Raw genomic sequence first — 72,089 nt, forward strand, 5'->3', positions numbered from 1 at the left:
CATTCGACACTCCCATTAGAACCACACCTGTATATTTGCATACTTACAAGCTCCCCATAAACAAACACAAATTCGAAATCCCAGGCATACTGCCGCTTTCACGCAGAGAAAATCCAACGCGATAAGATTTTTCTGCGATCACGCAGCGAGTTGAACTGCTGTGATGCATCGTATTATAACCGCTCGTGTGAATACTAGCGATTATTCACGATGTCTTCGTGTACGGAATCCATAGAAATTATTCCCATTGAGCGCACTGCCAAATAGTTTTTAAAAGGGGATTGCATTTCCCCAAGGGAGAATGATTATTTATCAATCGGTCGATTCGTTAACCATAAAATCCCACATCAATTTAATCACCGCGGATCTTAAAGTAACAAGATTTTTGACAGATTTTGTCATAGAGGATAAATGTGGGAATTCGCTCTTCCCCCGAGCCATAAAAGACTTAAATGAATGCTGGTCGTAATTAGTTATGCTTGAGAATTTCCTTTCTATATAATCAAATGCTTGGATTGCCTGGACAATTGAGAATGTATATCTTTCATAGCGACATATAAAGATCCGTATGATATTTATAGGTTCGAAAGAAACGATAATATAAGAAAGATATTTAGCTGAACGGATAGATATGGGAATTCGTTTTTCCTCAACTATGCATAGCAACGGGTGATTCGTGTGTTGACAATAAGTGCTATCAAATGATAAATGAAAAAATTGCGCAATTGCGTTTCAATTGAGGAAATTTCCAAAATTTATTAACCTAGCACCTACGTACGTGGGTATTCCATAACCCGAACACCCCGGTATTCCTTGCACCTAAACCCCCCCAGCCTTAATTCCTTGTTCCACCCGTGGCCCCCACCAGGGGCGCAGCTAGAAATTAAGGCTGGGGGGGGGGGGGGGTTTAGGTGCAACTAATACTGGGGTGTGTGGGGGTTTGGTATACCCACCAGGATAGGCGGTAGGTGCGAGATTAGTAAATTGTGGAATTATAATGTAAATGGTTCAAAATGGTGAGTTTTACGGCTTTCTGATTCGCTGTGCCACTGGCCCCCAAAATCCCCTCCAAAGCATATTTCTAGTTAATGCCACTGCATCTTACAGTTAGCACAATCTAACGATTTGATCGTTGGATTATTCTTCCTCATAGAATACTCCTCCAAGATCGTTAGCATATTAATTGCGTATGCTTTGTTTCGCTGATGGTAGGACCTGCCCACCTTGTGACGGTGCAGGATTCCTCGTCCTCTCCCTTCCTTCCCCGTCCTTCCCCTGGAGGCGTCGTCGGGCTCTCATCGCGGCGGCGCCTCCGTTCCTTGATCCTTCCCGTCCTTCCCCTTCTGGTGGTAGAGGAGAAAAGCTAACGCTTACAGTCCCTGCCCTATGAGTGTACCCCGCGAGACCGTCCTAAGGGTTTCGTTCCACCTGTATCTTAGCACAGTAGAACCACAGAATAGGGACCTTCATACAGGGATGTCGACTTCCAAAAAATATTAGGGGGGCCAAACTGGGGATCTTGCCCCGGGAAATTTTTATAAGTAGTGAGTTTTAATTTTTTTAAACCATTTTAGAAGAGTCATATGATCAACATTTGAACCCTGATAACTCTAATCTCAATATATGGACACTCCGGGGAAAATCGACAAGCAATTTTTTCCTCAAACCCATAACGAATTTTAGAGGGGGCACGGGCCCCCTAAAGGCCTCGTGGAGTCGGCGCCACTGTCTAGATGCCCATATCATCAAACATACTGATCTTAATTTTTTCCATTGTATTTGCTGGTAAAGTGTAAAATCTTACCTCAACTTTTGGTGCCCATATTCACAATACACATGAAATCATACTCATCCAGGGATGGATTCACCCAAAGTTAACTTAAAGGGACAAATGAGTTTCCATTGAGTGTCCCTCCTCACTTGAGCTCCCCCAATTTTTATGATAGGGCATAGCCACCCACATGAGGTAAGGTTCGGAAAAAAGGAATAAACAGACATATGGCTGACAGCATCAGTTTATGCTTGAATTTTTACACGAGGAAAACATGGACAATTCAATTAAAGAAAAACAGCTTGGAGTAAAACTACATGAAGCAGTTAAACTTTTATTCAACTAAAACGCTTTCCAAAAATAATGTCTAGCCTTAATTCATACAACAAAAATAGAAGAGTAACTTCAAAAGTAAAGCCTCCAAGCATTCCAGCAGGCGTCTTCGACCTGAAGATGCCTGCTGGAATGCAGGAGAAACTGTTGTCCCCAACGAAACCACGACGCGACTGCATACATTTAGCATGCCATACCATCCGGAGCTGCCACACACTACGCGCGGGGCAAAACATCGATTTTTATTTTGCTTGATGCTAGCGGTCGTAGTTGATTTTTTTAGGATGAACACTGTAAAACGTTTGATGTAATTCAACGTAAATATCCCGAGGTAACTCGGTCATCCTTTTTTATAATCATGCTTCAACACAAAATTTCGACGAAAAGCACGGTCTTCCAATCCAACGGTAAATATCGAATGAAAGCGAAGAAATTAAGCTATATAATGTAAAATAAATGTGGCACTAGATAAATTATATCTTATACACAATTCACTTGCTAAAAGATTCACTTTTCAACGTCCGTCGAGCACGGTATTCCCCGTGGACTGCAGCAAGCTCCGAACTGTGCCGCACGTTCGAAAAATCGATCTTAATTTCGGCGTCGCAGGTGGTCGCAATTCTCCTTCTGGTATCATACTCTATAGGTTGTGTTGTATATGTCTTGTAAATATCTCGAGGTAACTCGGTGATCCTTGTTTTATAATCCAACACTCGTTCACTGCAAAAAAATGCAGCGAAAAAGTGAGCTCCTTTGCTAATTATTCCCTTGGCCCTTGGCTGGGGTCGCTCCTCTTGCAGATGTTTAATGTAATGAATGGAACTTGGGAAAAACCCAGAGCGCCCTATTACAAAAGGCATGCACTGGAGGGGGTAGTCCTTTGCACGAATTTAGAGATATTTCTTGTCTCTGTTTCCGTGGATAGACCGAAAGACCCTAGGCGAATCTCGCTTCAATGTTTCCAAAAAATTTCTTAGCCCTCAAAATTTGCTTGCTTTCATGTACCAATGTATTGAAATAAAAACATCGCTGTTATAACGGATGAGGTTTCTCTGTTCAGGATTTTATCGAAGGAGTGCATATATTATGGTACGGATGGACAAAAGTCTCCTTTTCCGCCCGAGATGATTCCCTCCGAGCGCAAGGAGTTGGCAAGGCAAGGCGAGAAGCTCCGCTCAGTGGCGCCTAAATATTTTTTAAGAACTTGTAACCCCCTTCAAAATTAAGATAATTAAATGATTTTTTCACTAAAAATAATAACATCGTAGTTGTGTTCATATTTAACACACATTATATGACCTACGACGTAAGAAACGTCTTTTAGTGGCCGACTACTTTTTACCCCACACAAATCCAAATTTTCTTATCCTAAAGGGTGTTACATCGGTATGACTACTTTTTACCTCAATTAATGTAAAATTGGTGAAAACCGTCAAAGTTATATTAGTGTGAAGAGCTTCGTGTAGAGGATTCAATTCAATATAATTAACAGTTAGACGACCATTGCGAGAAGAAAATTAAGTAAACAATCCACGCATGTAACGTAAATTTATGGAAATTTTTTCTAGCCTTTGATATAATTTTATGAAAAAACTATTGACGCCAATGAATGCAGCGTCTTATTCTACATTGGAGTTCAGTGTTGAACAGTTCATAGCGCAATATTAATTTTTATGTTACTATTGACAACACCGCGCTCCCGGCCTTGTGGAGAATAGACTACATGGGAAACGAATGTCCATAAAAATCACACTTTCAACTGAATGTGGAACGCTCTGTCAATTCAATTTTTGCTTTCGAGGTAAACGGTAAGAATACATCTACATCTAAATAATACACTGCTTCCCACCCTTACGGTGTATGGCAGAGGTGATCAATCACCAGCATGCAACATGATCCGAAAAACTGGCAGCGAATACCAAATATATTTCCAAAAAGGGAGAAATAGCTGGATTCTCTCACTTTGCCGTCATGATTTGCTAGTGTTCTTTTAACAAACCCCGATTCACGATTAGCTTCACATCTTACTTTCCGAATATGTTTATTCCACGGTAGATCATTATTGAGTCTAACATCCACATATTATACGGACTCTACAATTTCTTATTGGGTACTCTGAATGAAAAAGCTATGTTGTGAGGATTTATTTTTTCTAGAAATTAATTACTACCATTTTTTTAGATTTAACACTAACTTCCAGGAATCGCACCATACTTGGATATTATCATGGTCGTTCGTTAGTTCATACTTATCTTTGCTGCGTCGAATTTCTACTAAAAACTACAGCGGCTACACATTGTTTAAACATTTTCGTTTATTTACTACATCTTATGCGATCTAATAGTACTCCGATGCCATTATATGTATCTTGATTGTTTTCGCGACGTATTGTTGTATTCAAATTCTATAGACTTAGAACTATTCTCTAGCTTGATTTCCAATTTGACACAATTTGACAGAATTCCAATTGACAGAATTTCAAATTAAATTTTCTTTAGAGTCATGTATTATTCATCGTTTTAGCATTCACACAAGTCGACATATGAAATTGCAAGATAATAGCGTCACATCATTTTGTTGCCAACATGGAAGAGACAGCGCCCGCGCACTGGTCGAATATCGGAAGAAACCAGTCAAAATTACACAATTGCTGTATTTGAGATGAAAACTTGAGTCTTCGCTAGTAAAGTCATATATGAATATGCGTTACGAAAATGTTCCTACTATGACTTGGATTTCATCCTTTACTGAGATACAGAGGGTCACAGGTGAGCGAATTTCCGTAAAAATTCCCCTCTTTAGATCTCTCTGAAAATCTTCCAAATTAAGTAGATACGTCAAAAGTATCTTCTCCATCTTCCAAAGTTATTGGTGGATTTGTACGGAATATAAAGCTATATAACCTGTTCACAACGTGCGTTTTCTTTAAATTTCAGTAATCATAAAGAATAACTTCGATAAACTCTATCAATGCAGTTACAAAATGGCAGATACTGTTTTTCAACAAAAGTCAATATTAACTAAGAGTTTCAGATGGGGTTTCCAAAGTTACGCAAAGGAACTTAGATCAGAGTTTAGATTTGATGATTTCTCAAGCTGTATACGCAATGAGCTTTGAAATAATTTTGCGACACCGGAAATTAAATTGATTTTTTGATCTAGCGGTAGGGTTCGTCTCCGCGCGCCCGGAGCTGGATTAAACGCGACGCGGTAAGGTTATTGAAAGCGGATGGATTTTAAAGCTCAAAGTTAACCGGTATTAATCTGACCTTAATGCGCTCGAGCCGCAATTCGTCTATGGTGAAGAAAACGGAGGGTTTTCCGCCGAGGTAAGTGCACGCCAAGAAGTAAATTTAGTTTTCTTTGGATGCGATCGGGGACATGCTTTTATTACATACGCACAAGCCACGAAAAAGTGAGTTCTTTTCCTGATAATTTCCACAAAATCTTCCCAGAGAGACACTGACTGACCTTTAATGCCCTCTTTAATCTCCCTAACCCCCAGGATTCAACTTCGAAAACGGTCGTTTTATGACTCCACGGAGTGGAGCCTTTGACAGTCTCCATTGAATATTTCCACGGAAACTTCTCCTAGCCTTTTTAAAATATGCATCATACTCTCAGTTCTACTCTGACTGTGGTGGAAGGAAGTTATGTTTCCTTGTGTGCCCAGAATTTTCGAAAGTGGTTTGAAGTAGCCAGCGGAGAATTCAAGCGCTTGCTCCGTCACTAACCGGTTATCGTCAGCGGTAATATTTTATGGTTATACATCCAACCATTAAATCACGCATGCTATGAGTTTTCTTTTTTCAACATTTGCTCCACCACGCCTGTTTTCAACCTTATTTTTTCACGTGCCGTAAAAGATATTCATTATGCGCCTTTGTCGTTCAAAATAAAATTGCATTCTTACTTGATTACACCTGTAGGTATTCATAAATGATATTGAAATATAGAAAACAATCATTCGTCCACAAAAAATTGCTGGATTATTGCGGAAGCTGAATGTAAGACGCTGACGCTCTGAAATTTCTGTGATTTCCGGACGGAACGCATCTTATGACTTTCCCTTAACAAACGGATAATTACTTATAGAATAGTGAACTTAAAGTGTTATTTTTCTTCCTTCATAGACAGATTTTCCCCATGAGTATTTGGCAAATTTTTCCTCTGCATGAATGTGGAAGTATGATTTGTTATTAACACTTTTATTGCCGTGTGGTGTCCATGTGGGACTCCTCTTGCCTGCTGTTTACTGATCACCCCCTGAAAAACACCTTAGAGACCGCGTCAGAATACAGCGTCTACAATGGTTGCATCCCCACCCCCGGCCGCATCTGCGGGCGCTCTCGCTACAGGTGACAGTGGCGCCGCGAGAGGAGCATGAAGCACACTGCAGTCACAAGTATTGCGTCATAATTTTTAAACTTTAGCCTATAATTTTCATTTTCACCTTCAGCTGATGATTTTATATTTCCACAATCGACAAGTAAACGATTTTTATTCTCCCGATGAAAGGTTAGGGCATGGCGAAAGGATGTTTCGAAGTCCAAATTAGCGAGCATGCACATTTTTTTCTACCACTATCTAATAGCTTTATTTACATGGTAGCAAATACGTGTCCATAGCGCTCTCCAAATTTCTGGTCTGACCGTATCTCGATGTCCAATGTGGTTGGCGAACGAGCGCGTGTCTGAATGAGGATAGGATGAGTACTGCACGCTTAAGGTGGAATTACCCCGTGCCACATTCTGGTGACGGCTTGCACGATATACCTTATAAGACGGCTTACCTCATAGACAAAGATGAACCTCCTCATAAAATACTATCAACATTTAATGGAGGTCAAGATATCCTCAAACTCAAATATAATGAAGAATATCGGTGTGAAGGCCGTTTTACATAATGCATGTAATTGCGCAGGTTAGAACTACATTTGTGTCTCATACCGTGTGGAATATCGCGATTGCAGGAATGAAATTAGAACATGAGGTATTTTTCCATCTCACGTCCACGCGTTCTCCCATGCGGTCTAGGAATTCACCGCTTTATACAACGCAATTCTCACTGCGCCTCCGTATACGCGCTTGATAGAAGGAAGCCACCAATGCAACATCCAGACATATTTTTCCCCTTTCATTTTATTAACAGCACCATACAAAGTGAATCATCATCATAGATTCATTTGAAATACATCTGAAAGACATGCGAATATTTTCAGGGTTCTCCGTTAAGTGTTGGGCAAGGAACGCTTTTATAATTATTTCAATAACAAACACAATGCTAAACAGATAGAAAAGGACATTTTTATGTGTTTCTCCTCACAATTTTCTCAGTGATTGGTTGGTCATGACGACAGTATGACTCGGTGGAAAATTTGCGAATGCATGATAGAGCATCCTGTCTTTCATTTTTGTCTCCTCCGTGTTCGTGAGTGATAATTTATTTTTGCATATACTTCTTAACTAAAAAAATCACTGTCCTGAAGTTGCGTCGTTTCCCTCAGTCAAATCACGTTACACCGCTAATCATATCTGGCAATTACGCGAATCACTCAGGGCCACGTCAGCTACATCTCCAATGTTGCTTTTACCGAAATAGCGAAGCATATAGTGCCTAAAATCCTTTCAATATGTCCTTACTGTCGATTGATGAATGCACTGCACAAAGGAATGCATTTTCATAGGGTTTTAAAAATATCCACCTCACGGTATTGAGTGCGTTGAGATCCCTTTTTTCCAACATTTTGCTGTGTAGTGTTTGTAATAACGAAGAGTAGCATTGAGCTTATTTGATTTTTTTAGATGAAATCATCGTACACATAAATGTCGGTTAAAACCCCAAATTTTACGAGGGTTGCCCAGAAAATCTGCTGCAGGCATCCGATCGTGTCGGAACACTCTGGATTGTTCGGGAGTACATTACACGGCCGAGTCAGCGAGTTGTGTGACGAGTAGAATCTTCGAGCATTGCCGGCCTTTTCTTGGTTAGTGAGTAGGGCAGAGTGTAGGGTTGATATGGGGATTGTAAATCATGGGATCAAGGGTTCCGTTTAAACAGATCGGATGCTACCATTGTGGACGCTGCAGTCACAGATGAAGATGTAGTCTGACGCGGCCTCTAGGGTGTTTGTCAGGGGGTGATCAGTCAACAGCATGCAAGAGGATTCGGAAAATGTTAGGAATTTGCATGCCCGAAACTGGATTTTGACGTCATTTGGCTCTAAAAAGCATGATAAGTTTAAAAAACAAAACTTTGTAAGAAAAATACTATGATAAGTCAGAACTTCACGTCTTTTTAACTTTAAATTTGTATTATGGATCTTTTCATTATTTAGTAAATGTTTTCCTTGAAAATGTCCTGAAATTGAAGAATCCCAAAAAACACCTCTTCGAATAATCCATTTGAAAGGCAAAAGTAAAAATCTAAAATATTACGAAGCACATTTGGGGCCAGAAAAAGGCTTTTGGTTTTTATGAATTAACTATATCTAATTAATTTTTGCATGACATGTAGATGTAGTCTCAAATAAGTAGCTTTTGTCCATACTCGTTTGTCATTGTTTTAAGTTGTAGATGAAAACTTGATCAAAAATGAGGTAATAATTTTGATGAAAAATTTGAGCCTGAAATAACTAACATGTCTCAAATTATTTTTTAAAGAATAATGTTTAACAATTTGTTTCGTCCATAATAATCTGCTGACCAATGAAAAATGTCAGGTAGAGAAGAAAATTTTAACTATTAAATATTGGAAATTTTTTAATTTATTTTGATTTTGATCTTTATATGAGAGAAGTAGTACCCATTTAAAAAGTATTTTTATCGGTGACTGTTAAATACTAATGGACCCAATCAATAATTCAATTATATTGCAATTTCCTTCTATCGACAAGTGAAAATGTGTGGACTCATAAAAATACTTTGTAAAATTTTATAAATACTAACAGCATATACACACTTAAGATGGCTAAAACAAAATAAGCAATTAAGTTCAACTCTTAACTGTTCAATTTCATTAAATATTGCTGATATTTGACAAGCCGAAAAATCCCTTCAAGTGGCAATTGAGCTGGGGTTTGAAATATCAAAAAAGAGAACATGCATACGGTGAGGTAACAGAAGCAAAGCGCCCGCTGAAAATGCAGAAAAATATTTCATGATATCAATTTCCTTCCTTTTGGATCATTTAATGTCGGAGATAGATTTATGATAGACATCAGAGGTTTCCGTGGAGTCCTTCCTCTTGAAAACCTCATTCACCCCAATCTATCAAGATATTCGCGATTCGTCAAAAACTGCTACGGGCGTACCTAAAACGTGACACAGATGTTAAACGAATTATGTTGGGAGCCGCTAGAGACTCGGAGGATGCGCGCTATGGTTAGATTGCTTGAGCAATAAAGTATGGATATCCTTAAGAGCGACACGGAGATCATCACATTAGAACCCCAATACATTTCGAGGTACGACTAAAACGATAAAATAAGAGAGATATTTAGGCGAACGGATGGGTGCGGGAATTCCTTATTTCCCCCGCACGACAGAGGACTTAATAAATACTAGGCGTAATTTCGTTAGAATATTTGCTTCTTATATGAAGAAGGCGGGTGTCCTGACTTCCCACGTCCACGCCTATTGAGGCAGGCAGCTTGCTTGGTAGCATGTAGATATAGGTGACCAGCATAAAAGTTTTAGCAACGAAACGACCTACAACATATGTACAGTAGTGTCTTTCTTTCTCAAAGAATTAGCCAAAAACCGCCGATTTTGAGACTTGAAAATACCAAATATCCCCGAGCCCCCCGTCGACAGGGGGGAATTCCCCAGGCCCCTGTTCCCCCCTTTTGTCCAAAATGGCTTGGTCCTGGTCCGCCTTTGGAATCAGGAGTATCACAGCAGGTTGTGTTATAGTAGATCGTTGATTACTTTTATTTGCGTTTGGCGCAATTTATTGAAAATATAAACTAGGCGCACAAAAAATGAAAATGTAAACCGTTCTCTTTGTTTTTCAATGTTTTCTTATATGTAAACATTGAGTCGAAAAATTCACAGGGGTAACACTTTCTGTTTCACTTATCCCAGATGGCAAGAAATAAGAGAGTTATCTGTTCCTTATGATTTTATTACGGAAGAAAATGACAAGCATCTTATCGTACGCTAAGGAACTTCTGTAAGGCAAGAATAAGATTTTAGGGAAAATAGGCAAGGAATGCAGTCATGTATTCTCATATTAATATGATTTGCTGATTTTGGATGAAAACCAAAGGCGGCATAACAGCGTACTACACATCCTATATTGCCGAGAGCTCTGCTGGACATAAATGTAAAGCCTAATAGTGAGATTCAGTGAGTCTTTATAAGAGTTGAACAACTGATGAGAGATTTTTCTGTAGGTATATAGAAAATATTTTGACAAATTCAGGTGACTTGCCTCTGAAAATGAAAAGTATAGTATTCGATCTCTATCTTGATGGTAGGAAACGACCGTGTAGCCTTATGGCTGGCAGGTAACCATGCTATCCACTACACCACTATTTCGATTAATATATGACATGCTCTTGCATGGCAAAACTCCGGTCAGTCTCTCACTTGTTGTTTCCGATGGAACGTTAACGAGCAAAAGAACAGAATAAACAAGTTTTCTCAGGCAATCCAACACATTTATATGCTCAGAATAACAGCACTTCCACGATAACACGATACGCTTGCCAGACAAAAGCTTCGTTGTTCATGAAAATGCAAATCTACTCTTAATCCCATCTATTGAATTACGTAGAACATCAAGACGAGCAAAGCAAAACACGAGTTGTATGCCAAGGATTTGAATAAGAATTTAACTCATTGAGATAAAAATTATAACATGATAATGGTGTTTAGCTGTATTTAATCACGAGTCGGTCTCTCATCAATTCTTTCGCCAAGACGCTACAATGACTTTACTATCGTCGCTTACAAAATTTGCTCTTGGCGAATGTTTACATTCGCGATATGCTTGCCAGACCGAACGAGAATAACTTTTTGGTCGCCCAAGGGTCTAAGCGATGTTTTTTCTGGTGAAATAGATAGCAAATGAAACTGGGTATATGAATTCAGTCACCGTGCGCCAGTCTTTTCTACAAATCGCGTTGGCTATAGCCAGAAAGAACCAGAATCAGGCCCCTGGCGTCCATGTAAAAGTAGGTTCCACTCCTGACACTGAGTTATAATTTATGTGGTGGGATCTTTTTGGCCATTATCCATCACATACCACTGTTGTCAGCGATGTACGGTCTTTATCCACTCTATTTTCTTTAATCTTGAGCCCACATTCCCACACAGCCACTTTCTTCGTCTCTTTCCAAGCAACATCGTATATGGCAGAAGTGACGTACACTGGGCTGAAATCGAAAACAACTGGCCAAAAATCAAATCTTACATTTTTTATGAGTAGCTCGATGAATTCTTTCCAACTATGTTTTTTAGGCTATGTAGCACGAATTTATTGACATTTTGCCGAAAACTTTTGCCGGGAAGTTTTATTACAAATTCTTGGAGATCGAAAAAATCCAAAATTTGATTATTCGGACCACTTTAGTATAGTGGGAGCATTTCATTGGAATTAAAAGTTTGCGATGTGAAAGTAAGTAGTTTAAAATAAAATTTAAATATTTAAATGAAATAGTTCCTATAAAATACATAATTTTTTATTAATGACATAGTACTTAATTACCAGTTGAACTTTGTGCCAACTTTTTCACGAAAGAACACACATCAAAAGTTATCTCGCATGATTTTTTTATCTTGAATGATGTAATTGAAAACCTGAAATTATTTAAATTAACATCAATATTAACACCATAAACCAACTTATATTATGAATTCACCAATTCAACACTACTTTTTATTTGCAATCAAGGGAAAGGTTGATGGCCCCATGTCCATTATTGAATCTTGACATTGATGCTAAAACGCGACAGGCTGTGTTGTTGAGGAGCTCTTGAAGGTCCACATTACATTTTCTTCTTCCATTGATATCCTCTTAGGGTATGAAGATTTTTTTGCGTAAAGCCCTTTCAATACTAGGGTAAAGATGGATGCCACATTTGCTGGCGGTCTTGCGAATAATTTTGTACCGAAATTTTATTAAATTTCAATTAACAATTGGCGAAAGAGCTTCTTCTGGCGTCACTTCCTTTTGAGTTATAGGTATTGCACTCCAGTTCTGTAACATCCGTTTCCCTCGGGTTGAGGTGGTCGTGGTCATTTCGGTGATTATCTTCGCTGCCGCATCTTTCCTTTGCGAGCGCAGTGTCATAGATGTGGCTACCTATAGCTTTGCTGCTGATGCTTTCTCTGTCAAATCAACCACTTTTCTTCTCTTATTGTTAAAGCTATCACCAGACCTCTTATGTATTTCTTCGGCCCTTCTTTGCTGCGTAATAGGGCGGATCGCAAAAATCGATTTTTTTTTCAAATACATCTGGCCCAATGAAAAAAGTTGTGGGACCGATCAAAAATAAGGCCTGAAAATTTTGAGACCCCTAGGTGAACCCCTGACCCTCGCTCAAATGCAATTTAGGCGGGGAGGGTCAAAATTCGAAAAATATAATATTTTATGGTCATTCCTGATAGATTTCGCCGAGTTACTGCTCTGTTCGGGCAAAAATGTCGTGCATTTTGACGTATCTGCCACTGTTTAGCCACAAAATGCCTAATTTGAGTCCGCGTCCGCGAAGGAAATATTCCAACGCCCACGCAGCCTCGCGGATACAAGAGCAGCAAGCCGATCCCGTCCCCTTCCCGCTCGCTTCTCCCCCTCCCACTCCTCGAATACAGCAAAATTCATCCCGCGTGTGCTGCTAGGAGGGAGTATATCTTTGATAATATAAATCGGAAGATGGTAGAAGGTAAAAAAGGATGCGTTGTGAGACGACTTGTCCCTTATTTGGCGCCTCGTCGGCGTTAAACAAATCGATGTTACGAACTTTTAGAGAAGTGATGAAATATTTTTAGATGTGCGAACGTAGGATAGGAGCCTAAGGTCTATGAAGAGGCCCTCAAGGGGCTATAAAGGTGTGCGAACTATGGTGACGCGCTTCTCTTCCATTTTGAATGTGACTAAATGGATTTAGCGGTACCACAGGAAGTACTATAACTTACGGAAAATTAGAATAGGGCAAAAGTAGGGTTTTATTGATGTGTAAAACTAAAGCAATTTTAAGGGAACATTAAATTATGTTAAAATATTAAATTATCCGATATTTTTGCGTGTAAGTGCATGGAGGAGCATAAGTTTCCCCCAATGAATAAGTGTTATGAGAGACAAGATGGCGAAAATAAAGATGATAGCTGCTGGATTGAATCCTAAAGAAACGCGACAACTTAGAAAAAAAAGGGCATCGTCGGAGAGCGATGAGTCAACATCGTCAATTCTTGTACGGGAAAATAGTATTGAAAATTTTCTTCATCAATTCATCCGAAGAAAATTAAACGCGAGAAATTAGCCGATTTGTATCTCTACTTTCCTCATAAAATAAACAGAAAGGACTATAAACTCAAATTGCAACTTCTTCGGAGAAAATGCGTCTACCAACTGTGATAGAGGAATACTCGAGCGGCCTCTTCATAGACTTTAGGCTGCTATCCCACGTTCGCACATCTAAAAATATTTCATCACTTCTCTAAAAGTTCGTAACATCGATTTGTTTAACGCCGACGAGGCGCCAAATAAGGGACAAGTCGTCTCACAACGCATCCTTTTTTACCTTTTTTTAAAATTGTATGAGTTTTACACTTCAATAAAAACCTAGTTTTGGCCTATTCTAATTTTCCGTAAGTTATAGTACTTCCTGTGGTACCGCTAAATCCATTTAGTCACATTCAAAATGGAAGAGAAGCGCGTCACCATAGTTCGCACACCTTTATAGCCCCTTGAGGGCCTCTTCATAGACCTTAGGCTCCTATCCTACGTTCGCACATCTAAAAATATTTCATCACTTCTCTAAAAGTTCGTAACATCGATTTGTTTAACGCCGACGAGGCGCCAAATAAGGGACAAGTCGTCTCACAAAGCATCCTTTTTTACCTTCTACCATCTTCCGATTTATATTATCAAAGATGAACCCTAAGCCCTACTGCCTAACCCTGAAGGACCCGGATTTAAACAGCAATAGTGAAATAAAACCGCCTGGGGGAAAGTAAAGTCATTACGAATACCTTAAACAATGATACGTTACAACTTGAGAAGGTGAAGGAGATTATTATACACATGTGCTAGGAACCTAAAAATCTTTAACCATCATCGACATTTTTTTTCAAACGTTCGCTAATTCTCTCGTCCAATTTCTTGAAATACGCATTGAAAAAGTATTTTTTACTGACGTTCTTAAATACTTCCTTCATTTTCACTTTATGCTCTAAGTTGATTATATTGAACAGATATTGCATGGCTTATTTACGCTTTGAAGACAACGAATTTCTACCTCCATTTACAAAAATTTCATGTATTTCTTTTCGTGTTACTTACATGCGCTCCACTTTTTCTTATCCGGAATATAAACACCCTGAATCACCGAAGAAGAGCCTCGAAACTAGAATAAAACTCCCTGCGCAATGACACACACAATCAGTAACTTGTTTACCTTGGGAAACATAACTTTTTATCATTGCAAGATCCCTTCTACTAGTGGTAGTTCGGTCTCAAGGCTGAAATTTCACGCCCTAAGGAAAATTACCTTGACTCCTCACTTCCGTGCACCGATATACTTTCACCGTTAGAAGAAAAAGCTGACTAATTTCCTCGGTAAATCGTGAAAGGAATGTTTTTCAACCAATTGGGAAGAACGATTTCAATTAACTGCACACATATTTTAAAAGCATCGAGCGAGCTACCTTGCAGAAATCGTCCATGTAGGTATCGAAAATGTTTCAAAAAAGGTATCGAAGAGGCAGAAGCGAGCCTCAAAAGTGAAAAAACTCTCATTAGAACGAGGCAATAAAGCAAAGGCGGTATTACTTCAAAAGGACAGTTATGCTTTGAGTACCAAATTTCTTAAACACTTGACTCGTGTAGAGAAATCGTGAGACTGAAGTAAGATTTTCGGGCGCAATATGAAATAACGCAGTAGGCAGGGTAGTGCCCGTCACCACTCGATCTTTTGCCCTTTCCAATGTACGAGCTTATGGAATCTATAAAAGGCCTAGGAGAATGTGGATAGCAAAATGCGGATGCAAAGCTGTAAGATATGGGTTCTCCAATAGTAAGGTGCTATTTCCCTTGCAGCCACCCGCTTTCGGACACAAGCTTCTGACGTGCTCGGAAGACGAAATTTTTACCGAAGGTGGGGGGCGAATATTATTCGTAGGAATAATATGACTTTCCCCCCGGAAGCCCTCCTAAAATATTCATTTGTCATTTGTGAATTCCAAATCCCTCAAAGTTGAGCCGGAATCTATTGAATGTAAATATTCTTTAGGACCTCTTTAGCCGACAACCGACAGTTGATATTGTAGACGGGTGCCGGCATGCTAAAAAATCGTTCTCCTGAAATAATTCTAAGAGTACATTAGAAAAGTGACTAACGCTTTCTTTATTCAGTTCTTCATCTCTAGCTAGTGAGAACTCTTGATACTGCCAAACGCAAAGTTTTGAACTTTTTCTTCAAAATGTATTAAGCCAGTCGTAACGCACCACCATCAGTTTTGTATTGAAGGCCAAGCTAGCCCAATATTTTCAGCAAACTGATAGGCTAGTAATCAAATATTCTTTCGATCAGGTGCGATCCCAGATTTTTCCAGATGTTAATTATGGCTGACAAGTCGCTTTTCCTGCTCTTTGCCAAATAGACCTTGGGGCCCTAAAGAATATTTTCTCGCTTTACCGCTCTGTCTGCAACGGCGAATACTGCGAGAGGGGACTAGTGGTAACTCGAAGGCTCACTTAGTCTAGAATCATCTGCTTTCAGCCTCGTGAGGTTATTTCACTTGCTCTACCAACCAAGAGCAACTGATTGCTCCTTTAGCCTTTATTTTGTAAATACGCCTGATCTAAACCAAAAAAGATTATTTAAAAAGCATTGGACTGAATCACTCAAATGAAGAGCAAGCGATAATCGACATCGCCTGAAAGAACGACAGAGCTAATTGCATAGGAGATAGGATACAAATCTTAAGCTTGTCAGAGGGAATCAGCACTGAGACGACTGACGTGTCTGTTGCAACAAGGGATAGCCTTAAGAAAATTACGATGAACCAGTTGCGAATGGTATTTTGTACTTTTAAGGATGGGCTTCTTTTTAAGTGCAGGTAAAACAGTAGTTTCCGTATGAAATGTATTTAAAATTTGGAATATATTCTCCTTGGTGTCTTAATTACATGATGGCATTGCCTTTTTATGGGCAATGGCTCTTTGCTTTCAACTTCAATAGAAGACTTTCTGCTGAATTTTCTGTTGATTTTGGATGAATCTGTGGCTGAGAATCCATCACATGGCGCGTATGTTGTAAAACCGATTAAAAAATCTGTATGTAGACCCTTGGTGTTGATGGGACTCCAAGAGTAAATATCTGTGTTCAAAGCCTATATATAATTGTTTGTCACAATGTTGCACCTCCTTTTTAGTGACTATTTACTCTTTTTCACTTCATTATTTATTCTTTTTTATACATTTTAAGTACGTCAATGGTAAGCGAAGGCTTTCAAGTCATCAACATTACTTCTGCATTTAATAAATACACATGCGAGCCTACATTCAAATAGTGTAAAATAAGGGGTCAAAAGGAGAAAACCATTTCTTCAGCAGCGTATCTTACCTCACAGTGATATAATTGAAAGGAAAATCTATCTTATTGCTCGGCCTATGTTATTGAAATGGCAGTTGTAAATCTTTAGCATTAATCACGAGCTCTGAGCGACAGTAATTTGGGGGAAATTAACGGACACCATCCTCGCCGTCGTCTTCTCCTAACTAGCCAGAAAAGATTATACATCCTTTCTTTCGTCATTTTCAGAATTATGTCAACAATCATGAAATAAATCCACTGATTAGACAATAAAAGTTGCTCCATCAACACATCATATTTATGTAAACTTTCTAAAAAACGGTGTAGAAAACATTATTTCATATACTTCTATGACCAAATATGTGATTTATTACATTTTTATCAATTTGATGACAAAAATACAGTGATACATATAAATGTAATAAAACCAACATTAAAAAATTTATTTTTCCAATTATATTTGGCTATTAACTCTTTGCATATAGAGTTACACGATGAAGTGATTTTGATAGCTGCAGCTCAATTTTTTTTCTGCTGGAAACATTGTTGCTTGCATTTGTAGTGCCATTCGTAGCTCCTTTCGCGGCGTTGAAGATAATGTTACTCAAGTTAACTAGCACATGGGGAATATCTATTGAATGCACTGTAGTGAGTGCTGTAAATGAGGGTAGTGTTGGCAATGTAGGGAGTGCTGGAAGTGGGGGTAGGGGTGGCAATGTAGGGGGTGCTAGAAATGGGGGTAGTGTTGGCAATGTAGGGAGTGCTGGAAGTGGGGGTAGTGGTGTCAATGTAGGGAGCGAGGGCAATCTAGGTAGTTCAGGTAATTTAGGCAGTGTAGGTAATATTGGGAGTGCAGGAAATGTATGAATTGCAGCTAGTGGTTCAGGGATTGTAAGTGGTGCAAACGCAGGCTTTATAGTCATTGTAGTAACACAATTTTTTGCCACTGTAGACTCCGGAAGAGGCTACTTAATGGGTGGTGTGCTGATGTCCTGTGAAATTCCAGCATTAACTTCTGGATGAGATTGTCAGCCTTGGATCGTGCGTGACGCGGGTGGAGCTGGTTCCTCATCATGGATCGCTGAAATGGAAAATAAAGATGCAATAAGATAAACGAGATAACGACTAAATATTAGGCCCCGAAGTTTCAGGTCGCTGAATGGACGAAATGAGACGATGTTGGGGATAATATAAATAGGTATCCATTAACAATGAAGTCATTTCGAAAAAACTACCTCACGTGTCTTTTCCTAAATTATTGTCGTTCGTTTCATTATCCCTTAAGTGAATGAGTATCCCGACCTACTTCCCATGCCGGATTCGTTAAAATTTGACCGCAGGTGTTGGATATTTGAAAACAGATACATTTATCATGTAAATTTGTTTCTTGAATATTTTTTTAATAATCCTGTTAATCTAAGGCATTTTTATCATATCCTCCACATTACCTTGTTTAGGTAAGAGTGCATCTCAATTCAACTCTTTAAGCTGCACACGAACCTTATTATTTATTACCTAACGGCTCGCAATTACTGCGGAGGTATATTCTTTCCGTATTTTCCAGCCTCATCTATTAAAAAACTAGCTCATTGTCAATAGGTTTCTTGTTTTCCTATTAGTGGTTTTACAATAGTTGACAGAAAACTAGAAGTAGAGCGTCAGCATTCTTTAAGGTGCATCAAAACTGCGACTTTTTATTACTTCAGAAATTCTTAAGTCCTCAAAACCGTTTCAATGTGGTCTATCTTATCAGACGCGAGAAGGGAAGCATGGCGGTATTTTAAGGGGCCTTCGAGTCATTGGATTGCTTACCGGTTTCAAAGGAAAACGAATCATTTTTATGTTTGTAGTTGTGTGATGCCTCCAGATTTGATGATAAATTTTTCATTTTCACATCATAATAGTTGTGACCACTCCTTGGCTCACCTAAAAGAAAAAATTATAATTATTAATAGTCATGTGAAGGAATGACGTAAATTTAATTGGTATACGGGAAACCTAGCAAAAATTCTGGTGAAAAAAAGATAAAAATTTACCTAATTCATACCAGTAGTTTTAATTTTGCTCGTAATCACACATATAACGACGAGAATCTTATGCTCTTCTATTGTGTCACATAGAAATAATATTCGAAAAAATGGAAGAAACGTTTTCGAATGGTGTTTTTGAAAAAAAATTGAATCACTACCTCAAATGCCGTTCATCTGAATCAAACTTCGATGGCACGAAACTTTTAGTTTTCTATCCAAAAAATAAGGAATTAACCACATCTTGCTTCATCGAAATCACCCATGTCTTCGCCACTTGCGTGCATTAACATATCACATTAACACCCCAGTTTTAAAATTTTAACGGTTTCTTTCGTTTCCGTGACGTGCGTTTTCGATGTCGCTACTGAAATGTAATAAGTATATAAATTTTAAAATATTTTTATAATGGTACATTTGGTATCAGATAACGTTATCTACTTAGATGAAATGTGTTTATTCACTCAAGTGATAGCGATATGTATTCCTTTATTTGGTTTTTAACAGTAGAAATATGGATATATTACAAATGTTTCATTGCCATTGAAACTAAAGCATTATCTTTCACCTATTGTCTTAATGGGGGCAATGCAACCTCATAACCATGCTGTGAAATAAGAGAGTAGTGTGTCGTGTTGGAAAATTTGGCCGCAAGTGTTGGATAATATAAAACAGATATGTATCATTCATATTTCATTTTTTCGTGATAACTATTTTAAATAATCCTGCTGTTCTTAGGCATAATTTATCATTTCCTGCATATCGCATTACGCTTGGTAAAAGTGCATCTCAACTCTGAAAACTACACACGAGCGTTATTATTGGTTACATATCGGCTCCCAATTGCTGCCGAGCTGTATTGTTTTCCGCGTTTTGAAGCATCATTAATTTTTTCAAATGCTAAATTAAATTCAATCGGCTTCTTCTTGTTCGAATTTGAGGTATTGCAATACATAAAGAACATTAGAAGCAGAGCGTCAGCATGCCAAAAGGGGATTCAAAATTACGACTCGAAGAATTTCATAAGTCTTCAAAACCGTTTAAATATGATCTATCTATCAGACGTTGCAAGTGAAGCAAGGCTGTATTTTAAGGGCCCATCCAGTCATTGGATTGCTTACCGGTTTCAAATGAAAACGAAGCATTATTATGTTTGTAGTTCTGTGATGCCTCCAGATTTGATGATAAAGTTTTCATTTTCACGTCATAATAGTTGCGACCATTCCTTGGCTCACCTTAAAAAAAAAATATAATTAGTAATAGTCATGTGAAGGAATGACGCATAGTTAATAGATATACGGGATACCTAGTGAAAATTCTGGTGAAAAAACCATAAAACATTAATAATGTATTAAGTTTCAGTTTTAAATTTGCTCGTATTCACAGATATATCCACGAGAATCTTATACTCTTTTATTGTGCAAGGGAGAAGATATAATTCGAAAAAATGGAAGAATTGTTTTGGAATGGTTTTTTTGAAAAAAAAAAATTGAATCACTACCCCGAATACCATGCATCAGAATCAAAGTTCGCCGGAACGAAACATTTAGTTTTCTATCCAAAGGATATGGAATTAACCACATCTTGCTTCATTAAAATCACGCATGCCTTCGCCACTTGCGTGCATTAACATACCAAGTTAACACCCCAGTTTTAAAATATTAACGGGGTCTTTTCGTTACCGTGACGTGCGTTTTCGGTGTCGCTACTGAAATGAAATAAGTATCGAAATTTTAAAAATATTTTTATAATGGTACATTTGGTATCAGATAACGTTATCTACTTAGATGAAATGTGTTTATTCACTGAAGTCATAGGGGCATTTAGTCCTCATTCGGGTTATTAGTTGTAGAAATACGGACGTTTTATAAATGTTTCATTGCAACTGACACTAAAGCATTATCTTTCAACTATTGTCTTAATGGGGGCAATGCAACCTCATGACCATGCTGTGAAATAAGAGAGAAGCGTGTCGTGTTGGAATATTTGGCCGCAAGTGTTGGATAATATAAAACAGATATGTATCATTCATATTTCATTTTTTCGTGATAACTATTTTCAATAATCCAGCTGTTCTTAGGCATTATTTTTCATATCCTGCATATTGCATTATGCTTGGTAAAAGTGCATCTCAACTCTAAAAACTACACACGAGCCTTATTATTGGTTACATATCGGCTCCCAATTGCTGCGGAGCTGTATTGATTTCCGCGTTTTGAAGCATCATTAATTTTTTCAAATGCTAAATTAAATTCAATCGGCTTCTTCTTGATCGATTTTGAGGTATTGCAATACATAAAGTACATTAGAAGCAGAGCGTAAGCATGCCAAAAGGGGATTCAAAATTACGACTCGAAGAATTTCATAAGTCTTCAAAACCGATTCAATATGATCTCTCTTATCAGACGCTGCAAGGGAAGCATGGCGGTATTTTCAGGGGCCATCGAGTCATTGGATTGCTTACCGGTTTCAAATGAAAACGAAGCATTATTATGTTTGTTGTTCTTTGATGCCTCCAGATTTGATGATAAATTTTTCATTTTCACGTCATAATAGTTGCGACCATTCCTTGGCTCACCTTAAAGAAAAAAATATAATTAGTAATAGTCATGTGAAGGAATGACGCATAGTTAATAGATATACGGGATACCTAGTGAAAATTCTGGTGAAAAAACCATAAAACATTAATAATGTATTAAGTTTCAGTTTTAAATTTGCTCGTATTCACAGTTATATCCACGAGAATCTTATACTCTTTTATTGTGCAAGGGAGAAGATATAATTCGAAAAAATGGAAGAGTTGTTTTGGAATGGTTTTTTTGAAAAAAAATATTGAATCACTACCCCGAATACCATGCATCAGAATCAAAGTTCGCCGGAACGAAACTTTTAGTTTACTATCCAAAGGATAACGAATTCCCCACATCTTGCTTCATCAAAATCACCCATGTCTTCGCCACTTGCTTGCATTTACATATCACATAAACACCCTAGTTTTAAAATTTTAACGGTTTCTTTCGTTTCCGTGACGTGCGTTTTCGTTTGCGTCATTGAAATTAAATGTTTCTCCAAATTTTAAAATTATTTTTATAATGGTACATTTGGTATTAGATAAAATTCTCTACGTAGCCGATATGTGTTTATCCACTCAAGTGATAGGGATATATATTCCTTAATTTGGTTTTTAACTGTAGAAATATGGACGTTTTATAAATGTTTCATTGCAACTGACACTAAAGCATTTTCTTTCACCTATTGTCTTAACGGGGGCAATGCAACCTCATAACCACGCTGTGAAATAAGAGAGAAGCGTGTCGTGTTGGAAAATTTTGCCGCAAGTGTTGGATAATATAAAACAGATATGTATCATTCATATTTCATTTTTTCGTGATAACTATTTTAAATAATCCTGCTGTTCTTAGGCATAATTTTTAATATCCTGCATATTGCATTATGCTTGGTAAAAGTGCATCTCAACTCTAAAAACTACACACGAGCCTTATTATTGGTTACATATCGGCTCCCAATTGCTGTCGAGCTGTATTGTGTTCCGCGTTTTGAAGCATCATTAATTTTTTCAAATGCTAAATTAAATTCAATCGGCTTCTTCTTGATCGATTTTGAGGTATTGCAATACATAAAGTACATTAGAAGCAGAGCGTAAGCATGCCAAAAGGGGATTCAAAATTACGACTCGAAGAATTTCATAAGTCTTCAAAACCGTTTAAATATGATCTATCTATCAGACGTTGCAAGTGAAGCAAGGCTGTATTTTAAGGGCCCATCCAGTCATTGGATTGCTTACCGGTTTCAAATGAAAACGAAGCATTATTATGTTTGTAGTTCTTTGATGCCTCCAGATTTGATGATAAATTTTTCATTTTCACGTCATAATAGTTGCGACCATTCCTTGGCTCACCTTAAAGAAAAAATTATAATTAGTAATAGTCATGTGAAGGAATGACGTGTAGTTAATTGGTATACGGGATACCTAGCAAATATTCTGGTGAAAAAACCATAAAAATTTACCTAATATATAGCAGTAGTTTTAATTTTGTTCGTAATCACACATATAACGACGAGAATCTTATGCTCTTCTATTGTGTCACATAGAAATAATATTCGAAAAAATGGAAGAAACGTTTTCGAATGGTGTTTTTGAAAAAAAAAATGAATCACTACCCCAAATACCATGCATCTGAATCAAACTTCGATGGCACGAAACTTTTAGTTTTCTATCCAAAGGATAAAGAATTCACCACATCTTGCTTCATCAAAATCACCCATTCCTTCGCCACTTCTGTGCATTCACATACCACTCTCACACCCCCGTTTTATTTTGAATTGTTGCTTTTCGCTTCTGTGACGTGTGTTTTCGATTTCGTAACTCAAATAAATATGTGTCGAAATTTTAAAATTATTTTTATTATGGTGCATTTGGTATGAGATAAGATTCCCTACTTAGCCGAAATGTGTTTATCCACTCAAGTGATAGGGATATATATTCCTTAATTTGGTTTTAAACTGTAGAAATATTCCCCATTTCGGTGTTTAATTGTAGAAATACGGATGCATTACAATTGTTTCGTTGCCATTGAAACAAGAGCATGATCTTTCACCGCTTTTCTTAGTAGGGGCAACGCAATCTCATGACCATGCTTTGAAATAAGAGTGAAGCGTGTCGTGTTGGAAAGTTTGGCCGCAAGTGTTGGATAATTGAAAACAGATATATATAATTCTTATATAATATTTCGTGATAATAATTGTAAATAATCCTGCTGTTCTAAGGCATTTTTTATCATATCCTTTATATCACATAATTTTTAGTAAAAGTGAATCTCAACTCTTAAAAATACACAAGAGCCTTATTATTGGTTACATGTCGGCTCACAATTGCTGCGTAGTTGTAACGTGTTCCGCATTTTAGAGTATCATTTATTATTTACTAATGAAATTTAATCTCAATCGGCTTCTTGATGTTTCCATTTGTGGTTTTGCAATACTTGACAGAACATTAGAAGCAGAGCGTCAGCACGCCTAAAGGTGATTCAAAATTACGACTCGAAGAATTTCATAAGTCTTCAAAACCGATATTATCTCTCTTATCAGACGCTGCAAGGGAAGCATGGCGGTATTTTCAGGGGCCATCGAGTCATTGGATTGCTTACCGGTTTCAAAGGAAAACGAATCATTTTTATGTTTGTAGTTGTGTGATGCCTCCAGATTTGATGATAAATTTTTCATTTTCACGTCATAATAGTTGTGACCATTCCTTGGCTCACCTTAAAGAAAAAATTATAATTAGTAATAGTCATGTGAAGGAATGACGTGTAGTTAATTGGTATACGGGATACCTAGCAAATATTCTGGTGAAAAAACCATAAAAATTTACCTAATATATAGCAGTAGTTTTAATTTTGTTCGTAATCACACATATAACGACGAGAATCTTATGCTCTTCTATTGTGTCAGATAGAAATAATATTCGAAAAATTGGAAGAAAGGTTTTCGAATGGTGTTTTTGAAAAAAAATTGAATCACTACCTCAAATGCCGTTCATCTGAATCAAACTTCGATGGCACGAAACTTTTAGTTTTCTATCCAAAAAATAAGGAATTAACCACATCTTGCTTCATCGAAATCACCCATGTCTTCGCCACTTGCGTGCATTAACATATCACATTAACACCCCAGTTTTAAAATTTTAACGGTTTCTTTCGTTTCCGTGACGTGCGTTTTCGGTTGCGTCACTGAAATGAAATAAGTATCGAAATTTTAAAAATATTTTTATAATGGTACATTTGGTATCAGATAACGTTATCTACTTAGATGAAATGTGTTTATTCACTCAAGTGATAGGGACATTTATTCCTCATTCGGTTTATTAATTGTAGAAATACGGACGTTTTATAAATGTTTCATTGCAACTTACACTAAATCATTATCTTTCACCCATTGTCTTAATGGGGGCAATGCAACCTCATGACCATGCTGTGAAATAAGAGAGAAGCGTGTCGTGTTGGAATATTTGGCCGCAAGTGTTGGATAATATAAAACAGATATGTATCATTCATATTTCATTTTTTCGTGATAACTATTTTCAATAATCCAGCTGTTCTTAGGCATTATTTTTCATATCCTGCATATTGCATTATGCTTGGTAAAAGTGCATCTCAACTCTAAAAACTACACACGAGCCTTATTATTGGTTACATATCGGCTCCCAATTGCTGCGGAGCTGTATTGTTTTCCGCGTTTTGAAGCATCATTAATTTTTTCAAATGCTAAATTAAATTCAATCGGCTTCTTCTTGTTCGAATTTGAGGTATTGCAATACATAAAGAACATTAGAAGCAGAGCGTCAGCATGCCAAAAGGGGATTCAAAATTACGACTCGAAGAATTTCATAAGTCTTCAAAACCGTTTAAATATGATCTATCTATCAGACGTTGCAAGTGAAGCAAGGCTGTATTTTAAGGGCCCATCCAGTCATTGGATTGCTTACCGGTTTCAAATGAAAACGAAGCATTATTATGTTTGTAGTTATGTGATGCCTCCAGATTTGATGACAAATTCTTCATTTTCACGTCATAATAGTTGCGACCATTCCTTGGCTCACCTTAAAGAAAAAATTATAATTAGTAATAGTCATGTGAAGGAATGACGCATAGTTAATAGGTATACGGGATACCTAGTGATAATTCTGGTGAAAAAACCATAAAACATTAATAATGTATTAAGTTTCAGTTTTAAATTTGCTCGTATTCACAGATATATCCACGAGAATCTTATACTCTTTTATTTTGCCAGGGAGAAGATATAATTCGAAAAAATGGAAGTATTTTTTTCGAATGGTTTTTTTGAAAAAAAAAATTGAATCACTACCCCGAATACCATGCATCAGAATCAAAGTTCGCCGGAACGAAACTTTTAGTTTTCTATCCAAAGGATATGGAATTAACCACATCTTGCTTCATTAAAATCACGCATGCCTTCGCCACTTGCGTGCATTAACATACCAAGTTAACACCCCAGTTTTAAAATATTAACGGTTGCTTTTCGTTTCCGTGACGTGCGTTTTCGGTGTCGCTATTGAAATGAAATAAGTATCGAAATTTTAAAAACATTTTTATAATGGTATATTTGGTATTAGATAACGTTATATACTTAGATGAAATGTGTTTATTCACTCAAGTGATAGGGACATTTATTCCTCATTCGGGTTATTAATTGTAGAAATACGGACGTTTTACAAATGTTTCATTGCAACTGACACTAAAGCATTATATTTCACCTATTGTCTTAATGGGGGCAATGCAACCTCATAACCATGCTGTGAAATAGGAGAGTAGTGTGTCGTGTTGGAAAATTTGGCCGCAAGTGTTGGATAATATAAAACAGATATGTATCATTCATATTTCATTTTTTCGTGATAACTATTTGAAATATTCCTGCTGTTCTTAGGCATAATTTTCATTTCCTGCATATTGCATCATGCTTGGTAAAAGTGCATCTCAACTCTGAAAACTACACACGAGCCTTATTATTGGTTACATATCGGCTCCCAATTGCTGCGGAGCTGTATTGTTTTCCGCGTTTTGAAGCATCATTAATTTTTTCAAAGGCTAAATTAAATTCAATCGGCTTCTTCTTGTTCGAATTACAGGTATTGCAATACATAAAGATCGTTAGAAGCAGAGCGTCAGCATGCCAAAAGGGGATTCAAAATTACGACTCGAGGAATTTCATAAGTCTTCAAAAACGTTTCAATATGATCTCTCTTATCAGACGCTGCAAGGTAAGCATGGCGGTATTTTCAGGGTCCATCGAGTCATTGGATTGCTTACCGGTTTCAAATGAAAACGAAGCATTATTATGTTTGTAGTTCTTTGATGCCTCCAGATTTGATGATAAATTTTTCATTTTCACGTCATAATAGTTGCGACCATTCCTTGGCTCACCTTAAAGAAAAAATTATAATTAGTAATAGTCATGTGAAGGAATGACGTGTAGTTAATTGGTATTCGGGATACATAGCAAATATTCTGGTGAAAAAACCATAAAAATTTACCTAATATATAGCAGTAGTTTTAATTTTGTTCGTAATCACACATATAACGACGAGAATCTTATGCTCTTCTATTGTGTCAGATAGAAATAATATTCGAAAAATTGGAAGAAAGGTTTTCGAATGGTGTTTTTGAAAAAAAATTGAATCACTACCTCAAATGCCGTTCATCTGAATCAAATTTCGATGGCACGAAACTTTTAGTTTTATATCCAAAAAATAAGGAATTAACCACATCTTGCTTCATCGAAATCACCCATGTCTTCGCCACTTGCGTGCATTAACATATCACATTAACACCCCAGTTTTAAAATTTTAACGGTTTCTTTCGTTTCCGTGACGTGCGTTTTCGGTTGCGTCACTGAAATGAAATAAGTATCGAAATTTTAAAAATATTTTTATAATGGTACATTTGGTATCAGATAACGTTATCTACTTAGATGAAATGTGTTTATCCACTCAAGTGATAGGGACATTTATTCCTCATTCGGTTTATTAATTGTAGAAATACGGACGTTTTATAAATGTTTCATTGCAACTTACACTAAAGCATTATCTTTCACCCATTGTCTTAATGGGGGCAATGCAACCTCATGACCATGCTGTGAAATAAGAGAGAAGCGTGTCGTGTTGGAATATTTGGCCGCAAGTGTTGGATAATATAAAACAGATATGTATCATTCATATTTCATTTTTTCGTGATAACTATTTTCAATAATCCAGCTGTTCTTTGGCATAATTTTTCATATCCTGCATATTGCATTATGCTTGGTAAAAGTGCATCTTAACCCAAAAAATACACACGAGCCTTATTATTGGTTACATATCGGCTCCCAATTGCTGCGGAGCAGTATTGTTTTCCGCGTTTTGAAGCATCATTAATTTTTTCAAATGCTAAATTAAATTCAATCGGCTTCTTCTTGTTCGAATTTGAGGTATTGCAATACATAAAGAACATTAGAAGCAGAGCGTCAGCATGCCAAAAGGGGATTCAAAATTACGACTCGAAGAATTTCATAAGTCTTCAAAACCGTTTAAATATGATCTATCTATCAGACGTTGCAAGTGAAGCAAGGCTGTATTTTAAGGGCCCATCCAGTCATTGGATTACTTACCGGTTTCAAATGAAAACGAAGCATTATTATGTTTGTAGTTATGTGATGCCTCCAGATTTGATGATAAATTTTTCATTTTCACGTCATAATAGTTGCGACCATTCCTTGGCTCACCTTAAAGAAAAAATTATAATTAGTAATAGTCATGTGAAGGAATGACGCATAGTTAATAGGTATACGGGATACCTAGTGAAAATTCTGGTGAAAAAACCATAAAACATTAATAATGTATTAAGTTTCAGTTTTAAATTTGCTCGTATTCACAGATATATCCACGAGAATCTTATACTCTTTTATTGTGCAAGGGAGAAGATATAATTCGAAAAAATGGAAGAATTGTTTTGGAATGGTTTTTTTGAAAAAAAAAATTGAATCACTACCCCGAATACCATGCATCAGAATCAAAGTTCGCCGGAACGAAACATTTAGTTTTCTATCCAAAGGATATGGAATTAACCACATCTTGCTTCATTAAAATCACGCATGCCTTCGCCACTTGCGTGCATTAACATACCAAGTTAACACCCCAGTTTTAAAATATTAACGGTTGCTTTTCGTTACCGTGACGTGCGTTTTCGGTGTCGCTACTGAAATGAAATAAGTATCGAAATTTTAAAAATATTTTTATAATGGTACATTTGGTATCAGATAACGTTATCTACTTAGATGAAATGTGTTTATTCACTGAAGTCATAGGGGCATTTAGTCCTCATTCGGGTTATTAGTTGTAGAAATACGGACGTTTTATAAATGTTTCATTGCAACTGACACTAAAGCATTATCTTTCAACTATTGTCTTCATGGGGGCAATGCAACCTCATGACCATGCTGTGAAATAAGAGAGAAGCGTGTCGTGTTGGAATATTTGGCCGCAAGTGTTGGATAATATAAAACAGATATGTATCATTCATATTTCATTTTTTCGTGATAACTATTTTAAATAATCCTTCTGTTCTTAGGCATAATTTTTCCATATCCTGCATATTGCATTATGCTTGGTAAAAGTGCATCTCAACTCTAAAAACTACACACGAGCCTTTTTATTGGTTACATATCGGCTCCCAATTGCTGCGGAGCTGTATTGTTTTCCGCGTTTTGAAGCATCATTAATTTTTTCAAAGGCTAAATTAAATTCAATCGGCTTCTTCTTGTTCGAATTTGAGGTATTGCAATACATAAAGAACATTAGAAGCAGAGCGTCAGCATGCCAAAAGGGGATTCAAAATTACGACCTGAAGAATTTCGTAAGTCTTCAAAACCGATTCAATATGATCTCTCTTATCAGACGCTGCAAGGGAAGCATGGCGGTATTTTCAGGGGCCATCGAGTCATTGGATTGCTTACCGGTTTCAAATGAAAACGAAGCATTATTATGTTTGTAGTTCTGTGATGCCTCCAGATTTGATGATAAATTTTTCATTTTCACGTCATAATAGTTGCGACCATTCCTTGGCTCACCTTAAAGAAAAAAAATATAATTAGTAATAGTCATGTGAAGGAATGACGCATAGTTAATAGATATACGGGATACCTAGTGAAAATTCTGGTGAAAAAACCATAAAACATTAATAATGTCTTAAGTTTCAGTTTTAAATTTGCTCGTATTCACAGTTATAACCACGAGAATCTTATACTCTTTTATTGTGCAAGGGAGAAGATATAATTCGAAAAAATGGAAGAGTTTTTGGAATGGTTTTTTTGAAAAAAAATATTGAATCACTACCCCGAATACCATGCATCAGAATCAAAGTTCGCCGGAACGAAACTTTTAGTTTACTATCCAAAGGATAACGAATTCCCCACATCTTGCTTCATCAAAATCACCCATGTCTTCGCCACTTTCTTGCATTTACATATCACATAAACACCCTAGTTTTAAAATTTTAACGGTTTCTTTCGTTTCCGTGACGTGCGTTTTCGTTTGCGTCATTGAAATTAAATGTTTCTCCAAATTTTAAAATTATTTTTATAATGGTACATTTGGTATCAGATAAAATTCTCTACGTAGCCGATATGTGTTTATCCACTCAAGTGATAGGGATATATATTCCTTAATTTGGTTTTTAACTGTAGATATATGGACGTTTTATAAATGTTTCATTGCAACTGACACTAAAGCATTTTCTTTCACCTATTGTCTTAACGGGGGCAATGCAACCTCATAACCACGCTGTGAAATAAGAGAGAGGCGTGTCGTGTTGGAAAATTTTGCCGCAAGTGTTGGATAATATAAAACAGATATGTATCATTCATATTTCATTTTTTCGTGATAACTATTTTAAATAATCCTGCTGTTCTTAGGCATAATTTTTCATATCCTGCATATTGCATTATGCTTGGTAAAAGTGCATCTCAACTCTAAAAACTACACACGAGCCTTATTATTGGTTACATATCGGCTCCCAATTGCTGCCGAGCTGTATTGTTTTCCGCGTTTTGAAGCATCATTAATTTTTTCAAATGCTAAATTAAATTCAATCGGCTTCTTCTTGATCGATTTTGAGGTATTGCAATACATAAAGTACATTAGAAGCAGAGCGTAAGCATGCCAAAAGGGGATTCAAAATTACGACTCGAAGAATTTCATAAGTCTTCAAAACCGATTCAATATGATCTCTCTTATCAGACGCTGCAAGGGAAGCATGGCGGTATTTTCAGGGGCCATCGAGTCATTGGATTGCTTACCGGTTTCAAATGAAAACGAAGCATTATTATGTTTGTAGTTCTTTGATGCCTCCAGATTTGATGATAAATTTTTCATTTTCACGTCATAATAGTTGCGACCATTCCTTGGCTCACCTTAAAGAAAAAATTATAATTAGTTATAGTCATGTGAAGGAATGACGTGTAGTTAATTGGTATACGGGATACCTAGCAAATATTCTGGTGAAAAAACCATAAAAATTTACCTAATATATAGCAGTAGTTTTAATTTTGTTCGTAATCACACATATAACGACGAGAATCTTATGCTCTTCTACTGTGTCCGATAGAAATAATATTCGAAAAATTGGAAGAAAGGTTTTCGAATGGTGTTTTTGAAAAAAAATTGAATCACTACCTCAAATGCCGTTCATCTGAATCAAACTTCGATGGCACGAAACTTTTAGTTTTCTATCCAAAAAATAAGGAATTAACCACATCTTGCTTCATCGAAATCACCCATGTCTTCGCCACTTGCGTGCATTAACATATCACATTAACACCCCAGTTTTAAAATTTTAACGGTTTCTTTCGTTTCCGTGACGTGCGTTTTCGGTTGCGTCACTGAAATGAAATAAGTATCGAAATTTTAAAAATATTTTTATAATGGTACATTTGGTATCAGATAACGTTATCTACTTAGATGAAATGTGTTTATTCACTCAAGTGATAGGGACATTTATTCCTCATTCGGTTTATTAATTGTAGAAATACGGACGTTTTATAAATGTTTCATTGCAACTTACACTAAAGCATTATCTTTCACCCATTGTCTTAATGGGGGCAATGCAACCTCATGACCATGCTGTGAAATAAGAGAGAAGCGTGTCGTGTTGGAATATTTGGCCGCATGTGTTGGATAATATAAAACAGATATGTATCATTCATATTTCATTTTTTCGTGATAACTATTTTCAATAATCCAGCTGTTCTTAGGCATAATTTTTCATATCCTGCATATTGCATTATGCTTGGTAAAAGTGCATCTCAACCCAAAAAATACACACGAGCCTTATTATTGGTTACATATCGGCTCCCAATTGCTGCGGAGCTGTATTGTTTTCCGCGTTTTGAAGCATCATTAATTTTTTCAAATGCTAAATTAAATTCAATCGGCTTCTTCTTGTTCGAATTTGAGGTATTGCAATACATAAAGAACATTAGAAGCAGAGCGTCAGCATGCCAAAAGGGGATTCAAAATTACGACTCGAAGAATTTCATAAGTCTTCAAAACCGTTTAAATATGATCTATCTATCAGACGTTGCAAGTGAAGCAAGGCTGTATTTTAAGGGCCCATCCAGTCATTGGGTTGCTTACCGGTTTCAAATGAAAACGAAGCATTATTATGTTTGTAGTTATGTGATGCCTCCAGATTTGATGATAAATTTTTCATTTTCACGTCATAATAGTTGCGACCATTCCTTGGCTCACCTTAAAGAAAAAATTATAATTAGTAATAGTCATGTGAAGGAATGACGCATAGTTAATAGGTATACGGGATACCTAGTGAAAATTCTGGTGAAAAAACCATAAAACATTAATAATGTATTAAGTTTCAGTTTTAAATTTGCTCGTATTCACAGATATATCCACGAGAATCTTATACTCTTTTATTGTGCAAGGGAGAAGATATAATTCGAAAAAATGGAAGAATTGTTTTGGAATGGTTTTTTTGAAAAAAAAAATTGAATCACTACCCCGAATACCATGCATCAGAATCAAAGTTCGCCGGAACGAAACATTTAGTTTTCTATCCAAAGGATATGGAATTAACCACATCTTGCTTCATTAAAATCACGCATGCCTTCGCCACTTGCGTACATTAACATACCAAGTTAACACCCCAGTTTTAAAATATTAACGGTTGCTTTTCGTTACCGTGACGTGCGTTTTCGGTGTCGCTACTGAAATGAAATAAGTATCGAAATTTTAAAAATATTTTTATAATGGTACATTTGGTATCAGATAACGTTATCTACTTAGATGAAATGTATTTATTCACTCAAGTCATAGGGGCATTTAGTCCTCAATCGGGTTATTAGTTGTAGAAATACGGACGTTTTTTAAATGTTTCATTGCAACTGACACTAAAGCATTATCTTTCAACTATTGTCTTCATGGGGGCAATGCAACCTCATGACCATGCTGTGAAATAAGAGAGAAGCGTGTCGTGTTGGAATATTTGGCCGCAAGTGTTGGATAATATAAAACAGATATGTATCATTCATATTTCATTTTTTCGTGATAACTATTTTCAATAATCCAGCTGTTCTTAGGCATAATTTTTCATATCCTGCATATTGCATTATGCTTGGTAAAAGTGCATCTCAACTCTAAAAACTACACACGAGCCTTATTATTGGTTACATATCGGCTCCCAATTGCTGCGGAGCTGTATTGTTTTCCGCGTTTTGAAGCATCATTAATTTTTTCAAAGGCTAAATTAAATTCAATCGGCTTCTTCTTGTTCGAATTTGAGGTATTGCAATACATAAAGAACATTAGAAGCAGAGCGTCAGCATGCCAAAAGGGGATTCAAAATTACGACTCGAAGAATTTCGTAAGTCTTCAAAACCGATTCAATATGATCTCTCTTATCAGACGCTGCAAGGGAAGCATGGCGGTATTTTCAGGGGCCATCGAGTCATTGGATTGCTTACCGGTTTCAAATGAAAACGAAGCATTATTATGTTTGTAGTTCTGTGATGCCTCCAGATTTGATGATAAATTTTTCATTTTCACGTCATAATAGTTGCGACCATTCCTTGGCTCACCTTAAAGAAAAAAATATAATTAGTAATAGTCATGTGAAGGAATGACGCATAGTTAATAGATATACGGGGTACCTAGTGAAAATTCTGGTGAAAAAACCATAAAACATTAATATATATTAAGTTTCAGTTTTAAATTTGCTCGTATTCACAGTTATAACCACGAGAATCTTATACTCTTTTATTGTGCAAGGGAGAAGATATAATTCGAAAAAATGGAAGAGTTGTTTTGGAATGGTTTTTTTGAAAAAAAATATTGAATCACTACCCCGAATACCATGCATCAGAATCAAAGTTCGCCGGAACGAAACTTTTAGTTTACTATCCAAAGGATAACGAATTCCCCACATCTTGCTTCGTCAAAATCACCCATGTCTTCGCCACTTGCTTGCATTTACATATCACATAAACACCCTAGTTTTAAAATTTTAACGGTTACTTTCGTTTCCGTGACGTGCGTTTTCGTTTGCGTCATTGAAATTAAATGTTTCTCCAAATTTTAAAATTATTTTTATAATGGTACATTTGGTATCAGATAAAATTCTCTACGTAGCCGATATGTTTTTATCCACTCAAGTGATAGGGATATATATTCCTTAATTTGGTTTTTAACTGTAGAAATATGGACGTTTTATAAATGTTTCATTGCAACTGACACTAAAGCATTTTCTTTCACCTATTGTCTTAACGGGGGCAATGCAACCTCATAACCACGCTGTGAAATAAGAGAGAAGCGTGTCGTGTTGGAAAATTTTGCCGCAAGTGTTGGATAATATAAAACAGATATGTATCATTCATATTTCATTTTTTCGTGATAACTATTTTAAATAATCCTGCTGTTGTTAGGCATAATTTTTCATATCCTGCATATTGCATTATGCTTGGTAAAAGTGCATCTCAACTCTAAAAACTACACACGAGCCTTATTATTGGTTACATATCGGCTCCCAATTGCTGCCGAGCTGTATTGTGTTCCGCGTTTTGAAGCATCATTAATTTTTTCAAATGCTAAATTAAATTCAATCGGCTTCTTCTTGATCGAATTTGAGGTATTGCAATACATAAAGTACATTAGAAGCAGAGCGTAAGCATGCCAAAAGGGGATTCAAAATTACGACTCGAAGAATTTCATAAGTCTTCAAAACCGATTCAATATGATCTCTCTTATCAGACGCTGCAAGGGAAGCATGGCGGTATTTTCAGGGGCCATCGAGTCATTGGATTGCTTACCGGTTTCAAATGAAAACGAAGCATTATTATGTTTGTAGTTCTTTGATGCCTCCAGATTTGATGATAAATTTTTCATTTTCACGTCATAATAGTTGCGACCATTCCTTGGCTCACCTTAAAGAAAAAATTATAATTAGTAATAGTCATGTGAAGGAATGACGTGTAGTTAATTGGTATACGGGATACCTAGCAAATATTCTGGTGAAAAAACCATAAAAATTTACCTAATATATAGCAGTAGTTTTAATTTTGTTCGTAATCACACATATAACGACGAGAATCTTATGCTCTTCTATTGTGTCAGATAGAAATAATATTCGAAAAATTGGAAGAAAGGTTTTCGAATGGTGTTTTTGAAAAAAAATTGAATCACTACCTCAAATGCCGTTCATCTGAATCAAACTTCGATGGCACGAAACTTTTAGTTTTCTATCCAAAAAATAAGGAATTAACCACATCTTGCTTCATCGAAATCACCCATGTCTTCGCCACTTGCGTGCATTAACATATCACATTAACACCCCAGTTTTAAAATTTTAACGGTTTCTTTCGTTTCCGTGACGTGCGTTTTCGGTTGCGTCACTGAAATGAAATAAGTATCGAAATTTTAAAAATATTTTTATAATGGTACATTTGGTATCAGATAACGTTATCTACTTAGATGAAATGTGTTTATTCACTCAAGTGATAGGGACATTTATTCCTCATTCGGTTTATTAATTGTAGAAATACGGACGTTTTATAAATGTTTCATTGCAACTTACACTAAATCATTATCTTTCACCCATTGTCTTAATGGGGGCAATGCAACCTCATGACCATGCTGTGAAATAAGAGAGAAGCGTGTCGTGTTGGAATATTTGGCCGCAAGTGTTGGATAATATAAAACAGATATGTATCATTCATATTTCATTTTTTCGTGATAACTATTTTCAATAATCCAGCTGTTCTTAGGCATAATTTTTCATATCCTGCATATTGCATTATGCTTGGTAAAAGTGCATCTCAACTCTAAAAACTACACACGAGCCTTATTATTGGTTACATATCGGCTCCCAATTGCTGCGGAGCTGTATTGTTTTCCGCGTTTTGAAGCATCATTAATTTTTTCAAAGGCTAAATTAAATTCAATCGGCTTCTTCTTGTTCGAATTTGAGGTATTGCAATACATAAAGAACATTAGAAGCAGAGCGTCAGCATGCCAAAAGGGGATTCAAAATTACGACTCGAAGAATTTCGTAAGTCTTCAAAACCGATTCAATATGATCTCTCTTATCAGACGCTGCAAGGGAAGCATGGCGGTATTTTCAGGGGCCATCGAGTCATTGGATTGCTTACCGGTTTCAAATGAAAACGAAGCATTATTATGTGTGTAGTTCTGTGATGCCTCCAGATTTGATGATAAATTTTTCATTTTCACGTCATAATAGTTGCGACCATTCCTTGGCTCACCTTAAAGAAAAAAATATAATTAGTAATAGTCATGTGAAGGAATGACGCATAGTTAATAGATATACGGGGTACCTAGTGAAAATTCTGGTGAAAAAACCATAAAACATTAATATATATTAAGTTTCAGTTTTAAATTTGCTCGTATTCACAGTTATAACCACGAGAATCTTATACTCTTTTATTGTGCAAGGGAGAAGATATAATTCGAAAAAATGGAAGAGTTGTTTTGGAATGGTTTTTTTGAAAAAAAATATTGAATCACTACCCCGAATACCATGCATCAGAATCAAAGTTCGCCGGAACGAAACTTTTAGTTTACTATCCAAAGGATAACGAATTCCCCACATCTTGCTTCATCAAAATCACCCATGTCTTCGCCACTTGCTTGCATTTACATATCACATAAACACCCTAGTTTTAAAATTTTAACGGTTACTTTCGTTTCCGTGACGTGCGTTTTCGTTTGCGTCATTGAAATTAAATGTTTCTCCAAATTTTAAAATTATTTTTATAATGGTACATTTGGTATCAGATAAAATTCTCTACGTAGCCGATATGTTTTTATCCACTCAAGTGATAGGGATATATATTCCTTAATTTGGTTTTTAACTGTAGAAATATGGACGTTTTATAAATGTTTCATTGCAACTGACACTAAAGCATTTTCTTTCACCTATTGTCTTAACGGGGGCAATGCAACCTCATAACCACGCTGTGAAATAAGAGAGAAGCGTGTCGTGTTGGAAAATTTTGCCGCAAGTGTTGGATAATATAAAACAGATATGTATCATTCATATTTCATTTTTTCGTGATAACTATTTTAAATAATCCTGCTGTTGTTAGGCATAATTTTTCATATCCTGCATATTGCATTATGCTTGGTAAAAGTGCATCTCAACTCTAAAAACTACACACGAGCCTTATTATTGGTTACATATCGGCTCCCAATTGCTGCCGAGCTGTATTGTGTTCCGCGTTTTGAAGCATCATTAATTTTTTCAAATGCTAAATTAAATTCAATCGGCTTCTTCTTGATCGAATTTGAGGTATTGCAATACATAAAGTACATTAGAAGCAGAGCGTAAGCATGCCAAAAGGGGATTCAAAATTACGACTCGAAGAATTTCATAAGTCTTCAAAACCGATTCAATATGATCTCTCTTATCAGACGCTGCAAGGGAAGCATGGCGGTATTTTCAGGGGCCATCGAGTCATTGGATTGCTTACCGGTTTCAAATGAAAACGAAGCATTATTATGTTTGTAGTTCTTTGATGCCTCCAGATTTGATGATAAATTTTTCATTTTCACGTCATAATAGTTGCGACCATTCCTTGGCTCACCTTAAAGAAAAAATTATAATTAGTAATAGTCATGTGAAGGAATGACGTGTAGTTAATTGGTATACGGGATACCTAGCAAATATTCTGGTGAAAAAACCATAAAAATTTACCTAATATATAGCAGTAGTTTTAATTTTGTTCGTAATCACACATATAACGACGAGAATCTTATGCTCTTCTATTGTGTCAGATAGAAATAATATTCGAAAAATTGGAAGAAAGGTTTTCGAATGGTGTTTTTGAAAAAAAATTGAATCACTACCTCAAATGCCGTTCATCTGAATCAAACTTCGATGGCACGAAACTTTTAGTTTTCTATCCAAAAAATAAGGAATTAACCACATCTTGCTTCATCGAAATCACCCATGTCTTCGCCACTTGCGTGCATTAACATATCACATTAACACCCCAGTTTTAAAATTTTAACGGTTTCTTTCGTTTCCGTGACGTGCGTTTTCGGTTGCGTCACTGAAATGAAATAAGTATCGAAATTTTAAAAATATTTTTATAATGGTACATTTGGTATCAGATAACGTTATCTACTTAGATGAAATGTGTTTATTCACTCAAGTGATAGGGACATTTATTCCTCATTCGGTTTATTAATTGTAGAAATACGGACGTTTTATAAATGTTTCATTGCAACTTACACTAAATCATTATCTTTCACCCATTGTCTTAATGGGGGCAATGCAACCTCATGACCATGCTGTGAAATAAGAGAGAAGCGTGTCGTGTTGGAATATTTGGCCGCAAGTGTTGGATAATATAAAACAGATATGTATCATTCATATTTCATTTTTTCGTGATAACTATTTTCAATAATCCAGCTGTTCTTAGGCATTATTTTTCATATCCTGCATATTGCATTATGCTTGGTAAAAGTGCATCTCAACTCTAAAAACTACACACGAGCCTTATTATTGGTTACATATCGGCTCCCAATTGCTGCGGAGCTGTATTGTTTTCCGCGTTTTGAAGCATCATTTATTTTTTCAAATGCTAAATTAAATTCAATCGGCTTCTTCTTGTTCGAATTTGAGGTATTGCAATACATAAAGAACATTAGAAGCAGAGCGTCAGCATGCCAAAAGGGGATTCAAAATTACGACTCGAAGAATTTCATAAGTCTTCAAAACCGTTTAAATATGATCTATCTATCAGACGTTGCAAGTGAAGCAAGGCTGTATTTTAAGGGCCCATCCAGTCATTGGGTTGCTTACCGGTTTCAAATGAAAACGAAGCATTATTATGTTTGTAGTTATGTGATGCCTCCAGATTTGATGATAAATTTTTCATTTTCACGTCATAATAGTTGCGACCATTCCTTGGCTCACCTTAAAGAAAAAATTATAATTAGTAATAGTCATGTGAAGGAATGACGCATAGTTAATAGGTATACGGGATACCTAGTGAAAATTCTGGTGAAAAAACCATAAAACATTAATAATGTATTAAGTTTCAGTTTTAAATTTGCTCGTATTCACAGATATATCCACGAGAATCTTATACTCTTTTATTTTGCCAGGGAGAAGATATAATTCGAAAAAATGGAAGTATTTTTTTCGAATGGTTTTTTTGAAAAAAAAATTGAATCACTACCCCGAATACCATGCATCAGAATCAAAGTTCGCCGGAACGAAACTTTTAGTTTTCTATCCAAAGGATATGGAATTAACCACATCTTGCTTCATTAAAATCACGCATGCCTTCGCCACTTGCGTGCATTAACATACCAAGTTAACACCCCCGTTTTAAAATATTAACGGTTGCTTTTCGTTTCCGTGACGTGCGTTTTCGGTTGCGTCACTGAAATGAAATAAGTATCGAAATTTTAAAAATATTTTCATAATGGTACATTTGGTATCAGATAACGTTATCTACTTAGATGAAATGTGTTTATTCACTCAAGTGATAGGGACATTTATTCCTCATTCGGTTTATTAATGACGTGCGTTTTCGTTTGCGTCATTGAAATTAAATGTTTCTCCAAATTTTAAAATTATTTTTATAATGGTACATTTGGTATCAGATAAAATTCTCTACGTAGCCGATATGTGTTTATCCACTCAAGTGATAGGGATATATATTCCTTAATTTGGTTTTTAACTGTAGAAATACGGACGTTTTATAAATGTTTCATTGCAACTTACACTAAATCATTATCTTTCACCCATTGTCCTAATGGGGGCAATGCAACCTCATGACCATGCTGTGAAATAAGAGAGAAGCGTGTCGTGTTGGAATATTTGGCCGCAAATGTTGGATAATTGAAAACAGATATATAACATTCTTATTTTATTTTTTCCTGATAACTATTTTAAATAATCATGCTGTTCTTAGGCATTATTTATCATTTCCTGCATATTGCATTATGCTTGGTAAAAGTGCATCTCTACTCTGAAAACTACACACGAGCGTTATTATTGGTTACATATCGGCTCCCAATTGCTGCCGAGCTGTATTGTTTTCCGCGTTTTGAAGCATCATTAATTTTTTCAAATGCTAAATTTAATTCAATCGGCTTCTTCTTGATCGAATTAGTGGTATTGCAATACATAAAGAACATTAGAAGCAGGGCGTCAGCATTCCTAAACGTGATTCAAAATTACGACTCGAAGAATTTCATAAGTCTTCAAAACCGTTTAAATATGATCTATCTATCAGACGTTGCAAGTGAAGCAAGGCTTTTTTTTAAGGGGCCATCCAGTCATTGGATTGCTAACCGGTTTCAAGGGAAAAGGAAGCAATTGAATGGTTGTATTTGTGTGATGCCTCCTTATTTGATGTTAAGTTTTGAATTTTCACGTCATAAATGTTGTGTCCATTCCTTGGTTGACCTAAAAGAAAAAATAATAATTAGTAATAGTCATGTGAAGGAATGACGCATAGTTAAAAGGTATACGGGATACCTAGTGAAAATTCTGGTGAAAAAACCATAAAACATTAATATATATTAAGTTTCAGTTTTAAATTTGCTCGTATTCACAGATATATCCACGAGAATCTTATACTCGTCTTTTGTGCCAGGGAGAAGATATTATTCGAAAAAATGGAAGTATTTTTTTCGAATGGTTTTTTTGAAAAAAATTGAATCACTACCCCGAATACCATGCATCAGAATCAAAGTTCGCCGGAACGAAACTTTTAGTTTCCTATCCAAAGGATCAGGAATTAACCACATCTTGCTTCATTAAAATCACGCATTCCTTCGCCACTTCTGTGCATTCACATACCACACTCACACCCCCGTTTTATTTTGAATTGTTGCTTTTTGTTTCTGTGACGTGTGTTTTCGATTTCGTAACTCAAAGAAATATGTGTCGAAATTTTAAAATTATTTTTATTATGGTGCATTTGGTATGAGATAAGATTCCCTACTTAGCCGAAATGTGTTTATCCACTCAAGTGATAGGGTCTGTTATTCCCCATTTCGGTGTTTAACTGTAGAAATACGGATGCATTACAAATGTTTCGTTGCCATTGAAACAAGAGCATGATCTTTCACCGCTTTTCTTAGTAGGGGCAATGCAATCTCATGACCATGCTGTGAAATAAGAGAAGCGTGTCGTGTTGGAAAGTTTGGCCGCAAGTGTTGGATAATAGTAAACAGATATATATTATTCTTATACAATATTTCGTGATAATAATTGTAAATAATCCTTCTGGTCTTAGGCATTTTTTATCATATCCTTTAAATCACATAATTTTTAGTAAAAGTGCATCTCAACTCTTAAAAATACACAAGAGTCTTATTAATGGTTACATTTCGGCTCACAATGCTGCGTAGTTGTAACGTGTTCCGCATTTTAGAGTATCATGTATTATTTAGTAATGAAATTTAATCTCAATCGGCTTCTTGATGTTTCTATTTGTGGTTTTGCAATACTTGACAGAAAATTAGAAGCAGAGCGTCAGCATGCCTAAAGGTGATTCAAAATTACGAATCTAAGAATTTCATAAGTCTACAAAACCGTTTCAATATGATCTCTCTTATCAGACGCTGCAAGTGAAGCATGGCTGTATTTTAAGGGGCCATCGAGTCATTGGATTGCTTACCGGTTTCAAAGGAAAACGAAGCATTATTTTGTTTGTAGTTGTGTGATGCCTCCAGATTTGATGATAAATTTTTCATTTTCACGTCATAATAGTTGTGTCCATCGCTTGGCTCACCTAAAAGAAAAAATTATTATTGCTAATAGTCATGTGAAGGAATGACGTATAGTTAATTGGTATATGGGATACCTAGCAAAACTTCTGATGAAAAAACCATAAAAACTTACCTATATATGGCAGTAGTTTAAATTTTTCTCGTAATCACACATACAACCACGAAAATCTTATGCTCTTCTATTGTGTCAGAGAGAAATAATATTCGAAAAAATGGGAGGAAGTTTTCGGATGGTGTTTTTGAAAAATAATTGAATCACTACCCCAAATACCATGCATCTGAATCAAACTTCGATGGCACGAAACATTTAGTTTTCTATCCAAAGGATAAGGAATTAACCACATCTTGCTTCATCAAAATTACCCATGCCTTCGCCACTTGCGTGCTTTCACATACCACATTAATACCCCAGTTTAAAAATTTTACGGTTCTTTTCGTTTCTGTGACGTGCGAGGTGATGTTCGAGTTAGACTCGGAGATCGTCCACGTGGAGATGAAAGGCCGAAGATTGGACACTTTGGAGAAATTGGAAATTTTGCAAGAAGGAGGCTTTTCACTAATGAATGAACAACTATTTTTTGGATATTCCCCACACCTGGCCATACCATTCCTGAAGTCCTCCACCCAATGACCTACACCCTTACCCAACTTCCCCTTCCACTATCACCCATCCGTTCTATATAAATACAACCAACCATTCATTATTGTACTTGATTATGACCTAACTGTCAAAACGCGTTGTACGGAAAATAAACATGTGGAATATTGCCACATTTGTGATATTTTTAAAACTTAGAATGTCATTCCACTATATAACGCCTGCTTTTGTTACTAATATATAGCATTTTAAGTATTCGTTTTGCTCATATTCACAGATGTAACCACGAGAATCTTACACTCTTCTCCTGTACCAGGGAGAAGATATAATTCGAAAAAATGGAAGAAATATTTTCGAGTGGTTTTTTTGAAAAAAAAAATTGAATCGCTATCCCAAATACCCTGCATCAGAATCGAACTACGTTGGAACGAACATTTAGTTTTCTATCCAATGGATGAGGAATTAACCAAATATTGCGTCCTCAACATGACTTATTTCTTCTAATGTTTTTGTATTCACATTTACATTCAGACAGGGTTGATTGGAGAGAGGTGAGGTAAGAGTGCAAAGGAATATCAAGTTAAAATTATTTTCTGAAGATACTTTTTGCACGATGTGGAAACCCTGGACGCGAAGGAAGCAGTGCGGCTAATGGCTTGATTAGCTGGTTGCATTGGCACGGAGGAGAGTGGAGAGTTTAGTTTGGAATGGGTTTGAAGCAAAGAAACTTTAGGCATGGTGGGTGAAGAGCAGTAGCGGATACAGAAATAACTCAAGTGGGGCGCTAAAGATACCTTGTGTTACCTTTACTTTTATCGTAATTAAAAATAATAAAGTCACATGCAAAGTTTAAACAGGCTTTAGTTTAAGTTATTATGTAAAAATAAAATACAATGCCATCTTAAGATATAAAAAAGTTAGAACTGTGCTTTTGCATTGTTTGGAAATACGGTCCACCCCACAATTAGGGGCGCATCCCTGCGATAACCATCTATATCCGCCACTGATGAAGATGTTAAACATTCAGTAGAAATACCGAGGAGACTTCAGTGGAGACGAGGCTCCTTGTTGAGCGGGTTTTAAGCGGTAATGCTCTAAAAATTGTAGGGGGAATATTTTCAAGTAAGGTAGTGGCAGAAAGTATTATATGTAAACACAAAGATAGCGAATAGGCCTTATTTTGAGTTGAAGAGGTGAGTTCAATATTTCAAGACATTGATCAGGGCGATTAGAAATCATCTCCGGGTAAAAAAACTTGTACCGGTAGAGAAGAGAATGAAAGAATATTTCGTAACTTACTTTGGTCCGACAGGAGAACTCCCGTGACACAAAGAGCCACAGCGAGGATGAAATGTCTTAGAGACATTTAGAAGCACGCTGGAAGAGACCTAAGAAACTAGAACTCGAGCACGAAGTAGAAGCTAGAACTTGAGCACAATCACTCGATGACCGATGAATGTGTGACTGCTCTAGAACAGTCCCACTTTTATTCTCTCTCGCCATTCCCGGAGTCGGTCAGCGCCCACTCTTTGCGTCCATCCCATCCGGTCTACGCACACTATTTGCGTCAAGTGATCATATGACTCTTATTAGAAGTTCCAAGAAACAAATGGAGGATGACGTCGGGCTAAATAGCTTTGCAATGAATCGTAGCGTATTTGTTTTTTGCATCGAGCGTCTTCCGTTCACGTGTTTATACAATGATGACTTTGATTCCAAACAGTGGTAGAAATTGTAAATTCCGGCCGTTGGCGACGGTGTTGTGTTATTTGTAGGAAATTGTTGACGATGTAGATCTTTGGCTTGGTTCTCTCCTTTTAATGACGTTGATTGTGATTTATTTTGATTTCTGGTGGCGTCATTGGCTACTATAGTTACGTACTAATTTTTTCATTGCATCGAAAGATAAAAAAGCAATTGATGCGAGATATATTAGAATTTTTTATTCCATTCAACTCACTACTCAAATGAGAAATTTAATATGTATATCCTTGCATTTACATGAATCAAGAGAATTCCCATTTTGCTAAAAACAGAAATTCTTTCAAATTTTCCTTGCAATGAAGGGAGTGTATTCGCAGGGCCGAGTAAAATACAGCCAGAGGACTATTTGAAATTAAAATTCAAGGAAAATTTGAAAGATATGCGCCTCTAATTGTGGGGTGGACCGTATTTCCAAACAATGCAAAAGCACAGTTCTAACTTTTTTATATCTTAAGATGGCATTGTATTTTATTTTTACATAATAACTTAAACTAAAGCCTGTTTAAACTTTGCATGTGACTTTATTATTTTTAATTACGATAAAAGTAAAGGTAACACAAGGTATCTTTAGCGCCCCACTTGAGTTATTTCTGTATCCGCTACTGCTCTTCACCCACCATGCCTAAAGTTTCTTTGCTTCAAACCCATTCCAAACTAAACTCTCCACTCTCCTCCGTGCCAATGCAACCAGCTAATCAAGCCATTAGCCGCACTGCTTCCTTCGCGTCCAGGGTTTCCACATCGTGCAAAAAGTATCTTCAGAAAATAATTTTAACTTGATATTCCTTTGCACTCTTACCTCACCTCTCTCCAATCAACCCTGTCTGAATGTAAATGTGAATACAAAAACATTAGAAGAAATAAGTCATGTTGAGGACGCAATATTTGGTTAATTCCTCATCCATTGGATAGAAAACTAAATGTTCGTTCCAGCGTAGTTCGATTCTGATGCAGGGTATTTGGGATAGCGATTCAATTTTTTTTTTCAAATAAACCACTCGAAAATATTTCTTCCATTTTTTCGAATTATGTCTTCTCCCTGGTACAGGAGAAGAGTGTAAGATTCTCGTGGTTACATCTGTGAATATGAGCAAAACGAATACTGAAAATGCTATATATTAGTAACAAAAACAGGCGTTATATAGTGGAATGACATTCTAAGTTTTAAAAATATCACAAATGTGGCAATATTCCACATATTTATTTTCCGTACAACGCGTTTTGATAGTTAGGTCATAATCAAGTACAATAATGAATGGTTGGTTGTATTTATATAGAACGGATGGGTGATAGTGGAAGGGGAAGTTGGGTAATGGTGTAGGTCATTGGGTGGAGCGCTTCAGGAATGGTATGGCCAGGTGTGGGGAATGTCCAAAAAATAGTTGTTCATTCATTAGTGAAATGCCTCCTTCTTGCCCAATTTCGAATTTCTCCAAAGTGTCCAATCTTCGGCCTTTCATCTCCACGTGGACGATCTCCGAGTCAAACTCGAACATCACCTCGCACGCCACAGAAACGAAAAGAACCGTAAAATTATAAAACTGGGGTATTAATGTGGTATGTGAAAGCACGCAAGTGGCGAAGGCATGGGTGATTTTGATGAAGCAAGATGTGGTCAATTCCTTATCCTTTGGATAGAAAACTAAAAGTTTCGTGCCATCGAAGTTTGATTCAGATGCATGGTATTTGGGGTAGTGATTCAATTTTTTTTTCAAAAACACCATTCGAAAACCTTTCTACCAATTTTTCGAATATTATTTCTATCTGACACAATAGAAGAGCATAAGAATCTCGTCGTTATATGTGTGATTACGAGCAAAATTAAAACTACTGCTATATATTAGGTAAATTTTTATGGTTTTTTCACCAGAATTTTTGCTAGGTATCCCGTATACCAATTAACTATACGTCATTCCTTCACATGACTATTACTAATTATAATTTTTTCTTTAAGGTGAGCCAAGGAATGGTCGCAACTATTATGACGTGAAAATGAAAAATTTATCATCAAATCTGGAGGCATCACAGAACTACAAACATAATAATGCTTCGTTTTCATTTGAAACCGGTAAGCAATCCAATGACTGGATGGGCCCTTAAAACACAGCCTTGCTTGACTTGCAACGCCTAATAGATAGATCATATTTAAACGGTTTTGAAGAATGAAATTCTTCGAGTCGTAATTTTGAATCACGTTTAGGAATGCTGACGCCCTGCTTCTAATGTTCTTTATGTATTGCAATACCACTAATTCGATCAAGAAGAAGCCGATTGAATTAAATTTAGCATTTGAAAAAATTAATGATGCTTCAAAACGCGGAAAAAAATACAGCTCGGCAGCAATTGGGAGCCGATATGTAACCAATAATAACGCTCGTGTGTAGTTTTCAGAGTAGAGATGCACTTTTACCAAGCATAATGTAATATGCAGCATATGATAAATAATCCCTAAGAACAGCAGGATTATTTAAAATAGTTATCACGAAAAAATGAAATAAGAATGTTTTATATCTGTTTTCAATTATCCAACACTTGCGGCCAAATATTCCAACACGACACGCTTCTCTCTTATTTCACAGCATGGTCATGAGGTTGCATTGCCCCCATTAAGACAATTGGTGAAAGATAATGCTTTAGTTTCAATGGCAATGAAACATTTGTAATACATCCATATTTCTACAGTTAAAAACCAAATTAAGGAATAAATATCCCTATCACTAGAGTGGATAAACACATATCGGCTACGTAGAGAATGTTATCTGATACCAAATGTACCATTATAAAAATAATTTTAAAATTTCGAGACACATTTAATTTCAGTGACGCAACCGAAAACGCACGTCACGGAAGCGAAAGAAACCGTTAAAATTTTAAAACTGGGGTGTTAATGTGATATGTTAATGCACGCAAGTGGCGAAGACATGGGTGATTTTGATGAAGCAAGATGTGGTCAATTCCTTATCCTTTGGATAGAAAACTAAAAGTTTCGTGCCATCGAAGTTTGATTCAGACGCATGGTATTTGGGGTAGTGATTTAATTTTTTTTTCAAAAACACCAATCGAAAACCTTTCTTCCAATTTTTCGAATATTATTTCTATCTGACACAGTAGAAGAGCATAAGATTCTCGTCGTTATATGTGTGATTACGAGCAAAATTTAAACTACTGCTATATATTAGGTAAATTTTTATGGTTTTTTCACCAGAATTTTTGCTAGGTATCCCGTATACCAATTAGCTATACTATCCTTCACATGACTATTACTAATTATTATTTTTTCTTTAAGGTGAGCCAAGGAATGGTCACAACTTTTATGACATGAAAATGAAAAATTTATCATCAAAATTGGAGGCATCACAGAACTACAAACATAAAAATGATTCGTTTTCCTTTGAAACTTGTAAGCAATCCAATGACTCGATGGCCCCTGAAAATACCACCATGCTTACCTTGCAGCGCCTGATAAGAGAGAGGAGGATAAGGTGTTAATTTGTTATGTTAATGCTTGCAAGTGGCGAAGGCATGGGTGATTTTGATGTAGCAAGATGTGGTTAATTCCTCATCCTTTGGATAGAAATCTAAAAGTTTCGCTTGCATCTACGTTTGATTCAGATGCATGGTAATTGGGGTAGTGATTCAATTTATTTCAAAAACACCATTGGGAAACCTTTCTTCCAATTTTTCGAATGTCATCTTCTCCCTGTTAAAATAGGAGAGCATAAGATTCTCGTGGTTATAAGTGTGATTACGAGCAAAATTAAAACTACCTCTATATATTATGTAAATTTTTATGGTTTTTTCACCAGAATTTTTGCTAGGTATCCCGTATACCAATTAACTATACGTCATTCCTTCACATGACTATTACTAATTATAATTTTTTCTTTTAGGTGAACCAAGGAATGGACACAACTATTTTGACGTGAAAATGAAAAATTTATCATCAAATCTGGAGGCATCACACAACTACAAACATAAAAATGCTTTGTTTTCCTTTGAAACCGGTAAGCAATCCAATGACTCGATGGACCCTTAAAATACCGCCATTCTTCCCTTCCCGCGTCTGATAAAATAGATCATATTGAAACGGGTTTGAAGAATTAAGAATTTCTGAAGTAAAAATAAGTCGTAATTATGATGGACCTTAAAGAATGCTGACGCTCTACTTCTAGTTTTCTGTCAACTATTGTAAAACCACTAATACGAAAACAAGAAACCTATTGACAATGAACTAATTTTTTAATAAACGAGGGTGGAAAATACGGAAAAAATATACCTCCGCAGTAATTGCGAGCCGTTAGGTAATAAATAATAAGGATCGTGTGTAGCTTAAAGAGTTGAATTGGGATGCACTTTTACCTATAACTAGGTAATTTGGAGGATATGATAAAAATGCCTTAGATTTACAGGATTATTAAAAATATTTTTTAAGAAACAAATTTACAAGATATATATATATCTGTTTTCAATTATCTAACACCTTCGGTCAAATTTTAACGAATCCGGCATGGGAAGTAGGTCGGGATACTCATTCACTTAAGGGATAACGAAACGAACGACAATAATTTAGGAAAAGACACGTGAGGTAGGTTTTTCGAAATGACTTCATTGTTAATGGATACCTATTTATATTTTCCCCAACATGGTCTCATTTCATCCATTCAGCGACCTGAAACTTTGGGGCCAAATATTTAGTCGTTATCTCGTTTATCTTATTGCATCTTAATTTTCCATGTCAGCGATCCATGATGAGGAACCAGCTCCACCCGCGTCACGCACGATCCAAGGCTGACAATCTCATCCAGAAGTTAATGTTGGAATTTCACAGGACATCAGCACACCACCCATTAAGTAGCCTCTTCCGGAGTCTACAGTGGCAAAAAATTGTGTTACTACAATGACTATAAAGCCTGCGTTTGCACCACTTACAATCCCTGAACCACTAGCTGCAATTCATACATTTCCTGCACTCCCAATATTACCTACACTGCCTAAATTACCTGAACTACCTAGATTGCCCTCGCTCCCTACATTGACACCACTACCCCCACTTCCAGCACTCCCTACATTGCCAACACTACCCCCACTTACAGCACTCACTACAGTATATTCAAATGATATTCCCCATGTGATAGTTAACTTGAGTAACATTATTTACAACGCCGCGAAAGGAGCTACAAATGGCACTACAAATGCAAGCAACAATGTTTCCAGCAGAAAAAATTTTAGCTGGAACTTTCAAAATCACTTCATCGTGTAACTCTATATGCAAAGAGTTAATAGCCAAATATAATTGTAAAAATAAATTTTTTAATGTTTATTTTATTACATTTATATGTATCACTGTATTTTTGTCATCAAATTGATGAAAATGTAATAAATCACATATTTGGTCATAGAAGTATATGAAATAATGTTTTCTACACCCTTTTTTAGAAAGTTTACATTAATATGATGTGTTGATGGAGCAACTTTTATTGTCTAATCAGTGGATTTATTTCATGATTGTTGACATAATTCTGAAAATGACGAAAGAAAGTATGTATAATCTTTTCTGGCTATTAAGGAGTAGGTGACGGCGAGGATGGTGTACGTTAATTTCCCCCATATTACTGTCGCTCAGAGTTCGTGATTAATGCTAAAGATTTACAACTGCCATTTCAATAACATAGGCCGAGCAATAAGATATATTTTCCTTTCAATTATATCACTGTGAGGTAAAATACGCTGCTGAAAAAAAAATTGCTCTCTCCTTTTGACCCCTAATATTACACTATTTGAATGTAGGCTCGCATGTGTATTTTTTAAATGCAGAAGTAATGTTGATGACATAGAATCGTACTTTTCGGCAAATTGCATGCTAAATTAATTACTGGAAACCGATGGATTAAAGCCTTCGCTTACCATTGACGTACTTAAAATGTATAAAAAAAGAATAAATAATGAAGTGAAAAAGAATAAATAATCACTAAAAAGGAGGTGCAACATTGTGACAAACAATTATATATAGGCTTTGAACACAGATATTTACTCTTGGAGTCCCATCAACACCAAGGGTCTACATACAGATTTTTTAATCGGTTTTACAACATACGCGCCATGTGATGGATTCTCAGCCACAGATTCATCCAAAATCAACAGAAAATTCAGCAGAAAGTCTTCTATTGAAGTTGAAAGCAAAGAGCCATTGCCCATAAAAAGGCAATACCATCATGTAATTAAGACACCAAGGAGAATATATTCCAAATTTTAAATACATTTCATACGGAAACTACTGTTTTACCTGCACTTAAAAAGAAGCCCATCCTTAAAAGTACAAAATACCATTCGCAACTGGTTCATCGTAATTTTCTTAAGGCTATCCCTTGTTGCAACAGACACGTCAGTCGTCTCAGTGCTGATTCCCTCTGACAAGCTTAAGATTTGTATCCCATCTCCTATGCAATTAGCTCTGTCGTTCTTTCAGGCGATGTCGATTATCGCTTGCTCTTCATTTGAGTGATTCAGTCCAATGCTTTTTAAATAATCTTTTTCGGTTTAGATCAGGCGTATTTACAAAATAAAGGCTAAAGAAGCAATCAGTTGCTCTTGGTTGGTAGAGCAAGTGAAATAACCTCACGAGGCTGAAAGCAGATGATTCTAGACTAAGTGAGCCTTCGAGTTACCACTAGTCCCCTTTCGCAGTATTCGCCGTTGCAGACAGACCGGAAAAGCGAGAAAATATTCTTTCGGGCCCCAAGGTCTATTTGGCAACGAGCAGGAAAAGCGACTTGTCAGCCATAATTAATATATGGAAAAATCTGGGATCGCACCTGATCGAAAGAATATTTGATTACTAGCCTATCAGTTTGCTGAAAATATTGGGCTAGCTTGGCCTTCAATACAAAACTGATGGTGGTGCGTTACGACTGGCTTAATACATTTTGAAGAAAAAGTTCAAAACTTTGCGTTTGGCAGTATCAAGAGTTCTCACTAGCTAGAGATGAAGAACTGAATAAAGAAAGCGTTAGTCACTTTTCTAATGTACTCTTAGAATTATTTCAGGAGAACGATTTTTTACCATGCCGGCACCCGTCTACAATATCAACTGTCGGTTGTCGGCTAAAGAGGTCCTAAAGAATATTTACATTCAATAGATTCCGGCTCAACTTTGAGGGATTTGGAATTCACAAATGACAAATGAATATTTTAGGAGGGCTTCCGGGGGGAAAGTCATATTATTCCTACGAATAATATTCGCCCCCCTCCTTCGGTAAAAATTTCGTCTTCCGAGCACGTCAGAAGCTTGTCTCCGAAAGTGGGTGGCTGCAAGGGAAATAGCTCCTTACTATTGGAGAACCCATATCTTACCGCTTTGCATCCGCATTTTGCTACCCACATTCTCCTAGGCCTTTTATAGATTCCATAAGCTCATACATTGGAAAGGGCAAAAGATCGAGTGGTGACGGGCACTACCCTGCCTACTGCGTTATTTCATATTGCGCCCGAAAATCTTACTTCAGTCTCACGATTTCTCTACACGAGTCTAGCGTTTAAGAAATTTGGTACTCAAAGCATAACTGTCCTTTTGAAGTAATACCGCCTTTGCTTTATATCCTCGTTCTAATGAGAGGTTTTTCACTTTTGAGGCTCGCTTCTGCCTCTTCGATACCTTTTTTGAAACATTTTCGATACCTACATGGACGATTTCTGCAAGGTAGCTCGCTCGATGCTTTTAAAATATGTGTGCAGTTAATTGAAATCGTTCTTCCCAATTGGTTGAAAAACATTCCTTTCACGATTTACCGAGGAAATTAGTCAGCTTTTTCTTCTAACGGTGAAAGTATATCGGTGCACGGAAGTGAGGAGTCAAGGTAATTTTCCTTAGGGCGTGAAATTTCAGCCTTGAGACCGAACTACCACTAGTAGAAGGGATCTTGCAATGATAAAAAGTTATGTTTCCCAAGGTAAACAAGTTACTGATTGTGTGTGTCATTGCGCAGGGAGTTTTATTCTAGTTTCGAGGCTCTTCTTCGGTGATTCAGGGTGTTTATATTCCGGATAAGAAAAAGTGGAGCGCATGTAAGTAACACGAAAAGAAATACATGACGTTTTTGTAAATGGAGGTAGAAATTCGTTGTCTTCAAAGCGTAAATAAGCCATGCAATATCTGTTCAATATAATCAACTTAGAGCATGAAGTGAAAATGAAGGAAGTATTTAAGAACGTCAGTAAAAAATACTTTTTCAATGCGTATTTCAAGAAATTGGGCGAGAGAATTAGCGAACGTTTGGAAAAAAATGTCGATGATGGTTAGAGATTTTTAGGTTCCTAGCACATGTGTATAATAATCTCCTTCACCTTCTCAAGTTGTAACGTATCGTTGTTTAAGGTATTCGTATTGACTTTACTTTCCGCCAGGCGGCTTTATTTCACTATTGCTGTTTAAATCCGGGTTCTTCTGGGTTAGGCAGTAGGGCTTAGGGTTTATCTTTGATAATATAAATCGGAAGATGGTAGAAGGTAAAAAAGGATGCGTTTTGAGACGACTTGTCCCTTATTTGGCGCCTCGTCGGCGTTAAACAAATCGATGTTACGAACTTTTAGAGAAGTGATGAAATATTTTTAGATGTGCGAACGTAGGATAGGAGCCTAAGGTCTATGAAGAGGCCCTCAAGGGGCTATAAAGGTGTGCGAACTATGGTGACGCGCTTCTCTTCCATTTTGAATGTGACTAAATGGATTTAGCGGTACCACAGGAAGTACTATAACTTACGGAAAATTAGAATAGGCCAAAACTAGGTTTTTATTGAAGTGTAAAACTCATACAATTTTAAAAAAGGTAAAAAAGGATGCGTTGTGAGACGACTTGTCCCTTATTTGGCGCCTCGTCGGCGTTAAACAAATCGATGTTACGAACTTTTAGAGAAGTGATGAAATATTTTTAGATGTGCGAACGTGGGATAGCAGCCTAAAGTCTATGAAGAGGCCGCTCGAGTATTCCTCTATCACAGTTGGTAGACGCATTTTCTCCGAAGAAGTTGCAATTTGAGTTTATAGTCCTTTCTATTTATTTTATGAGGAAAGTAGAGATACAAATCGGCTAATTTCTCGCGTTTAATTTTCTTCGGATGAATTGATGAAGAAAATTTTCAATACTATTTTCCCGTACAAGAATTGACGATGTTGACTCATCGCTCTCCGACGATGCCCTTTTTTTTCTAAGTTGTCGCGTTTCTTTAGGATTCAATCCAGCAGCTATCATCTTTATTTTCGCCATCTTGTCTCTCATAACACTTATTCATTGGGGGAAACTTATGCTCCTCCATGCACTTACACGCAAAAATATCGGATAATTTAATATTTTAACATAATTTAATGTTCCCTTAAAATTGCTTTAGTTTTACACATCAATAAAACCCTACTTTTGCCCTATTCTAATTTTCCGTAAGTTATAGTACTTCCTGTGGTACCGCTAAATCCATTTAGTCACATTCAAAATGGAAGAGAAGCGCGTCACCATAGTTCGCACACCTTTATAGCCCCTTGAGGGCCTCTTCATAGACCTTAGGCTCCTATCCTACGTTCGCACATCTAAAAATATTTCATCACTTCTCTAAAAGTTCGTAACATCGATTTGTTTAACGCCGACGAGGCGCCAAATAAGGGACAAGTCGTCTCACAACGCATCCTTTTTTACCTTCTACCATCTTCCGATTTATATTATCAAAGATATACTCCCTCCTAGCAGCACACGCGGGATGAATTTTGCTGTATTCGAGGAGTGGGAGGGGGAGAAGCGAGCGGGGAGGGGACGGGATCGGCTTGCTGCTCTTGTATCCGCGAGGCTGCGTGGGCGTTGGAATATTTCCTTCGCGGACGCGGACTCAAATTAGGCATTTTGTGGCTAAACAGTGGCAGATACGTCAAAATGCACGACATTTTTGCCCGAAAAGAGCAGTAACTCGGCGAAATCTATTAGGAATGACCATAAAATATTATATTTTTCGAATTTTGACCCTCCCCGCCTAAATTGCATTTGAGCGAGGGTCAGGGGTTCACCTAGGGGTCTCAAAAATTTCAGGCCTTATTTTTGATCGGTCCCACAACTTTTTTCATTGGGCCAGATGTATTTGAAAAAAAAATCGATTTTTGCGATCCGCCCTATTACGCAGCAAAGAAGGGCCGAAGAAATACATAAGAGGTCTGGTGATAGCTTTAACAATAAGAGAAGAAAAGTGGTTGATTTGACAGAGAAAGCATCAGCAGCAAAGCTATAGGTAGCCACATCTATGACACTGCGCTCGCAAAGGAAAGATGCGGCAGCGAAGATAATCACCGAAATGACCACGACCACCTCAACCCGAGGGAAACGGATGTTACAGAACTGGAGTGCAATACCTATAACTCAAAAGGAACTGACGCCAGAAGAAGCTCTTTCGCCAATTGTTAATTGAAATTTAATAAAATTTCGGTACAAAATTATTCGCAAGACCGCCAGCAAATGTGGCATCCATCTTTACCCTAGTATTGAAAGGGCTTTACGCAAAAAAATCTTCATACCCTAAGAGGATATCAATGGAAGAAGAAAATGTAATGTGGACCTTCAAGAGCTCCTCAACAACACAGCCTGTCGCGTTTTAGCATCAATGTCAAGATTCAATAATGGACATGGGGCCATCAACCTTTCCCTTGATTGCAAATAAAAAGTAGTGTTGAATTGGTGAATTCATAATATAAGTTGGTTTATGGTGTTAATATTGATGTTAATTTAAATAATTTCAGGTTTTCAATTACATTATTCAAGATACAAAAATCATGCGAGATAACTTTTGATGTGTGTTCTTTCGTAAAAAAGTTGGCACAAAGTTCAACTGGTAATTAAGTACTATGTCATTAATAAAAAATTATGTATTTTATAGGAACTATTTCATTTAAATATTTAAATTTTATTTTAAACTACTTACTTTCACATCGCAAACTTTTAATTCCAATGAAATGCTCCCACTATACTAAAGTGGTCCGAATAATCAAATTTTGGATTTTTTCGATCTCCAAGAATTTGTAATAAAACTTCCCGGCAAAAGTTTTCGGCAAAATGTCAATAAATTCGTGCTACATAGCCTAAAAAACATAGTTGGAAAGAATTCATCGAGCTACTCATAAAAAATGTAAGATTTGATTTTTGGCCAGTTGTTTTCGATTTCAGCCCAGTGTACGTCACTTCTGCCATATACGATGTTGCTTGGAAAGAGACGAAGAAAGTGGCTGTGTGGGAATGTGGGCTCAAGATTAAAGAAATTAGAGAGGATAAAGACCGTACATCGCTGACAACAGTGGTATGTGATGGATAATGGCCAAAAAGATCCCACCACATAAATTATAACTCAGTGTCAGGAGTGGAACCTACTTTTACATGGACGCCAGGGGCCTGATTCTGGTTCTTTCTGGCTATAGCCAACGCGATTTGTAGAAAAGACTGGCGCACGGTGACTGAATTCATATACCCAGTTTCATTTGCTATCTATTTCACCAGAAAAAACATCGCTTAGACCCTTGGGCGACCAAAAAGTTATTCTCGTTCGGTCTGGCAAGCATATCGCGAATGTAAACATTCGCCAAGAGCAAATTTTGTAAGCGACGATAGTAAAGTCATTGTAGCGTCTTGGCGAAAGAATTGATGAGAGACCGACTCGTGATTAAATACAGCTAAACACCATTATCATGTTATAATTTTTATCTCAATGAGTTAAATTCTTATTCAAATCCTTGGCATACAACCCGTGTTTTGCTTTGCTCGTCTTGATGTTCTACGTAATTCAATAGATGGGATTAAGAGTAGATTTGCATTTTCATGAACAACGAAGCTTTTGTCTGGCAAGCGTATCGTGTTATCGTGGAAGTGCTGTTATTCTGAGCATATAAATGTGTTGGATTGCCTGAGAAAACTTGTTTATTCTGTTCTTTTGCTCGTTAACGTTCCATCGGAAACAACAAGTGAGAGACTGACCGGAGTTTTGCCATGCAAGAGCATGTCATATATTAATCGAAATAGTGGTGTAGTGGATAGCATGGTTACCTGCCAGCCATAAGGCTACACGGTCGTTTCCTACCATCAAGATAGAGATCGAATACTATACTTTTCATTTTCAGAGGCAAGTCACCTGAATTTGTCAAAATATTTTCTATATACCTACAGAAAAATCTCTCATCAGTTGTTCGACTCTTATAAAGACTCACTGAATCTCACTATTAGGCTTTACATTTATGTCCAGCAGAGCTCTCGGCAATATAGGATGTGTAGTACGCTGTTATGCCGCCTTTGGTTTTCATCCAAAATCAGCAAATCATATTAATATGAGAATACATGACTGCATTCCTTGCCTATTTTCCCTAAAATCTTATTCTTGCCTTACAGAAGTTCCTTAGCGTACGATAAGATGCTTGTCATTTTCTTCCGTAATAAAATCATAAGGAACAGATAACTCTCTTATTTCTTGCCATCTGGGATAAGTGAAACAGAAAGTGTTACCCCTGTGAATTTTTCGACTCAATGTTTACATATAAGAAAACATTGAAAAACAAAGAGAACGGTTTACATTTTCATTTTTTGTGCGCCTAGTTTATATTTTCAATAAATTGCGCCAAACGCAAATAAAAGAAATCAACGATCTACTATAACACAACCTGCTGTGATACTCCTGATTCCAAAGGCGGACCAGGACCAAGCCATTTTGGACAAAAGGGGGGAACAGGGGCCTGGGGAATTCCCCCCTGTCGACGGGGGGCTCGGGGATATTTGGGATTTTCAAGACTCAAAATCGGCGGTTTTTGGCTAATTCTTTGAGAAAGAAAGACACTACTGTACATATGTTGTAGGTCGTTTCGTTGCTAAAACTTTTATGCTGGTCACCTATATCTACATGCTACCAAGCAAGCTGCCTGCCTCAATAGGCGTGGACGTGGGAAGTCAGGACACCCGCCTTCTTCATATAAGAAGCAAATATTCTAACGAAATTACGCCTAGTATTTATTAAGTCCTCTGTCGTGCGGGGGAAATAAGGAATTCCCGCACCCATCCGTTCGCCTAAATATCTCTCTTATTTTATCGTTTTAGTCGTACCTCGAAATGTATTGGGGTTCTAATGTGATGATCTCCGTGTCGCTCTTAAGGATATCCATACTTTATTGCTCAAGCAATCTAACCATAGCGCGCAGCCTCCGAGTCTCTAGCGGCTCCCAACATAATTCGTTTAACATCTGTGTCACGTTTTAGGTACGCCCGTAGCAGTTTTTGACGAATCGCGAATATCTTGATAGATTGGGGTGAATGAGGTTTTCAAGAGGAAGGACTCCACGGAAACCTCTGATGTCTATCATAAATCTATCTCCGACATTAAATGATCCAAAAGGAAGGAAATTGATATCATGAAATATTTTTCTGCATTTTCAGCGGGCGCTTTGCTTCTGTTACCTCACCGTATGCATGTTCTCTTTTTTGATATTTCAAACCCCAGCTCAATTGCCACTTGAAGGGATTTTTCGGCTTGTCAAATATCATCAATATTTAATGAACTTGAACAGTTAAGAGTTGAACTTAATTGCTTATTTTGTTTTAGCCATCTTAAGTGTGTATATGCTGTAGGTATTTATAAAATTTTACAAAGTATTTTTATGAGTCCACACATTTTCACTTGTCGATAGAAGGAAATTGCAATATAATTGAATTATTGATTGGGTCCATTAGTATTTAACAGTCACCGATAAAAATACTTTTTAAATAGGCACTACTTCTCTAATATAAAGATCAAAATCAAAATAAATTTAAAAAATTTCCAATATTTAATAGTTAAAATTTTCTTCTCTACCTGACATTTTTCATTGGTCAGCAGATTATTATGGACGAAACAAATTGTTAAACATTATTCTTTAAAAAATAATTTGAGACATGTTAGTTATTTCAGGCTCAAATTTTTCATCAAAATTATTACCTCATTTTTGATCAAGTTTTCATCTACAATTTAAAACAATGACAAACGAGTATGGACAAAAGCTACTTATTTGAGACTACATCTGCATGTCATGCGAAAATTTATTAGATATAGTTAATTCATAAAAACCAAAAGCCTTTTTCTGGCCCCAAATGTGCTTCGTAATATTTTAGATTTTTACTTTTGCCTTTCAAATGGATTATTCGAAGAGGTATTTTTTGGGATTCTTCAATTTCAGGACATTTTCAAGGAAAACATTTACGAAATAATGAAAAGATCCATAATACAAATTTAAAGTTAAAAAGACGTGAAGTTCTGACTTATCATAGTATTTTTCTTACAAAGTTTTATTTTTTAAACTTATCATGCTTTTTAGAGCCAAATGACGTCAAAATCCAGTCTCGGGCATGCAAATTCCTTACATTTTCCGAATCCTCTTGCATGCTGTTGACTGATCACCCCCTGACAAACACCCTAGAGGCCGCGTCAGACTACATCTTCATCTGAGACTGCAGCGTCCACAATGGTAGCATCCGATCTGTTTAAACGGAACCCTTGATCCCATGATTTACAATCCCCATATCAACCCTACACTCTGCCCTACTCACTAACCAAGAAAAGGCCGGCAATGCTCGAAGATTCTACTCGTCACACAACTCGCTGACTCGGCCGTGTAATGTACTCCCGAACAATCCAGAGTGTTCCGACACGATCGGATTGCCTGCAGCAGATTTTCTGGGCAACCCTCGTAAAATTTGGGGTTTTAACCGACATTTATGTGTACGATGATTTCATCTAAAAAAATCAAATAAGCTCAATGCTACTCTTCGTTATTACAAACACTACACAGCAAAATGTTGGAAAAAAGGGATCTCAACGCACTCAATACCGTGAGGTGGATATTTTTAAAACCCTATGAAAATGCATTCCTTTGTGCAGTGCATTCATCAATCGACAGTAAGGACATATTGAAAGGATTTTAGGCACTATATGCTTCGCTATTTCGGTAAAAGCAACATTGGAGACGTAGCTGACGTGGCCCTGAGTGATTCGCTTAATTGCCAGATCTGATTAGCGGTGTAGCGTGCTTTGACTGAGGGAAACGACGCAACTTCAGGACAGTGATTTTTTTAGTTAAGAAGCATATGCAAAAATAAATTATCACTCACGAACACGGAGGAGACAAAAATGAAAGACAGGATGCTCTATCATGCATTCACGACTTTTCCACCGAGTCATACTGTCGTCATGACCAACCAATCACTGAGAAAATTGTGAGGAGAAACACATAAAAATGTCCTTTTCTATCTGTTTAGCATTGTGTTTGTTATTGAAATGATTATAAAAGCGTTCCTTGCCCAACACTTAACGGAGAACCCTGAAAATGTTCGCATGTCTTTCAGATGTATTTCAAATGAATCTATGATGATGATTCACTTTGTATGGTGCTGTTAATAAAATGAAAGGGGAAAAATATGTCTGGATGTTGCATTGGTGGCTTCCTTCTATCAAGCGCGTATACGGAGGCGCAGTGAAAATTGCGTTGTATAAAGCGGTGAATTCCTAGACCGCATGGGAGAACGCGTGGACGTGAGATGGCAAAATACCTCATGTTCTAATTTCATTCCTGCAATCGCGATATTCCACACGGTATGAGACACAAATGTAGTTCTAACCTGCGCAATTACATGCATTATGTAAAACGGCCTTCACACGGATATTCTTCATTATATTTGAGTTTGAGAATATCTTGACCTCCATTAAATGTAGATAGTATTTTATGAGGAGGTTCATCTTTGTCTATGAGGTAAGCCGTCTTATAAGGTATATCGTGCAAGCCGTCACCAGAATGTGGCACGGGGTAATTCCACTGTAAGCGTGCAGTACTCATCCTATCCTCATTCAGACACGCGCTCGTTCGCCAACCACATTAGACATCGAGATACGGTCAGACCAGAAATTTGGAGAGCGCTATGGACACGTATTTGCTACCATGTAAATAAAGCTATTAGAAAGTGGTAGAAAAAAATTTGCATGCTCGCTAATTTGGACTTCGAAACATCCTTTCGCCATGCCCTAACCTTTCATCGGGTGTACAAAAATCGTTTACTTGTCGATTGTGGAAATATAAAATCATCAGCTGAAGGTGAAAATGAAAATTATAGGCTAAAGTTTAAAAATTATGACGCAATACTTGTGACTGCAGTGTGCTTCATGCTCCTCTCGCGGCGCCACTGTCACCTGTAGCGAGAGCGCCCGCAGATGCGGCCGGGGGTGGGGATGCAACCATTGTAGACGCTGTATTCTGACGCGGTCTCTAAGGTGTTTGTAAGGGGGTTATCAGTAAACAGCATGCAAGAGGAGTCCCACATGGACACCTCACGGCAATAAAAGTGTTAATAACAAATTATGCTTCCACATTCATGCACAGGAAAAATTTGCCAAATACTCATGGGGAAAATCTGTCTATGAAGGAAGAAAAATAACACTTTAAGTTCACTATTCTATAAGTAATTATCCGTTTGTTAAGGGAAAGTCATAAGATGCGTTTCGTCCGGATATCACAGAAATTTCAGAGCGTCAGCGTATTACATTCAGCTTCCGCAATAATCCAGCAATTTTTTCTGGACGAATGATTGTTTTCTAGATTTCAATATCATTTATGAATACCTACAGGTGTAATCAAGTAAGAATGCATTTTATTTTGAACGACAAAGGCGCATAATAAATATCTTTTACGGCACGTGAAAAAATAAGGTTGAAAGCAGGCGTGGCGGAGCAAATGTTGAAAAAAGAAAACTCATAGCATGCCTGATTTAATGGTTGCATGTATAACCATAAAATATTACCGCTGACGATAACCGGTTAGTGACGGAGCAAGCGCATGAATTCTCCGCTGGCTACTTCAAACCACTTTCGAAAATTCTGGGCACACAAGGAAACATAACTTCCTTCCACCACAGTCAGAGTAGAACTGAGAGTATGATGCACATTTTAAAAAAGGCTAGGAGAAGTTTCCGTGGAAATATTCAATGGAGACTGTCAAAGGCTCCACTCCGTGGAGTCATAAAACGACCGTTTTCGAAGTTGAATCCTGGGGGTTAGGGAGATTAAAGAGGGCATTGAAGGTCAGTCAGTGTCTCTCTGGGAAGATTTTGTGGAAATTATCAGGAAAAGAACTCACTTTTTCGTGGCTTATGCGTATGTAATAAAAGCATGTCCCTGATCTCATCCAAAGAAAACTAAATTTACTTCTTGGCGTGCACTTGCCTCGGCGGAAAACCCTCCGTTTTCTTCACCATAGACGAATTGCGGCTCGAGCGCATTAAGGTCAGATTAATACCGGTAAACTTTGAGCTTTAAAATCCATCCGCTTTCAATAACCTTACCGCGTCGCGTTTAATCCAGCTCCGGGCGCGCGGAGACGAACCCTACCGCTTGACCAAAAAATTAATTTAATTTCCGGTGTCGCATAATCATTTCAAAGCTCATTGCGTATACAGCTTGAGAAATCATCATATCTAAACTCTGATCTAAGTTCCTTTGCGTAACTTTGGAAACCCCATCTGAAACTCTTAGTTAATATTGACTTTTGTTGAAAAACAGTATCTGCCATTTTGTAACTGCATTGTTAGAGTTTATCGAAGTTATTCTTTATGATTACTGAAATTTAAAGAAAACGCACGTTGTGAACAGGTTATATGCTTTATATTCCTTACAAATCCACCAATAACTTTGGAAGATGGAGAAGATACTTTTGACGTATCTACTTAATTTGGAAGATTTTCAGAGAGATGTAAAGAGGGGAATTTTTACGGAAATTCGCTCACCTGTGACCCTCTGTATCTCAGTAAAGGATGAAATCCAAGTCATAGTAGGAACATTTTCGTAACGTATAATCATATATGACTTTACTTGCGAAGACTCAAGTTTTCATCTCAAATACAGCAATTGTGTAATTTTGACTGGTTTCTTCCGATATTCGACCAGTGCGCGGGCGCTGTCTCTTCCATGTTGGCATCAAAATGATGTGACGCTATTATCTTGCAATTTCATATGTGGACTTGTGTGAATGCTAAAACGATGAATAATACATCACTCTAAAGAAAATTTAATTTGAAATTCTGTCAATTGGAATTCTGTCAAATTGTGTCAAATTGGAAATCAAGCTAGAGAATAGTTCTAAGTCTATAGAATTTGAATACAACAATACGTCGCGAAAACAATCAAGATACATATAATGGCATCGGAGTACTATTAGATCGCATAAGATGTAGTAAATAAACGAAAATGTTTAAACAATGTGTAGCCGCTGTAGTTTTTAGTAGAAATTCGACGCAGCAAAGATAAGTATGAACTAACGAACGACCATGATAATATCCAAGTATGGTGCGATTCCTGGAAGTTAGTGTTAAATCTAAAAAAATGGTAGTAATTAATTTCTAGAAAAAATAAGTCCTCACAACATAGCTTTTTCATTCAGAGTACCCAATAAGAAATTGTAGAGTCCGTATAATATGTGGATGTTAGACTCAATAATGATCTACCGTGGAATAAACATATTCGGAAAGTAAGATGTGAAGCTAATCGTGAATCGGGGTTTGTTAAAAGAACACTAGCAAATCATGACGGCAAAGTGAGAGAATCCAGCTATTTCTCCCTTTTTGGAAATATATTTGGTATTCGCTGCCAGTTTTTCGGATCATGTTGCATGCTGGTGATTGATCACCTCTGCCATACACCGTAAGGGTGGGAAGCAGTGTATTATTTAGATGTAGATGTATTCTTACCGTTTATCTCGAAAGCAAAAATTGAATTGACAGAGCGTTCCACATTCAGTTGAAAGTGTAATTTTTATGGACATTCGTCAAGGCCGGGAGCGCGGTGTTGTCAATAGTAACATAAAAACTAATATTGCGCTATGAACTGTTCAACACTGAACTCCAATGTAGAATAAGACGCTGCATTCATTGACGTCAATAGTTTTTTCATAAAATTATATCAAAGGCTAGAAAAAAAATCCATAAATTTACGTTACATGCGTGGATTGTTTACTTAATTTTCTTCTCGCAATGGTCGTCTAACTTTTAATTATATTGAATTGAATCCTCTACACGAAGCTCTTCACACTAATATAACTTTGACGGTTTTCACCAATTTTACATTAATTGAGGAAAAAAGTAGTCATACCGATGTAACACCCTTTAGGATAAGAAAATTTGGGTTTGGGTGAGGTAAAAAGTAGTCGGCCACTAAAAGACGTTTCTTATGTCGTAGGTCATATAATGTGTGTTAAATATGAACACAACTACGAAATTATTATTTTTAGTGAAAAAATCATTTAATTATCTTAATTTAGAAGAGGGTTACAAGTTCTTAAAAAATATTTAGGCACCACTGAGCGGAGCTTCTCGCCTTGCCTTGCCAACTCCTTGCGCTCGGAGGGAATCATCTCGGGCGGAAAAGGAGATTTTGTCCATCCGTACCGTGCATAATATATGCACTCCTTCATTAAACCCTGAACAGAGAAACCTCATCCGTTATAACAGCGATGTTTTTATTTCAATACATTGGTACATGAAAGCAAGCAAATTTTGAGGACTAAGAAATTTTTTGGAAACTTTGAAGCGAGTTTCCCCTAGGGTCTTTCGGTCTATCCACGGAAACAGAGACAAGAAATATCTCTAAATTCGTGCAAAGGACTACCCCCTCCAGTGCATGCCTTTTATAATAGGGCGCTCTGGGTTTTTCCCAAGTTCCATTCATTACATTAAACATCTGCACGAGGAGCGACCCCAGCAAAGGGCCAAGGGAATAATTAGCAAAGGAGCTCACTTTTTCACTGCATTTTTTTGCAGTGAACGAGTGTTGGATTATAAAAAAAGGATCACCGAGTTACCTCGAGATATTTACGAGACATATACAACACAACCTATAGAGTATGATACCAGAAGGAGAATTGCGACCACCTGCGACGCCGAAATTAAGATCGATTTTTCGAACGTGCGGCACAGTTCGGAGCTTGCTGCAGTTCACGGGGAATACCGTGCTCGACGGACGTTGAAAAGTGAATCTTTCAGCAAGTGAATTGTGTATAAGATATAATTTATCTAGTGCCACATTTATTTTACATTATATAGCTTAATTTCTTCGCTTTCATTCGATATTTACCGTTGGATTGGAAGACCGTGCTTTTCTTGTTCAAGCATGTTGTGTTCAAGCATGATTATAAAAAAGGATGACCGAGTTACCTCGGGATATTTACGTTGAATTACATCAAACGTTTTACAGTGTTCATCCAAAAAAATTAACAACGACCGTTAGCATCAAGCAAAATAAAAATCGATGTTTTGCCCCGCGCGTAGTGTGCGGCAGCTCCGGATGGTATGGCATGCTAAATGTATGCAGTCGCGTCGTGGTTGCGTTGGGGACAACAGTTTCTCCTGCATTCCAGCAGGCATCTTCAGGTCGAAGACGCCTGCTGGAATGCTTGGAGGCTTTACTTTTGAAGTTACTCTTCTTTTTTGTTTAATGAATTAAGGTGAGACATTATTTTTGGAAAGCGTTTTAGTTGCATAAAAGTTTAACTGCTTCATGTAGTTTTACTCAAAGCTGTGTTTCTTTGATTGAATTGTCAACGTTTTCCCTAGGTTAAAATGCAAGCATAATGCCTTCAACCTGAAGACGCCTGCTGGAATGCAGGATAAACTGTTGTCCCCAACGCAACAACGACGCGGTGAAACCCGGAAAATGGAGCCTACATTACCAGCGCACCGCGGAAGCCTTCGCACCAGATATGCAGTTGGCCGTATCTGTATTTTGGAGGATTTGTTCAATTGAAAATGTCATTCATACCACTGCTTTCGTTTACGTGTTATAAAATTAGTTAATTTATACTACATTTCGTGCTACCGCAGTTCATTCAGTTGCAGCAGTATGTAATGTTTTCAATTTTGAAGCTACTCTTCTATTTTTGTTGTATGAATTAAGGCTAGACATTATTTTTGGAAAGCGTTTTAGTTGCATAAAAGTTTAATTGCTTCATGTAGTTTTACTCCAGGCTGTTTTCCTTTAATTGAATTGTCCAATCTTTCCCTGTGTAAAAATTCAAGCATAAACTGATGCTGTCAGCCATATGTCTGTTTATTCCTTTTTTCCGAACCTTACCTCATGTGGGTGGCTATGCCTTATCATAAAAATTGGGGGGAGCTCAAGTGAGTGGGGACACTCAATGGATATGTCCCTTTAGTGTAACTTTGGGTGAATCCATCCCTGGATGTGTATGATTTCATGTGTATTGTGAATATGGGCACCAAAAGTTGAGGTAAGATTTTACACTTTACCAGCAAATACAATGGAAAAAATTAAGATCAGTATGTTTGATGATATGGTTATCTAGACAGTGGCGCCGACTCCACGAGCCCTTTAGTGGACCCGTGCCCCCTCTAAAATTCGTTATGGGTTTGAGGAAAAAATTGTGTCAGGCTTGTCGATTTTCCCCGTAGTGTCCATATATCGAGATTAGAGTTATCAGGGTTCAAATGTTGATCATATGACTCTTCTAAAATGGTTAAAAAAACTTAAAACTCACTACTTATAGGGGGGCAAGATCCCCAGTTTGGCCCCCGCCAATATTTTTTGGAAGTCGACATCCCTGTATCAAGGTCCCTATTCTGTGGTTCTACTGTGCTAAGATGCAGGTGGAACGAAACCCTTAGGACGGTCTCGCGGGGTACACTCCTGGGGCAGGGACTGTAAGCGTTAGCTTTTCTCCTCTACCACCAGAAGGGGAAGGACGGGAAGGATCAAGGAACGGAGGCGCCGCCGCGATGAGAGCCCGACGACGCCTCCAGGGGAAGGACGGGGAAGGAAGGGAGAGGACGAGGAATCCTGCACCGTCACAAGGTGGGCAGGTCCTACCATCAGCGAAACAAAGCATACGCAATTAATATACTAACGATCTTGGAGGAGTATTCTATGAGGAAGAATAATCCAACGATCAAATCGTTAGATTGTGCTAAGATGCAGTGGAACAAATTAGAAATATGCTTTGGAGGGGATTTTGGGGGCCAGTGGCACAGCGAATGGGGGGTTTTTGGGGGATAAAACCCCTGCCAGAGCTCAGAGAAATTATTAAGTTTAATCCATTTTACTTAATTAGATTGATATTACTAATAGAATAGTGTAAGGATTAATAAAATATCCTTCAGAAAGCCGTAAAGTTCACCATTTTGAACCATTTATATTATAATTCCACAATTTACTAATCTCGCAGCTACCGCCTATCCTGGTGGGTATACCAAACCCCCACACACCCCAGTATTAGTTGCACCTAAACCCCCCCCCCCCCAGCCTTAATTTCTAGCTGCGCCCCTGGTGGGGGCCACGTGTGGAACAAGGAATTAAGGCTGGGGGGGTTTAGGTGCAACTAATACCGGGGTGTGTGGGTTATGGAATACCCACGTAGGTAGGTGCGAGGTTAATAAATTTTGGAAATTTTCTCAATTGAAACGCAATTGCGCAATTTTTTCATTTATCATTTGATAGCACTTATTGTCAACACACGAATCACCCGTTGCTATGCATAGTTGAGGAAAAACGAATTCCCATATCTATCCGTTCAGCTAAATATCATTCTTATATTATCGTTTCTTTCGAACCTATAAATATCATACGGTTCTTTATATGTAGCTATGAAAGATATCCATTCTCAATTGTCCAGGCAATGCAAGCATTTAATTATATAGAAAGCAATGCTCAAGCAGAATTAATTACGACCAGCATTCATTAAAGTCTTTTATGGCTCGGGGGAAGAGCGAATTCCCACATTTATCCTCTATGACGAAATCTGTCAAAAATCTTGTTACTTTAAGATCCGCGGTGATTAAATTGATGAGGGTTTTAATGGTTAACGAATCGACCGATTGATAAATGATCATTCTCTCTTGGGGACATGCAATCCCCTTTTAAAAACTATTTGTCAGTGCGCTCAATGGGAATAATTTCTATGGATTCCGTACAAGAAGACATCGTGAATAATCGCTAGCATTCACACGAGCGGTTTTACACGATGCATCACTGCAGTTCAACTCGCTGCGTAATCGCAGAAAAATCTTATCGCGTTGGATTTTCTCTGCGTGAAAGCGGCAGTATGCCTGGGATTTCGAATTTGTGTTTGTTTATGGGGAGCTTGTAAGTATGCAAATATGCAGGAGTGGTTCTAATGGGAGTGTCGAATGCTATTCATTCCATTATTCACTATTATTTCGATGTTTTAAGCATGGATATTTCGAATCTTCACCAAATATGAGATAAATGTCAACCCTATATATTAGACTACAATCACTGAGGTGCGTAGATTAGCATTACACATACCCAAAGAATCACTGAAGATCCCGTAAGAAGTCATCGTGAATGATCGCTAATATTTTCACTCGCGCGGTTAACATGACGAACAACTGCAGTTCGGCTGATTGCATTTTCTTAAACGTTTGCGGGCTTAAAATAACAGTGAACTGTGGTCACATACTAAACGTAGGAAGAGATCGTGAGTCTTTAGGCCTTCGGCATGACGCAATTCAGAGTTGAAGGCGGGGAAAAAATATCGCATCGACTATGCGAAGCGACTCTGAATATCGTTCAGTTGCTGGGTCACCGTGTGACGAGAGTGTCGAATTTTATTCATGAGTGTGTCATTTCTGTCTAGTGAAGAAATTATTCCCCTGTTCTGATAACGTGAAGGAAGTGCTTTACACTTATCGAAGATGTTAATCTTTCGTGGTACAAAGTGAATGAGTGCATTGGTGAATGTGGATTGATAAAATAATGCGAATTTGGAAATCGCTGGATTAGCGCATGGTGCATATAGTGTGAAGTGTGTTCGATTGTGTACGTGCGGAAGCACGTTGTGGTGATCGTGTTGTGTTGTGTAGCTTGTTGGGTTAACATTAAATAAATTAAGGAAGAAAAGTATCAAACGATTATCGGATCTTACGAGATGGCTTCTTTCTTGTGGAAAGCGTCTAATGGCTCCAAATATTAATAAATAAGCAAGTAAGGACAATTTTCATCTTTTGAAACTAATTATATTATATTTATCTATACTCTTACATGTGGGAATATAATTTTTTTGGTTTTATTAACCACAATGAGTGTATTTAGAATTCTTTATCGCCAAGGTGTAGCATGATTATAGTATAAAATCCACTTCTGACTTACTGATTTATACTAATGTTTGGTGTGAACGGGACTAGAGACGAAAAAAATCCTGGAATCCACCCCTTCCGAAATTCTAGGAAAATGTATAGGAACAGTATATTTTCTCTCTAATTTTAATCAAGCGAAAGTAAGGTATCACGTAAACAAATCCTTATTGTTAGACCAATAGAAATCCTCTTCCTGCATCCCCTCCGTGGCGAAATCGACTAGTGCGTTCAGCTCTCAACCGAAAGATTGGTGGTTCGAGCCCAGCCGGGGCGTTATTTCATTTTTTTACATGCTTCGTTATTAGTTTTATTTTATTTCTGTTTGGTCAATGAAACGAAGTCGCGAATGCGCAATGTTAATTTTTTGATAGCACTTGTTGTCAACACGCTGATCACCTGTTGTTATGCCTTCATTGAGGAAAATGTCCTCTTGATATTAATTTCTCGTTCTGAATTACTAGAGTTTATGACGTCTATTGACACACAGGTTTGCAACACTTTCCGCCTAAGATATTAATGATAAAATCAACTGATTTGGGCGTTACTTGATGGAACGATGAAGTATTCATGGTGAAACAAAAACCAATTACTGTTCAATAAACTTTTTATCTTTTGCTGTCATTTAGTTTCGAAGTCTATACCGTCTGCCCTTCTTGATAATGACGGTATAGACGTCGAAACCAGTTGACAGCAAGAAATAAAAATAGTGTGGGTCAGTAGGCACTTGGTTTTTGTTTCTCCATAAGCTATTAAAGTAAATTAGGCAGAAATTTTGTTCGGAGGGGGTCCAAAACTAGGTGGGAAAGTTTGAAAAAATAAAAAAACAGGGTAATAAGTAGATGGTGTACAACTAATTTTAACACTTATCATAATCGAAAAAACTTCATTTTTCTTAGAAAATTTTGTTAATTCATGATTTTCCAATATCTTTATATATTTTATTCAGCAAAGTAATAATTTTTTTTCGGGGGGTTCCGGACCCCCTCAACCTTCCTCGTGGCTATGCAAATGTCATTTCCTTTTCCCCAACCTCGGGAACCCCGTAGTTGCCTAGGATATGCCTGACGAAACGGCTACAGGGTAATCAATATACAGCAAAACGCACTTCCGACCACTGACTGATTCATAGAAATGTTTTGGAGTGAACGAGGCAATATACAAAAAAAGTCGTCGAATCGATTCCCTCCGAAATGGTCTCAAACCCTGGGATGAATTATGAAAACACTACACCTTCTATCTATAATATTGTTGCCTACCCCTGCCTATAATTTTTGATTGTCAACAAAATCGTTTTCTAACGTAATATTTCGATTCCAGACCACGTGATGCGTCGATAATCCGATTTTCAGTCCAATAGGAGCAATCCTGGCCAAATCGTGCAATTTCACTATTTCGTGAATTTTTATCTCAACAATGGAGGCAGGTAAGCTGTTGCGTCATAGGGTCTAACAATAATTATAAAAGCTGGCGGGGTGACCGGAAAAGGCCAGAAGCCTTTTTCAGGGGGAAGAGGGTCTGGGGGGAGGAGACCCCCTACAATGAGAGAAAGCGATTATAGATAAACGAATGATTTAAAAAATAACGTATTTTTCTGACAAGGAGACTTTGCGTAAGTGATGTCGAGAAAGAAGACGAAACCTTTTTTATTTGAAAGTAGACGCTTAGATAGGAATACTGGTGAAGGGTTTTGTCCATGTAAGCTCGGGTTTGAGAGAGAAAAGCATTTAAAAATTTAATAATTAGGCTTTAATTGGATTTTGACAGCAGCCCCGACGAATACTAATATCACATATGTGCAAATAGGAGGCCTATTGAAACACGAATTAAAAATTACGTAGGCGATTCGCATCTGTTTTGTTGTTGTGGCATTAGTCGTGAGGTTTGGGAGGGCGGTCAGTCGTCTTGGAGACAGGGAGGGGATGGAAACGGTACAAAGATTGCAGTTTCACTTGAAACTACACGGTAGCTACATTCTTTCACTCACGTAATCACGAATATTCCTGTTAATTTCAGCAAATAATGAAATATGCGAATGAAAATAATTAACATGGAAGTGAAATATACGAATTTCTGCTCCGCGGGCATTCACGTATACCAATATGTACGCTTTTAATTTTAATAATATGCAAAGAATGCTGTTAGAAATAATAATAATAATAATAATAATAATAATAATAATAAACAATGAGTGCAAACTATACTGGAATGCAGAAATAAAAACTGACCGAGCAATTAAAAACAATAGACCGGACATAGTTATAATAGACAAAATAAAACGGCACACTACCCTCATAGACGTGACAATTCCCTTAAACCATAATGTACAGAAAGCACAATCCACCAAAATTAACAAATATGCAGAACTTGCAGCAGAGATCAAAGCCTTGTGGAAGATGCAGTCAGTAGATATATGCCCAATAGTGATAACAACAACAGGAATCACACCGTGCGAAGTTCTACACCAGCTAAAAAGGCTAAACTTGGAGAAAACTCTACCAAAAATACAAAAGTCAGTCATCCTGGACACCTGTCATATTGTCCGACGGTTCCTTTCAATAGAATAATTACGGAAGTAATAACAAAACACAGCTGAACTTGACTTGGTCCGTTCACTGTGAAAAATCCTTGTAAGATAGCAAGAGGGAAAAATGAAAATAATAATAATAAAAAGTAATAACCCGTGTGGGGTTTTCCGTCCCCCATCGGGCGCGTCCCCAGGTGGCGGATAGGGGAATGCTCGGCAGATATGCAGGGTAGGTGGGAAATAAAATACCACCCGCGGACCAAAACGGAACCCAAAATCCAGGCGTGTCTGTTCCCACATTGGGCGGCGTCCTGGTCAGCGTCTGTTGTCCATGTGAGGACCGGCTGCATTATAAACCTGGCTGTAGGTATAAAAAGCTACACCCATACATTTTGGATATGGAGAATATTAATTTGCCTCGGAAAGGGTCGCTGCCTGGGGATCGCCAGGGCAGGTCTGGAGCTGGTGCTGGACCTGACAGCATACGGACCACCAGTGATGAGAATGCGCTGTGGCAGGCACTCATCGGGACACCCGAAAATACTACTGCCACCGAAATTGAGGGAAACCAACAACCACTTACCTCTCCTGCTGAACGTGCTTTGCCTGATAGAACTCAAGCAACCACAAAAGCAGGTAGACCGAGGCAACGTATTGAATGGACTACTAGCCTCAATGAAGAAGTCATGCGTTGCTACTACATCAGTACTAAAATGGAGACCGATTTGATAAGATATAGATCCAGGATGCTACAGTTATTTATAAATGCACACTCTGAATTGGCCGGTAGAATCTCGGAACAGAACCTTGCAGATAGGAGAAGAGCAATAGTCACGCGCAACCTTCTCTCCAATCTTGAGCTGAATAGAATCAAAGCACAAATCGAAAGTGATAACGCGAACCAGGAAAACGTGAGCACAACAGAAGGTATCAACACCTTGATCGAACAAGAAAGAGAAATAACTCCAGAGATGGATCCAGTTACATTACAGGATAAGGGAAGTGATAATGAGGAAGAAAAAATTATCTTGCGCAATTTTTATGAAACAAAGGAGAAATACTTTGGAACCGATCCCACACTTAGACCCTACATTCCAAAGATCACAACATCTAATAAAGCGATTCGAATAATGGAATACATCAATAATAACATACTTCCAAATCAAGCTTCGAACTGCAATAGCATAGAAGAACTTCAACTGCTTTTGTACTGTGCTGCAATATGCACAGTCACATCACTAAACATGAAGGTGGACACTTTCAATGGAAGACGTAAGCCGAAGA

General features: G+C 37.2%; 1 protein-coding gene across 1 annotated transcript; it reads right to left on the reverse strand.

Moving 5' to 3' along the window:
- Positions 1–17,893: 17,893 nt before the first annotated feature.
- LOC124171120 (probable serine/threonine-protein kinase clkA) lies at positions 17,894–43,798 on the reverse strand. The gene is made up of 19 exons (XM_046550258.1): positions 43,642–43,798; positions 41,633–41,746; positions 38,797–38,910; positions 37,460–37,573; positions 36,119–36,232; positions 34,781–34,894; positions 33,440–33,553; positions 32,097–32,210; positions 30,761–30,874; positions 29,420–29,533; positions 28,076–28,189; positions 26,740–26,853; positions 25,398–25,511; positions 24,061–24,174; positions 22,698–22,811; positions 21,357–21,470; positions 20,014–20,127; positions 18,678–18,791; positions 17,894–17,946 (listed from the first exon to the last, which is right to left on the reverse strand). The coding sequence occupies exons 1-19, from the start codon at positions 43,706–43,708 to the stop codon at positions 17,894–17,896; spliced, it is 2,058 nt and encodes a 685-aa protein (XP_046406214.1). The 5' UTR covers positions 43,709–43,798.
- Between the last annotated feature and the right edge of the window lie 28,291 nt (positions 43,799–72,089).

The sequence above is a fragment of the Ischnura elegans genome, chromosome X (genome assembly GCF_921293095.1).
Source record: "Ischnura elegans chromosome X, ioIscEleg1.1, whole genome shotgun sequence".
Lineage (NCBI taxonomy): Eukaryota > Metazoa > Arthropoda > Insecta > Odonata > Coenagrionidae > Ischnura > Ischnura elegans.

Bases quoted from the DNA above. Each gene is read 5' to 3' on its own strand.
- LOC124171120 (XM_046550258.1), bottom strand. From the start codon at position 43,708: ATGTCTCTAAGACATTTCATCCTCGCTGTGGCTCTTTGTGTCACGGGA. The intron at 37,574-38,796 runs GTAAGCAACCCA...TTTTTCTTTAAG, and splicing joins TTCGTTTTCATTTGAAACCG to GTGAGCCAAGGAATGGTCGC. The intron at 20,128-21,356 runs GTAAGCAATCCA...TTTTTTTTTAAG, and splicing joins TTCGTTTTCATTTGAAACCG to GTGAGCCAAGGAATGGTCGC.